Source organism: Ursus arctos, chromosome X, assembly GCF_023065955.2.
Source record: "Ursus arctos isolate Adak ecotype North America chromosome X, UrsArc2.0, whole genome shotgun sequence".
NCBI lineage: Eukaryota > Metazoa > Chordata > Mammalia > Carnivora > Ursidae > Ursus > Ursus arctos.
The window spans coordinates 89929437-90001525 of NC_079873.1; the positions used below are offsets into that span (position 1 = coordinate 89929437).

Genomic DNA, 72089 nt, shown 5'->3' on the forward strand with positions numbered 1-72089 from the left:
CCATTTCAAGCAAGACTCTGGACTGGGGGGGCAGGAAGGGAAGGGACATCTCTGGTCTTCTTCATTTGTCCCTTTCAGCATAGGACCTCAGCCCTACATGGAAGCTGGGGTGAAGATTACTGGAACCCAGTATTCTCAGCTTGCTGTGCTTGGGAATGGGAGCTAGGTGGAGGGAGGGAGCCTCAAACATTCCTTGCCAAGAGGAGAACTTTTGCAACACAGAACTGGAAAGGATAAGTAATGCTGGTGGCCAACCCCTCCTGAGGAAAAATCATAGTCAAAAACTGGAATATGATGTTTTTATGGTACAACCTGAGCAGTCTAATCAGAACTGATGCTGGCTATCAGGAGTGGATATATAATTAACAGGGTACAGTGAAGAATAAAATATGGGGCTCCTTCTTCAAAACTCATTAGGAATTTCAAGATGGTGACAGCAGATCACTAAATCATGTTTGAGGTCCTTCCAAGCCCCCAAGCATAGGGACTTTGTAATTGCACAGGACATATAATCATGAAGTCATCCTCACTCATTTTTGCCCTAGAGTAGGATCCTGGGGAACTCCTGCTATGAAAGGTGTTATTTAAAGGTTATTAAAGGTGTTTCTGGGAGATCCTAGGGAGAGGCTTCTAAGTGAGGGCGTAGGGCAGCCCTAGGTGACAGAAGTCAGATGGGAGAGAGGGGGGAATGTGACTTAGAGTACTGTCTGTATACCAAGCATTTGGGAAATATTTGATATCTTAAAATTCTATCATAATGCAAAAAAAAGGACTTTAAAAAATTCAATTTCAGAAAATTTGGAGTCATATTATCAAAAGGTTAATAAACCTATACAACTAGCAGGCCAGGAGTTCCAGGGGTCCTTTTGCAAGGACCTTTTGTCCAGATTTGTTGTCATTTTGTTGTCATATCCAGTTTATTAGGGCAATTCTGGTAGGGACTTCTAGGTTTATGGCAGAAACTCCAGAAATCTTTTGATTAGCAGAGATTTTTATGCAGCTCTGAAGAGGGGAATTGAAATACTAGTTCCCTTAGACCCACTCATGTGGTTGACTGCCATTTCCCTGTCTAGCCTTGACCTTTTCTCTCCACATTCCTCCTTCCTCCCCAACACCTCTCAACGCATCAAAAACATCTTTAGCAAGACCTGGCTTGAGAGTACATATTATACATTACCACGGGGGTTTTAATGTTTAATAGGGATAGGTCTACTTAGGGAAGTGGTGCGCATCCTGTCATAGATTACAAGTGACAGTAGAGGATGGTATTCTGGTTTACACCTCAGTTTTAGCTCTTTTCCCCCTTTTAGAGAAAAATGGTCACTACCAATAATAGTCAAAGCTGTGGTTATCCAGTTCACGGGCTTATCTCTTCATTATACTATTTTAAGCCTTTTCATTCTAAAATGCGCCTATATATCAGTGCTTTTCAAATTGAATGTGCAAATGAATCACCTGGGGAAGTGCTTAAAATGCAGATTGCTAATTGAGTAGATTTGGGTTAAGGTCTGAGATTCTGCATTTCTAATAAGCTCCCAGGAAATCCCTACTCTATAGGTCTATGGACCACAGAGAAGAAACACTCTGAATAATATTAAACAGAAATTGGTCCAAACTAAAACTCAGCTCTTGATTGTAATCTATAGATCATTATTCCCTAAGTTTTTTTTTTTTTAAAGATTTTATTTATTTATTTGACAGAGATAGAGACAGCCAGCGAGAGAGGGAACACAAGCAGGGGGAGTGGGAGAGGAAGAAGCAGGCTCTAGAGAAGGATCCTGGCAGAAGAGCCTGATGTGGGGCTCGATCCCATAACGCCGGGATCACGCCCTGAGCCAAAGGCAGACGCTTAACCGCTGTGCCACCCAGGCGCCCCTATTTCCTAAGTTTTAAAGCAACTCTCCACACTTAGGTTGTCACATTCTCTCCCAGAAGTCAATCGTCAATTAGTCTGAAAGTTGGATGCACTTTTAAAAGGCTTCTGCCTTTTGGTTCCTGAACTTAAAAAAAAAAAAAAAAAAAATCACACCATCAGAAAGTAGGAGATGCTGCCTGCCAACTAGTATAGGAAACTCGAAGCTTTTACTGCATATTTGTGACATCTGCATTTTTCAAATATGATCTCTCTATACTCATTTTATTATTTTCAGCCTTCTGTGCATTGCATTTCTTCCACCTTTTTCATGAAATGTAAAGCATACATTTAGACTATGAATGTATTGAAAACTTCTCGCTTCTTATTAACCCTCTCCACAGGTTACTTTTAAAGCCAAATAACTTATGGTGAATACATTCATCCCAAGTACAATTTAAAAAAGAAATTAGAATCTCATCTTTCAGGATTCAACATTTCTGGCTTAGTGCAAGTTACAAAATCACATTGTTTTACTAACACATCAGTGAATAGACTCTGACCCAACCCTTGACTTCTTTATGTGTAGCACTCTGACCCTGTATTAATGAGGAAAAACCCTGTTAATAGAATCCAGAAAATGTACTACTAGTTGAGGGTTTGAGTATACTAAAGCCTATTTAAATACAACAATGCTTTTAAAATAAGATTTATTCAATATTTGGAGAAAAGCTTCAGCTTAAGACTCATATTTAACATTTGGCCATAAGACTGAAAGTTAATGAGTCAAAAGAATGTCTCTTGATGAGAAAAGACTTCTTTTTTTGTTTGAAAGATCTGAAATTAAAAAAAGAGCTCCATTATTAACAAATAGTCAATAATAACACAAACTATTTCAACTCAGATTAGTAACTCAGAGAAATAGATTTTTAAAAAGCATTCAGCAGAGAAAAAAAGTAAAACATTTCATACACATTCAAATTTCCCTTTATCTTTAAAAGACTTGGTATTAAGATATTTTTCTCCAGTCACAATTTCTCCTTAAAGCCCACCGATCAGTAGTGACCTTCAACGTCTGAAATTCTATAACATCTGTACAGCTCAAATACGAATCATCTAAAAACAGCTCACAGTACAGGTTATATTTTTTATGGATTCTATCTCCCCCAACTAGAGTATAAGCTCTTGGAGTGCAGATACTATCTTTTTCAATTTTTGTGATTTTTGTCTGTGACATACTAATCTACATCCAGTTTAAGTCACTCTCCTCCCAATTCTGCTTTTCTCCTGTAACTCTTTCCTGATATTGTTCCCTAATCTAGAGATAAATAGTGTTTCATATTCTAAAGCGTTATTCCTATATTTCAACAAAAGTAAATCCACCTCCAAATTTAGTTTTATAGGGTTAATTTTTTAAATCATTGTATTTTCTGAAGACATCATCATAACCCATACAACATTAATTGTACACCCACAGTTTATAGGAAAAATTATAAAACATAGGTCCATCAGTTCTAAATGCAGAACATTTATTTGTTAACTATCTCAGACTAACAGTATGTTACACAACTTACCGTTTTCAGTAAAGCCCTTTGCTTATACAAAAGCAGACAAGTTATTACCAAAACAAATAATGAGACAAAAGCAAATGGTATCAGGAAAAATATTAAGGTTTCCTTCCATATGTCACCTAGGATTAAAAATCACGAAAAAAGGGGAAAGGTTAGATGTTTACAATTATTTTTGAAACTGAATTAGTTTATAAATAAACTGGTAACTGGTGAAGAACTGAGTTAAACTTGGTAACATCTGCCATATTTGCTAGTGCATAGATACCAGGTGTGTTTGAGTATAGCATTGCTTTCATCTGTGCACTTTGTATATAGAACAATTACTTTACTAAACTGTAACATCTCTTCATTTCACATAGAGAAACAACTCCCCAAAGCTCAATTCTTATTTTCTGATATGATTTTATTTAAAATTTGACCTTGTGAAATTTCATAACAAAATGATAAAATATTAGCTAAGTGATTAGAGAAACAGGTCTTGTGTACCTCTTAACTCTTACTGAGTCAAAGCTTTATATTGTATCACCTAATACTATAGTGAGCAAGAGCTGGTGACAGGGAGCAGAATATATGACCAGAAAATATGCCACATTGGCATGGGGATTATTTTGAGTTGAAGGCAATCAAGAACCAGCAGACTCAAGAAAAACATTTATCTTTCCCTTAACTACATAAAAGAACTTAGATTAGATGGCCTGGTCTGAGAGACAGCTATTACCAGAAACAACTTTTATTTGAATGACGTATCTGTATGGCAGGGCAAACATCTAATTACAGTAGTCCCCCCCCCACCTCCATGTCCTTATCCATGGTTTTGCTTTCTATGGTTTCAGTTAGGCGTGGTCAACTGAAGTCCAGGAGCAGATGATCCTCCCTGTGAAGTATCATCAGAAGATCAATAGTAGCCTAATGCTATGTCATAATGCCTACATTATTCACCTCACTTCATCTCACTGCTTAGGTATTTTATCATCTCACATCATCACAAGAAGAAGACTGAGTATAATAAGGTATTTCGAAAGACCACATTCACATAGCTTTTATCACTATATATGTTATAATGTTCTATTTTATTAGTTATTGCTGTTAATCTCTTACTGTGCCTGCTTATAAATTAAACTTTACCATAGATTATATAGGAAAAAACAGTTTATATAGGATTCAGTACTCTCCATGGTTTTAGGCATCCATTGGGGGTCTTGGAACATATCCCCTGTTGATAAGAGGGGGGTCTACTGTACCAAACATCTCTTCTTATTGGCCTGTGAATTACCCTTCTCCCCCTTTGAAGTTCCAGGCTCCAATCCCATTCTTTAGCTCATGATAGCATACAAGGCTCAACTGCCCTACATGCCCTTAGGTCTCATATTTCCATGGGGTCCCTGTATGAAATTAAATTTTTTTGTTGTTAATCTGTCTTGTGTCATTTTATTTATTTATTTTTTAAGATTTTATTTATTTATTTGACAGAGAGAGAGAGACATCACAAGTAGGCAGAGCGACAGGCAGAGGGAGAGGGAGAAGCAGGCTCCCCGCTGAGCAGAGAGCCTGATGCGGGGCTCTAACCCAGGACCCTGGGATCATGACCTGAGCCAAAGACAGACGCTTAACTGACTGAGCCACCCAGGTGCCCCTTTCTTATGTCATTTTAATTATTAGAGCAGCCAAAGAACCTAGAAGACTAGAAGGAACATTTTTCCTCCACAACAGTGAGCATATTCAGCAGGATAAACTTTAACTGGCTGGCAAGAATTCTTACTATGTCAGTCTCCTGGATCTCTGCCTACAGAGTCTCATGAAAGCAAGAGTGGTAAGAGTCCTTTTCTTTTTCTAAATTTAGATTAGCAAGAGGAAATACTTACGAAACAAGTTCCTTGGGTATAATACGTCTGGTAAAGATTTGGTATTAGTACTTTTGTTTTCTATTGATCCTTTTCCTCTGTTTCCCCTTGTCACTTTCTACAATTTGAGAGCTTGGCTTTATGAGCACTGAAAATATTCTGCCAACCAAAGGGTACATGTACCAGTGTGTATTTGGCAGATAGCTGAACAGGCTGTGGATCTGAGCTGACTGGAGTTAGGCCTGGGTCCAACTTAAAAACCAGAACTTGGGCTAAACTAGGTCTGGAGTGAGGTTTCTTTGTTTGACTCTGCCAGCTGTCAGGGGAAGGGGTCCATTCCATAAGGGGCCTTTGCCATCTCAACCTTCACTGTCTCATTGTGATAATAAAGGTCTTCATTTTCTTAGGCTGGATCTTGTGAGGGCTACATCTTTTGCACTCTCCTTATCAATGGTCAGACAATGGACTTTTGAATTGGACTTCTAGATTAAAATTTTTAGAGAGCATTCATCCTATTGACACCTGCAGAAAAACTAAATTAATAATGGGACACAAAGGAAAATAATGGCTTGACTTAGGGACTCCCCTAACAAAATGAAGGAACAAAAATTAGAAAAAAAATTAAAGTCTACATCCAACGTAAATTCTCCTTTTCAAAATCTGGCTCCATTTGCCTAGTTCAGCTTCCCTTTTCCTCTAACATTTACAGAGAACACTCTTGCCTGATCTCCAGGTCCAGGGTATACGGGTTACTTGTGTAAATGCTGCAAGCTAGGAAGTGATTTTAGCAGAAGCACCCAAGAAGGGCGGTAGGGCTCACTTTGCTATCCCTTATAAATTCTACTTTCCAGGACACTTTAATCAGGCTCCACCAGCTTCAGGTCTTCCCACACGATGTCCTTTTCAGGTATATCCTGGACCCCGAATGCAAAGAATTCATGTCTCATGGACAGCAGCCAATCTTTTAAATGATAAAGCCCCTTTACCTTCACTTTCAGAAGATCACATCAATTTAGAGAGGAGTTGGAAAGATTAGTGTCCGTTCAACTCCCAAGGTGAGTGTTCTTCCCACCCATAGGGATATAGCAGTTAAGAGACAAATCATACGGTTCCCTGAGAAAACTGCACCCCCCCCCCCCGAGGAAACAGATGACCAGAATTTCTCCTAGGTCCTCCTACAAATGATCAGCTGATGGCCAATGTTCAGGGGCTGATAGAAGCAACAGGAGATGCTTCCCTCCAACCCCACGACAAAGGTGAATTGGTCCAAGTTTAAATTGTACACTCAGAAAGAAGGCCTTTGCTTAAACGTTTTATACAGATTTTATAAAGGCCCTGTGCAAATTCTTCAACATCAACTCAAATGCCCTCATATCTATCCTTGAAGGGAAGGTTCCTGTATGGGCCCCACCCAGAGTTTGATGAGACCCTGAGGGATTTTCTGGTAAACTGCTCCGTTATTCCCTTAAACAGCCAGGGGAAACTAGAACTAAAATTAATTAAAAACCTTTATTTATTTTTTTTCCCAGAGATAGCTATACGCCTGGGACATGCAGGTGGTTGCTTCTTTCCTTTGGCTATCTTTGGGACTGACTCTGGATCTTGGGAAGGTAATACCTTTTGCATCCTATTTGGGGCCCCTCTTCCACCCAAGTGGGGGTTGTTAAGTACCACTAGAAATACTATTTGTCCTAGCTGAAAACTGACAAGATAGTCTGAAGGATTTTTTAGTAGCTCTATGGTCAGAAGTTGGTCAGAAATTGAAAGCTGATATACGAAGCCTGAAAGAAATTTTTTTAGGCTTCCTTCCCTAAACTAAAATGAAATTATGCACCCAGAAAGAAAAACCTTCTGAAGCATTTGTAAAAGGATTTACTAAAACAGTCCAAATATCCCTGGTATTAAAAAGCAAATTGAAGATAAAGTACTTGAATGGGTGGATCAACCTATGATGTCATTTAGGCTGCAATCCAATTCTTGGAGAAATTGAGAGTAACTGTCTTTATCTTATAAATCTTTACAGAACTAGAAACGCAGCTGTAGAGGTAGTTTAAAGTTCACTTATTCCTTTTTATCACTCCCCAAATCTCCCCTCTTTATTTCTAAAGGCTTCTAAGTATTGTGAGCGCATCTAGGTCATCTCTTTAAAGTACAAACTTCAGAGAAGTAATTCTTATCAGAAGAACACAGAAAGGAAAAGGTCATTTGAAACTTAAGATGAATGCTTCTCACAAATATTAATTTGTATTATTGTACCTGATTCAATGGCAGTGATTTTTAAATGGAAGCTATAAGTTCTGTTTGTCTATCTGTATATTTATAGATTTTTTAAAAGTTTTTATTTATTTTTTGAAACAGAGAGAGAGAGCACACGTGCACACGCAGGGGGAAGGGCAGAGGGAAAAGGACAAGCAGACTCCCTGCTGAGCTTGGAGCCCTACTGGGGCTGGATCCCAGGGCCCTGAGATCATGACCTGAGCTGAAGTCAGATGCTTAACCAACTGAGCCACCCAGATGCCCCTGCTTGTGTGTGTTTATATATATGTATTGTAAGGTATTTTTCTGCCTATGGATAGTGCTGCCAAAATTAATTTGTGAAAGAATTCTATTTAACTGATCTGGGAAGATATTGGGTATTAAAGCTACTTCAAGTTTGTTGGTTTAATTAAAACAGGCATGTCTTTAGAGTTACCAGGATTAAGCATAATTCTTTTATTCTACCAAGGCTTATTAAAGGTCAAAAGAGTTATCTGTCAGCATGAAAAAATGGCTTGAGATGATGGCTGACTTTGTTTAATGTCTCATAAGTTTTTGTGAGTAATCTAAACGTAATTGTTGAGAACAAGTGAATTAGATAGATGTTTATGAAATAAGAGTTTTTAGGTGAAATTTTCAGTTTCCCCAGATCTTTTTGGTAACCTAAAGCCTTAAAGTTTTGCTAAGTTAAGTTAAATGAGGGATAGCTCTAAATACCCATAATATAGTCATAAATAAAGATCATTTTGGGGGCACCTGGGTGGCTCAGTCATTAAGTGTCTGCCTTCAGCTGAGGTCATAATCCGGAGTCCCAGTATCGAGCCCTACATCTAGCCCTGCATCCAGCCCCATATCTGGCTTCCCGCTCAGTGGGGAGTCTGCTTCTCCCTCTGCCCCTCTGCCCTTCCCCCTGCTCATGCTCTCTCTCTCTTACTCAAATAAATAAATACATTCTTAAAAAAAAAAGAAAAAATCACTTTTAAATAAGATAAAATACTAAAACATTAATTACTGAACATAGATTAATCTTTTTACTTCTTGTTGTTAAAAGAAAAAGACAATAGGTTCAAAATGGAATCACTAAGCCCCACACCAGCAAACTAAGACTTAATATCTAACTTAATTACAGTTTCAGCATTCTGCCAGGGACATGACCTTTATTGAGTGTCTGGCATTACCTGATCAGTACTAGTGAGGTAATCTGCCTGGTAGACCCCTGACCCCTTTCATCCCATAAAGTAAGGTGACCATTCCAGAAATAATCCATGATTTTCCCCCTTCTGCCTATAAAAGCCTTCCATTTCATACAGCTCTTCAGAGCTCCTTCCTATTTGCTAAATTGGTTGCTGCTCAATTTATAAATCTTACAAAAGCCAATTAGATCTTCAAATTTACAGAGTTTAATTTTGTTTCTATTACAAAGAAACTAAGATATTTGGGTCAGTTGGTGAGCATGTCTTGTGTTATACTGAAAGACTATATTGTGAAGAAACATATGTTTCTAGAAATTATGAAATGTATTCATAAATTTTCCATCTAAAGAATGCTGGCATAACATACAGTTCACAATAACTTCTTAGTTTCACTACAAATTAAGATTTCTAAGGGTTAAGAATTCTAATTAATATATGTAATTAAAGCTGCTAGAAATAATAAGGAAAACACCTCTGCATGCAAGGAAAGTAGGATATGTATTTTTGGTAAGAGAAGTTATGAGGAATGGAGATGCATTTTTTGTTGAGGGAAAAGAAAGTAATTTTTCCTGAAGTGAAACTGGCTGTTGCAGAAACAGAAAGAAGAAAATAAAGGACAAATTATATAGAAAATTGGGAAGAAAGAAAAAAGAGAATCATGCCTTGTGTGCTCAAGTTAGCTAAAATAGAATTAGTTTATTACAGGGGTTATAAAATAAAGCTTTAAAATCAGTAATGCACTTACATAAAACTGGAACTTAATTTTCTTTTATCTGTTAAAAGGACAAAATTTGCTTGGACTCTTGACCTGCTCTTGATAAGAGATTATAAAAGGTTTTTTTCTTAACTTTTAAGTAGTTTGCCTAGAAAGTGATTTTGTGTTTTATCTAAGTAATTTCCTGTGCTTCATGTCTGGTCTTCGACGGTTAAGAAAACTGGATCTCCTCAATACTGAAAGAGCAAAGTTTTGTTAATAACTATGTAACCTTCTGTACTTGCCTTTGAAATACTTTATTGTCACTTTGGTCAAATAAATAATTAAATATTGTTTCATAATGATATGTGATCCTATTTAGTCAAGTGTCCAAACCTTTTGATATTTTTGACAAACTTCCTAAAATCAAATTCTAAATGAAGTCCTGACTCAGAAATTGGGGATTTTCTAGAGAGTCTCTGGAACATCCCAAAGATATGTTCTCTCTCCTTATAAAAAGTGAGATGTTAAACTAATTAAGCTTATTTGTTATGTTATTACATGGGAAGCATTTTGTCAAATAAGTGATGCTGAAACTTCCTAGATTATATTTGTGTGGATATATGTTAGTATTATAAGTATTCCAAAATTATGTGAAATTCCTAGAAATGTGGCATGTTTGGTATAATGACTATCAGTCATAATTCCAGTTATTATCTTAAAATGTTGTATGTTACATAAATTATCAAATTTCCTTGTCAATTCCATTGTAAAGAACTTTCATCAGATCTTTAACCCAATAAGCATTTTTAAAAACTTTTTTCATTTACAGAGTACTGTTTTACTCATATGCTTTTGCAAAAGTATTCCTTTAAAAGTACTTCATCTTCCAGGCACCTGGGTGGCTGCCTCTGGCTTGGGTCATGGTCCTGAGGTCCTGGGATCAAGCCCCACATGAGGCTCCTTGCTCAGTGGGGATTCTGCTTCTCCCTCTCCCTCTGCTGATACCCCTGCTTGTGCTCTCTTGCTCATGCTCTTTTTCTCAAATAAATAAATAAAATCTTTTTTTAAAAAAAGGACTTCAAGGAGATTCAAGGAAAGCACTTTTGACAAGAATAGGTTTCTGATAACTTTAAGATCGTAAAACTGAACTAGACAAGAATTTCCAGAACTAATGAAAAAAACTAGATTAAAACTGAAAAATAATTAAATACATGGGACTCAATGAACTGATGAGGACAATTACAATTTTAAAAACTTTTTGTTTGAAACTTCGCTGGCTTTTTAATGGCTTCTTTTTCCAGATTTAAAGAAACTTTTTTCTCTTGAACTACCTACATCTTAGAGCAACTTGGTAAAGTGTATCGTTGTGAACAAAGATGGAACAACTTTTCTCCCTACCTGATCCCTCCAGAACTCGGAGTGAGTATTCTTATTTCATGGCAATATTTGTGTAAGTTCAATGAGAAGCTGTTCTCCTTGTTAACAGGACACAATTGAAAATGTTGGTTATATTACTAAAGCTTTGACTACAATGTCATATTTGAGAGAGATCTACATAGACTCAGATATCACCAGACAGTTTTAAGGAACTAAGGTGGACTTTATGGGGACAATAAAGCCCCTTGGAAAAAAATCAGCCTGGTGTCTTATTTACAGGGTTCCTGGCAGCATTACCAGGTAAGTAAGGAAGGTCACTTCCTGGCAGGTTCAGGAACCTCAGAAAATTTGAGGAACCTCAAGAAGAGAGGAATTCATCCAAATCTATAGGTAGTGCAAGTAAAGTCTAATGATGAGAATTCAGCTTGACTTCTTAGCCTCCAGAGGCTTTTAAAAATCCAATCTGAGATTCCTAATGAAAAGTTCCAGCAGTGCAGATTTAGAGGAGCCTATATGATCAATCACTATTCTTGCTGCACTTATGTAAATAATGAGGCCAAGTTTATTGAAACTAGACTTTGCAAACACATTTATCTTACTGTGGTTCTCTTTGATAAAAAAAGGAGTTGACTATAGAGAGGAAACTTATGTTTTAGCAATACACTTTTGTGGATATCAAATTCTAGTACTGTTAATTATCTTTGAGGCTTTGCGTTCTACCTATAAAATGGACTATATCCTGAACTCTTCTAGTTTCCTTCCATATATGGCTACAACCCTCCAAACTAACATTTCCAACGTTCTCTCACCCTTCTGCCTTGGAATCAATGAGAAGAAAAAAATCCCTTTTCCTGAAGCCATGTAAGCTAAAGCTAAACAACTCGATATAAACTTCGAAGAAATCACCACAACAGCTCATGTATAGACAATCTTTATGCCTATTGCAGTGTGGGCTACTGAGAAAGATCACTAGAGACATTCAAACTGCAAACCAGGAAAATCTATCAGGTTGCCACTTCCTGCCTTTGGTCTATCTAAAGATGCTCTAAGCAGTTACATCTAGAAATCTTCTTGACTGGTTGCCTTCAGAAGTCAGAAACTGAAATCACAATCTTCCCCAAACACTAACCATTTTTTGTTTGTTTCCGCAGAGTCCCTCTTCTTAAATACCTGATTGCTTGCATTATAGACCTAACTTTTGGAGCCTGCCTGCATCACCAACTCTTGAAATGAGACACAACTATTTGACTAAACTGTTTCTTGGCTATGAAACTTCTTAGGGAAGTTTCAAAGGCAAGACTGAAGAGGAGCAGAATACATGAATCAAAATGTGCCACATTGGCATGTGGATTATTTTGAGCTGAAGACAATCAAGCTCCAGCAGTCTTTAGAAAAACACTTACCTCTCTCTTAACTACCTAAAGAATTTAGATAGTGAGCCTGCCTCAGAGAGGGAACTATTACCAAAGATAACTTTTATCTGAATGACCCATCTGCATGGTAGGGCAAACATCTAATTACCAAACATCTGCTCTTCTTATTGTCCCATGAGTCCTATTCCCCTTAGAAGCTCCAGGCCCCTATCCCATTTTTTAACTCATGATGGTATATAATAAGCCCTGACTGTCCTTGAGTCTCATATTTTTATGGGATCCTATACAAACAAAATTAAATTTGTTTTTCTCCTGTTAGTCTGCCATATGCCAAGTTAACTATTAGACCAGCCAAAGAACATAGAAGGGTAGAAGTAACATTTTCTCTCTCCTACACTGGTCTTTATAAAAGTCCCTGTGTGAATAACGGAGCTAGTCTTTAAAGGTCATGTTTTTAAAGTGGTCTTACATTTTAGAGACTAAATGAGATGAGGTTGTTTTTCTTTTCTTTTCTTTTTAGGATAAAGTTTTAATGGTTCCTCTGCATAGCAAGAAGTGAGCAATCACTACACAAACTTAAAAAGTAGACAAAACTTGTCCTTCCAAAATGAATATCTTCCACTTATTTTGAAGTCCTACAGAGCATCTTAAATCCTAGGCCCATACCTACACTCAAACCTACCCTCAACCCCATCGTTTTCTTTGTCCTGTTCCCTTAGGATCTTATTTTCCACTAAAAAATTACCAAATTTGTATGTTTAGCTCAATTAAGATTTGCAAGGATATAATCCAGAGAAATGACCAATAATGTAAGCTTTTTGGCATACAAAATTAACAGTGGGAAAGCAGGCTTCTTTGAGGTTCCGGTTGCTTTCCCTACACACAGAGTCAATCCTAAAGAAGATATATTTTCATTTCCAAAAGAAAGTATTGTCCTATATTTCTATTACTTGAAACATTCAAGTAATCTCCTAAGGAGCTAAGATCACATGTATCTCAGGAAATTCTTTGTTCCTAATCTCAGAGTTATTAAGATTCTACCAGAAGATACCCATTAGGGCAAAATAAATCTCGGACATCAATATTGCACTAAAGATTGTATGTAATACACATAAAGGATGTATTATTTTGAGAATGTGGCTAAAGGGGGCACCTGGGTAGCTCAGTTCGTTAAGTGTCTGTCTTCGGCTCGGGTCATGATCCCAGGGTCTGGGATCGAGCCCCATGTGGGGCTCCCTGCTCGGTGGGGAGTCTGCTTCTCCCTCTCCCTCTGCCTCTCCCCCTGCTTGTGTGCTTTCTCTGTGTCAAATAAATAAAATCTTAAAAAAAGAAAAAAAGAACGTGGCTAAAAACTCACCATACCCATTTTAAACTATGCATTGACTAATGATAAGATATAATTCAGGATATGATTTTCTCAATGTCAATTCCATTGAGTCTCCAGATATCTTATAGCAGTGACAAAAATAAATAACAGAACCAGTGTGTGTTCTTTCTGATTCCATACATCTCTTGGTTAATTGAGTTCTCCCTTTCTACCTGTTTTTTCTTCATAGCCCTTAGTGATTATATGATACAGTTAGCTTCTTTGTTTATTGCTTATCTCTATTCAATATGAGAATAAAATATCAATTCTGTGAGGACAGGAATTTTTTTTTTTACTGTTATATCTCTGATGCCTGAAAAAGTCCTGACACATATTAGGTGCTTTATAAATATTTGATGAATGAAAGATAACAATATCAATATAATAGTGAGATAATAGTCAAACAGAAATTCTATTATAATGGAACAAGAGGAAAAGAGATGAATGATTGATAGATGCCAGTATCTGTATCTGTATTTACATATCTATATACCTGACAAAGTAATGCTGAGTTAATTTCCTTCACTTTTGAACAATTAGTAGCAATTTCTGTTGATAAAGCTAGTATACTGTAAAACACAATAATATTTTGCCTCACTTTCAAGGCTTTTTAGCTTATATTGTTATTTAATTTAAAATGTCTTTTTTATCATAAGTCACTTTAAATCAGAATTGGAAGTGAATGGAATTGCTTTTACTAATGATGATATATTAATTAGAAAAATACTCATTAGGCACAGTACTAGACACTCAAAAACAAGTGTATGCTTACCCATCCTTGCTTTAAGATTTCTGTTCTCTTCAAAATTGAGAGTCTAGAAAAATATTGATTAAAATAGGCTTCCTAAAAAAAGAACTAGCATATTCTCTATACCAACAGCCAGAGAAACAAGAATGTTGATGAGAGAACTATAACAAGATTCTTACTTAAACTAGTTTACTCCTAGTTAAAACTGGATATATTTTCCATAAATCTATGTTTGAGGTGCTTGCTAATTTATCTTCTGTTTATAGACTATATGCAAGAGCATTTTGATTTCCACAATTACAAAATACACTGAAAGAAAATAAATTTGCTAGCAAATAGCTATTTAGTTACTGCTCTTATCTCATACCTTTCCAGCATTGTTCATCACTCCACTCACTCCAGATTCCATCATCTGAGCAATACATATTCACTTTACTTCTTACCAAAAAGCATAATTTTTGGCTTTCATTTGATGTTCTTGTGATTTGTATCTCATTTTCAATTGTGGTAGTCTGAAAGCCAAGTAAAAAATAAGATGCTATTATTTGATCTAATTGCAGCTAGATAGATCCCATTTGATTTGTCACTTTTGTAGTGGATTTTGTTACATAAAATACACATATCAAATGACTAGAAAGCTATATACCAAATCTTAACAGTGATTCTCTCTCTGTATGGTGGGGTGTTTTTGTTTTGTTTTTTTCATTTTTTTTCCTTCCCTTCCTTACTTATAATATTTTTCTATAGTGATAATGGATCACCTGTAGTAAAGGTACATGTGACAGAGCAAAACGCCTAGATAGCTTTAGTGTTTATGATACCCAGTATTTGGATTAGTGTCAGATTTCTCAGATTACATAAACTGGAAAATGCTACATATACTGAGTTAGCAAAAGGAGCCATCATGTGAATGTTATTTCTATGGAAACTATAGAGTTCATACACATAGTCTTTTTTTTTTTTTTTCCTCTCCTTATTTTGGTTAACTGCCATAAAAGCTGTGTAACAGTGCTCAGGGCTTAGCATGAAACTTCTTCAGATATGAGAATACACAAGGCTGGATGATCTTAAAGGGGAAAAAAAAAATCACTGAAGAAATTGCTTCAGTTTTGCATTTCAAAGAACTGAACAGTATTTCTCATCCAAAATAACAGCTTCTCTTTTGTTGTGACTTTTCTTGGGAACCAGCATAATGTAGTAGACTGGGAATAGCGGAGTAATTTGTAAGTCAATTCACTTCCCTGGGACATGTAAATCAATTCAACTCCCAGTTTTCTCACCCGTATATGAAATTAATTGATTAGAACTAATGGCTCACCTACATGTCTCCAACACTTTCTAAATTGGAAACCAATGAATAAAATTAACATATAACAATGTAGGGCCAAAGGCATCATCACATTGTTGTTGCTGGGGGGTAAAGAGTCTTGCAATCATTGCCTACTTCCTCCATCAGTCTCCCTTCTGCACTACAAGCAATTCAAGCAGCCCCATCAGAGTCTAATTCTGACCTGATGCTTGTTTCTCAAGAAGTGGTTCCTACGTTTGTATTTTTTCCTTTTCTTTTCACCTAAGGCCTCATCATAATCCATCTCATACTTACACTTGGCAACTTTAATTTGTTGGCACAATATTAGAAACAAATGACTACATTATCTCTAAAGTCCTAATGTAGCTTTAAAATTGGTATGACTGATTATGCTTTCAGACTACAAGCAAGCATCTTTCTTTTGTCCCCTACATTATATTGTTTTCTGGAAATTATACTAAGATACATGTCATATTCTATTCCTCATATGGATAGCAACTGATTTTGGTTCTCATGTTTGCTTATTTTATTCAAAAGGCTATGTTTAAAAAAAATAAAAGGCTATGTTTATGATTTCCCAAATAAATGCAATGTTCATACCACCCAGGTAGTATCATCTTCTGTGAATTCAATTTCATAAATGAAACATTTTGCTGGAATGGGTCCTTTAGGAATGCTCCATTTCAGGTTAATTTCCTCTGAATTCTTCACAGTAAGACTAAGATACTCTGGTGGCAAAGGTTTAACTGAAAAGCAAAAGGAAGGCATTTCACAACATGGAGGTCATTAAGTTTAGCAGTAGCTCTTATCAAAAGCTAGGGACACCTAATAAGAGAAGCTTCTAAGATAAATTGGGTGGGTCAAGACTAATCTCTATAATGTGAATTAAAATCAAAATTGCTTGCCAACCAAGATTAATTTATTGAGAAACTTGGTTATTTTGGAAACTAAATTTTGGTAAGTCACATTTTGACAAATATTTAAGCCCAAAAGAAAAGTTAGAAGATCCAAATCATTACAGTCTTTTTCCATTCAGTAGCATTAGGAACAACCACCACAACCATTACTACTACTATTTTTATCAATAGCTAATTCTCATTTAGACCTTATGATGTGTCAGGCACTGAACCAGGGATGTCACATCATAAACTCACTCATGGCGGTGCCTAGGTGGCTCAGTTGGTTAAGCATCTGCCTTCAGCTCAGGTCCTGGGATCAAGCCCCTCATTGGGCTCCTGCTCAGCAGCAGAGTCTGTTTCTCCTTCCTCCCTCTCCCCCACCACCCTGCTCATGCTCTCTCTTGCTCACTCTCTCTCTCAAATAAATAAAATCTTAAAAACAAAAAAAAAACAAAAAAACACCTCACTCATGTCTCACAATAAATCTATGAAGTGTCCTCTATTATCCTCATTTTACTGATAAGGAAATTGAAACAGACATCAAAAGTAACTTGCCCAAAGTCATACAGCTAGAAAGTAGTAAATCCAAGATTCAGATGCAGGTATGGCTGACTCTAAAACCTGTCATTATTGTAACTGTTAGAACTAAGAACTCAGAATATCCAACCATTTGCCTATTGAAATGTGGGAATAAGGGATTCTATAATTACTCCATCATTAACACTAGACAAAAATACTTTACAGCAATCTTTGAAGCTGAGGAATAAACTGTAAATTCTAAACAAAAATTCTAAAAAAAAATTATTCTTCATTCAATTCCTTATTCCTGTACTTTTATATTTAATTAGAGCTTCTTCATACCCTCTCTTGGCCCTCGTTTTTCTGGCTTTGCATTTCCATAAGTTTCTCTATATCTTTGTCTCCATCTCTTCTCTTCCATGTGGTTGTAAATGGCCTAAACTAGAAATATTTTGAAGTTGTTTAACTCACCTATATTTTGAAGCTGAAAAATAAAATAGCTGGGTCTTATAGGATGGGATTCTGATGACCCATTAACACAGATGTAGAAATCTTTATAGTCTGATGACTCCAAATAGGGAAACCTGCATCCCATATTTTTTCCATTAATCTTGATGTAATCAGCACACTGTGTTGTACGACCCAAGCCCTCATACCTGTAAAAAGAGGTACTGTAAGAATTGTGCTTACCAATATCTTAAAGTATCGTGGTATTCAGTTTTCAATTATCTTAAGGCACCAAGTGAATAAAAAAAATCATTTAATAACATGCAATATTTATTGAGCACCAACTCTGTGCCAAATCCTATGCTATGTGCTAGGGATACAATAGTAAAGCAAGCAGACATAGTCCATAATTTCATGGAGATTACAATCTGGTGGGAGTCTTAATAAAATATCAAAGATAAGGCAAGGATTCTTACTCATGTACTTAGGTTATGTTGACTTACCCACAAGAATCAAAGGGTAAGATTTCTATTAAGAAAACCTGGGGTTTATATAGATAATGCTGGGTGATACTGCCTTTTTTATATTGTACAGGAGAATTTATATTAGAAGAAAGCACATTTAAAAAGCAGACTTACAAAATATTGTTATGTGTAATAAAGTGAATGAAAGTCCTCTGAAGATATAATACACACCAAGAGATAAGCCAACAGAGGGGTCAAAAAGAAAAAGAGCTGTCTGGCAAGTAAATATCTAATTTCCCATTCTCCTAGCCAAGAAATGTTGCCATATCATTGAAAGTTAACCTCATTCCAGTAATAAAGCTAATGGGAATTAGGGTGGATTTCCCTACTGATTTCCAAAGCACAAATGCCTGGTTTATTTTCCTAAATTATACTTTGCAATGCAAAATGTGACATCTGTAAAAGCAGCCAAAATCCCTTTTGAAATTAGGCCAATCTAGCAGTTGATCAGGTGCTGATACAAACAGCCAGACTTTACTGAATTCACTATGCCAATATTTAGTTTGTTTCTGTTGTTTGTTTGTTTTTTACCCCAAGTTGTTATTTATTTGCATGAGGGGAGTGAAAAAAGAACTTTATGATAGTGAAAATATACCTTATTTTTTAATGCAATAGCTGCCAGCAGTATACTTGTTCTGGAGGGAAAAAAATACAAGCATTCTATAATAAGCTTTAATTTCCCTTTTCAAGTAGCCACTGGATCAGAGTTGCAAAGTTACAGTCTCTTGGTTAGTTCACCTGATTATGTTTGGGAGACTTGAGTTCTAGGCTAGACTTTACCCAGATTTACTATGTGCCAGTGCAAAGCCTCATGGCACCCTTATTTTCCAGTTCCTGAAATGTCAATATTTATCCCTCACTACTAAGATGAGGATAAAGCTATATTAAATAAGAACTACAATATATAAAAGGGCAGAGACTTTGTCTTATTCATACTTTTGGCCTTTTTATCTAGAACAGTGCCTGTCATTTAATAATTGCTTAATATTTGTTGAATTAATGAACAAATGAATTAGACTGTAGAAATTGACCCACCAATTCCAGATGAAGAAACTGAGACCCTAGAAAGGAAAACTGCTTGTCAAGACCACCAAACTCAAAGATGCCAGAGCAGGCATTAGAACCCAGTTCTCAGTATCCTCAATAGCTTATGCCTTATCACTTATATCTTATGATTTGTCTAAAGAAAAAATCCATGATAATTTGGGCCTGAAACACAAAGAGTGACACTTTGTCCTCTCTTGCTTTTTTATGTTACTTAATAAATGCATAAATTCTGATACATATTTATCAATGTACCAATACTCTCATTTGTTTCATTCATTTAATGAATATTTTGTGATGATCTACTATAGACATAGTACAGCATAGATAGTGAAGAGAAATGTAAGAAACAGTCCATGCCTGCCAATCTCTTAAAAACTTAAGGGAGCAGACAAAGCACACATATATGACAAAAATTTAAATGCCATCCAGACACGGAATTAAGAGCTAAAATAAGTAATAGTTCAGAGAAAAACTGAACAGAAGTTGATGTGATCACTAAAGAGTTAATGAAATTGAATACCAAATGGCCCCTGAAAGATGGGTAAGAGTTGGTGAGAAGGCCAGAGAGCATTTCAGATAGTAATGCACACAAAGGCATAAAAGGTCATAACATGGATGAGAAAAAAATGTAGAGATGGGTCTAAAGGGAGTAGAACACTCACACTGGTGATAGTAGAAGGTAATGTTGCAAAAGCAGTGATACAGTGAGGCAGAAATTTGAATGCCAGACTAGATTTTTATCCTGGAGGCAATGAATAGCCTCTGGAAGTTTTTGATATATGAAAATAGCAATATAGGAAGATAAGTCTGGCTACAGGGTGCAGAGCGAATAGGAAGGGAAGAGACTGGAAGCAGACACCATTGTTTGGGAAACTACGGCAGTCATCCAGGTGTGGAATGAGGTGAGCCTACAGTAGAGCTCTTATAGTAGAGATGGGAAGTAAAGAACAGATGTGCAACCTTGGTGTCAGAATGCAGTATTCAATGTTATCATGAAACAATGAAGGAATGAAGGAGATAGAAGATTCAGATGGCTCTAAGCTTAAAAGCCTCAGTGATAGTTAAAAAAGGGAAGTCAGAAAAAGGATCCAGTGTTATTAGGTACCCATTTTTAAAATATGCCAAAACTTCTTAGGTTACAATCCTATATATCTAAAGGATACAAAATTTAATCCAGTACAGGAACAGTGTCACATTCCTTATATCACCCATAGAGTGACTTCCAGTAGCTACAGCTTAAATCTACTTACTCCCATTGAAAACCCCAAATAATTATAAGCAACCTTCATCATAAATTCAACTCTGAAAAATAATAAATTTAATTTTGTAAAAATAGTTACTTATACTATAAATTAGTTTTTATAGATACTTTCTTAATATGCAATTCTTATTATAAAAATACTTACCAGTAAAACAATTGGTAATTGGTATCAAAATGGACACCCATGCCAGATTTCCAAGAGCACAGTAAATATTGCCAGTTGTAATATACACAGTCCATATCCTGAATTTTAGTTTCCAGATTTCCTACGGAATGAATGAACTGTGAATGCTTGAAAGGCATGGTGATGAATCATTTGGGAAATCACTATGCAATTTTAATTCATTTCTTTTGATCTCTCCATTTCATTTAGTAATTAATATATAATCAGGAACATTCCAAAAGGAAATTGTTAGAAATCACTTCACTGTAACGGGGCATATAAAAATCAAAAAACTTTGAGGGCTCATTTAAAGGTAGTAAACAGATGCAAAGGTACAAAATAATTCTAGAATGCTCTGAGCAGTTGAGCAAATACTCACATACATATTTACTAATATGACCTCAAAACTGGGGGCTATATTAACCTAATAAGATGCAGGTTTTGCCAAATTTGTTTGCTGATTTAAAGGATTCAAAAAGGCCAGTCACACACTCCTAAGAAGAATCTATTTGTTGCCACACTTTCATTTATACATACAATCTGGTAAATAAGGGTTAAGGGCCTTATGCCCAGTATGGATTGTTCTGACAGTATTAAATATGAAAAGAGAGCTTAATTTTAACCTTCTGGTGATGTCCAATAAGCAGTTTCTGACCATGAACTTCGAACTTCTGATCCATTTGTGCATTGGGCTGGCAGAAGTGTGTGTATCTTTGCTTCAACACCCTTGTTAAGATCAAACCCGTCTTTGTAATGTAGATTCTTGGTAATGATGGTCTGTTTGATAAGAAGATGAGACAAAGTCAAACTTATAAACAGTGACAGCATCATGAGCCATATTATTAGGGCTAAGAAGTCACCCTGGAATGTTCCCAATATCTAAGAAATTTCTAATGATTATCTGATACAGTGTCCTAGCTATATTCCTGGCAGAGCTCATTTCTGCATATTATATCATTTGATGAGATCATCTGAATCTTAACATCTTATTCAAAATAACCCCACGGGTGCCTGGCTGGCCAAGTCGGTAGAGCATGCAACTCTTGATCTTGGGATCCTGAGTTCGAGCCCCATGTTCGGTGTAGAGCCTACTTAAAAACACACAAATAGGGGCGCCTGGGTGGCTCAGTCGTTAAGCGTCTGCCTTCGGCTCAGGGAGTGATCCCAGCGTTCTGGGATCGAGCCCCACATCAGGCTCCTCCACTGGGAGCCTGCTTCTTCCCCTCCCACTCCCCCTGTTTGTGTTCCCTCTCTCTCTGGCTGTCTCTCTCTCTGTCAAATAAATAAATAAAATCTTTAAAAAAAAACAAACACACAGTGATGACAACAACAACAAACAAAACAAAAGAAAACGAAAAATAATCCCAAAAAACTCTGAAAAAGAAAAGAGTCTCTATGGCAAGAACTTGAGCTATAACGAACTTGAAATCAAGAGATAATTTTCAGATACCATATGCATATTACATGACAAATGATCTAATCACATTTCAAATATCACTTGAACTCCTCAGGAATTATATACAGTAAAATCTTGGAGGTAACTGGAGAAAGCCAGACAAACTGTGAGCTCCCAGAGGACTACAAATGTGTTATATATCCTTGTACTCCTGATACCTAGCCAAGTGCCTGGCACAAAATGTTGCTCAATAAATGTTGTATTTGAATTGCCTCTTGAGGGGCGCCTGGGTGGCTGAGTCGTTAAGCATCTGCCTTTTGCTCAGGGTGTGATCCTGGCGTTTTGGGATCGAGCCCCGCACCAGGCTCCTCCACTTGGAGCCTGCTTCTTCCTCACCCACTCCCCCTGCTTGTGTTCCCTCTCTCACTGGCTGTCTCTCTCTCTGTCAAATAAATAAAATCTTAAAAAAAAAAAAAAAAAAGAATTGTCTCTTGAAACTACCTAAACTGAATGAGGAAGGTAACAGCATGCCTCATACAACAGAAATCTTTGAATGAACATGCTTGACTATGTTGTTAATAAGTCAATAAACTTTCATTGAACACTTACTATAATATATGCAAAGAACTATGCTGTGTTCTGTGGGGCAAGTACAAAGATAGATAAGGCTTCATTCCTACAAAGAAAAAGCTTACGGTCCAATAGCATATATAAGACCCTTATACGGGTATGTAAGTAACTGTAAAATACAGTAAAATCTGTATGTATTCTTCAAGTCCATATTTCATGGCACCAAATTTTTTTTCCTATACTTTGAATGGTAGTCTTAATACTGGATGGGGTAAAAATAGATGTGGCAGGATGCATAGGAGATAGCAGCAGGCATGGCAGCTTGTTATTTCTTAATAATAGCTACTGAGGAGGAGCCTGGGTGGCTCGGTTGGTTAAGCGTCTGCCTTTGGCTCAGGTCATGATCTCAGGGTCCTGGGATCGAGCCCTGTATCGGGCTCTCCATTCAGTGGGGAGCCTTCTTCTCCCTCTCCCTCTGCCTGCCGCTCTGCCTACTTGTGTTCTCTGTCAAATAAATAAATCTTAAAAAAAAAAAAAACAGCTATTGAGATACAGGAATCAGAGTGGATAGTGACATCAAAAATTATAAGAAAGGTCCTAGTTATCACACAGAATTGCAAGTACATGCTTTACTTACCTTCCAGTGTTCACTATCAATGTTTCGGTATTTTAATTCATATTCTATTGTACATCCCTTAAAATTATCCAGAAACAGTGGAGGTTGCCATTGCAAAGACAGATAACCTAAATATCCAGGATCCACTATCTCAAAATCCTCAGGAGGATTAACTGAAATAAAATCAATAAGATATTTTTACTTTTTTCCTGTATCTTATAACAAAACTTGCTATATCTAGATTTCATCCATATGTCCATCAGATGGTAAATGGATAAATAAACTGTAGTATATCTATACAATGGAATATTATTCAGCCATAAGAAAGAATGAAGTACTGATCCATTCTACAACATGCAAGAGCGCTGAAAACATTAAGCTAATTTGAAAGAAACCGGTCACAAAAGATCACATAAGACCAATTTATATGAAATATCCAGAATAGGCAAATCCATAGAGACAAAAGTCAATTAGTAGTTGCCAGGGGCTGGAGGAAAGGAAGAGTAACACATGACTGCTTATAAATATTCTATTTCTTTGGGGGAGGGGATATAAATATTCTGGAATTGAATAGTTGGGGCTGTTACACAAGTATATTGTGAAGTTACTACAGACCACTGAACAGCACACTTTAAAAGGCTGTGTTTTATGCTATGGAAATCATATCAATAAAGCTGTTATAAAGTCTAGATTACTGCTTTATGCAAATATGACTTTGCCTATCTAGGTACTAAGTTTTCAAAGAAACAGGCAATTCAACATGGAGCTATCTCCGTGGTTATATATAGACCGGAATTTGGCCTAGAATGGGAACACTTTATTACGTAAATCTCGTTAATAGCAAGAACCAACCAGTATTAATTCAGTGTTTACTATATGCACATAACACAAAAGGGATAGAAAATGTAAAATATGACTACTATGGCTAAACACCTTAAGGATTAGAACAAGCAGATCTTGTCATTCCATTCTGGTTAACTGAATCCTCTAAAGTTCAGAGCTATCCCAGGGCAAACCAGGGCCACTCATTGGAAGGACTTAAGAAAAAGTGTCAGGCAGCTCAGCAGAGTGGCATCAGGAAAAAGCCATTTTATTTGTGGGGAGGGAGCAGTGGACAGCAATGGCTCTCCCAACTGGTGGTTTAAAAAGCAAACAAATAATTCTATAAATTTTCCTCCTAGCAAATCTAATAGTACTATAGTACTGCCCTCATGTTGCCATTCTGCTAATAATTTCCTTTCATTTCTGCCCATTTGTTCATTTTAATGCCTAACTTCATAATACTTACTGAGGTGAAGAAAAGAATCTACAAAAAGAAATTGTGGCACAAATTATGATTTGACATGGGACCCCCACCAGGTACCAATAAAGAAGGTCTCTACTGAGGATGAAATGGCAATCCTGTTGTTTCAACTCTTGTGGTTACAAATCTTTGTGAAATGCATTGTTCTGATTACCTTGTGCAATAAGAAAAACTCATTAGGCATGATTTAATAATTCTGTAATTATTTTTAAATTTTACTTTAAATCTCTGTATATATTTCCATATTTATCTAATTGTCTCAAAAGTTAAGGATAGCAAATAAGGAAAGTTTCCAGTTAGGTCAGTACCAGGCAATGAGGCTTCATATAATTAACCTATTTCTTAGAAGACTATACAAAAAGGTATGGAAAGTGTCTTTTAGATTGGTTTTTATCCCGCAAAATGTTTGTTATCATTAGTTACTTTAGATGTGAGGCTGACATATCTTTTGTGTATGAACTTCCTGAAATATTTCCAGTAACAATCTATTTGTTATTCACTTCCATGGGGTAGGTTGAAAAGACAGTTAGTATCCCAAATTTTAAAACTACTCCGTTGTTGGTTTACCTTTTATCTCAGCATTTGAAGGCACAGAGCCGAATGCTGTGCAAATAAGTAGGGTATAGAGACATCTGACATCCAAATGAATGAAAGCCATTTCTCCAAGATTCACTGCTTTGAAATTTCCACTCTAAGAAGGAAAAATACAACATTTTAACTGTATTTTACTTCAAATAAAAAAATAACCAAAAGACTAAATTTGATTAAAAACTCATTTGGAAACTCTGTGTACTTTCTACCAGGAATTGGGAAAACTGTGCCCCTTTGAGCCATGGAAACAGAAAAAATCAGGTTTGGAACGAATAAACTGGAAAGGGAGGATTCTAGGCTCATTTTTCTATAAGAGTAAAAAAAAAAAGCAAAACAAACATACAAACATACAACTGCCTGTACCCATTCATACCCCCCACCCCCACACACATACAGAGTCTTTTCCATACAACACATGTGCTGGCCGGGATAGGATAACTTCAAATAGTCTTCAGCCTGAAGACTGAGTCAGACCCACTAGAGTGTCCTTATTGGTTCACAGTGGGGGTTATGATATCATTAATCTCCATAGCAACCCTCTGCCCTAGCAACAAAGTAAATACACTGATACAGATACTCTTTTCTGAAATTAAAAAGTATTTGAAAGTTATCTGATTACTAAGAAAGCACAGAACCTACACCAAAGCCTCAGATACCTCAGAACTGTTTTTGTTCCATAAATATTAAACCACTGTCCTCTACTCTTTATCTGTTCCACTCTTTGCTGTTTGCCGTATCAGTAAATAGCATTTTCATCTGCCCAGTTGCCCAAACCAGAAACCTGGCAGTTTTCTTCAACTTCTCCCTCTCCCATACAACGTCTTCATTATCACTACCCTTTCCAAGATGAGGAACTTATCATCAGGATTTCATTATCCAGTCTTTCCTGCCTCCAAACCATCCTCCATACCACATACAGCAAGAATAACCTCTCTAAAGGGCAAATCTTACTTTTCACCTGTTTCTTAAAACAATACTTCACTGTCATAGAATACAACTTAATAGTCTTTACATTCTTGAAGAATGTTGGTTGTATGACCGAATTTAAAGGATTCATGTCTCCACATACCTAATCAACAACCACTCTTCTTTCAAAGAAAAATCACTACTCCCAGTTCTATACTTCTCTTTAAGTCTATATTCCTGGAACCAACAATTTTACAGGAAGTTAAGGAGTAAAGGTTACTATTTCAATATTCAGTGATTACCTTTCTTTTCTCCTACATAAATTCACTAAGCAGAGGAGACCCTCTCCCCCTGTACCACCCTCTTCAACCTACCTGGTCCATCTGTAATGTTCTAACGTTGGTAGGTTTCAATTATTACATCATAGAGTTCTGAGATCAAACTACTAAAGCCAGCATGTATTTTGGAGACCATGTTAGCCCAGCCTCATTTATATATTGGGAGGTAAAACTCAGACTTGCCCAAGATTACACAGCAAGTTAGTAACAGAGCTGGAAGTAGTACAGAAACATGATTCTTAACCCAGTGTACTTCCGCCCTATTATGCCGGATCCCACACATTTGAGGATTATGAAAGCTCTTCCTCTGGGACTCCACCATTTCTTCAATTAGCTAGCCAGGCTGAATCCACACCATGCTATTTTTTTCTATGTCTCATAAAATCATTAGAGAATAGTATTTCTCTTACTGAGGTCCAATAAATCTCTCTCCTCAATTCCTCCCTGCCCACATGCAAACCCGCTGCTGTCCTCTAAAGCATCTATAAGTAGTAGGTAGGTCTGTCAACAGATCTTCCACAGAGCTGTTCTCATGGATTGAGATTAACACACTGGTTACTTTGGGATCTAAGGCAGCAAATAGGTCTGACAAAGAGAAATCCTTTCCTGTTACTAATAAGGACGAGGCCTATCAGAACTCCCTTAAAATGCTCCCAGAGAGATCTTAAAGTTCTCTCCCCATATCAATCTGTCCTTATATACTTTCATAGCCCTGTGTCATGTGCAGCTCAAATGGTGAGAGTTAAAAATCCCTTGCTTCTACTCTTTTATAGGCTACTGAAATTTGATTCGGGCTATCAAATGGCATATTTCCTAGATCAGCCCAACACATTTAAGCAAAGGTAGGAAATGGAATAGTCATTTCCTGAGTCACTTTTCTATAAACCTATGAAAGGAGTTCCCTGAATTACAATACACTTAGGGCCCCACCTAGACTTTCTCACACAAATGGGTGTGAAGACAGCTCTTTCCTTGGCTTCTGGGTTACAAGACTGCCACTTGAGCAATGAGGTGCCTCACATGCTATATGGTTACCAGGAAAGACAGGATTTTTCACAAGAGGGGAAGGGACCTGAAGACAAAGGGAAGACGGCAGATGAAAACACAGACATGCAAAATTTCAGTTTCTGATATACTCTCCACCCCCAGCCCACAATTAACAAACACTCATACTCTCCAACCCCAGCCCACAGTTAACAACCACAGTTAACAACGACCTCATCTGGCCTTAACTCCTTATTTTTAAAAATGAGGAAATACCAAGAGAGGTAGATGAATTGTCCAAACTGACACAACTTATTGGTGGCAGAACTAGGACTGAAAACCAGTTCTAATGAGCCCTTTTCACTGACTAAACAATAAATTTTCTTGTTATAAAGAGTCTGTGCTGAGCCTCTTTTACCAGAAGCCTCCCCTGAACCTTGGTCAACCTACTTTCACCACTGAAACCATCAACCCACCACACAGTTTTACCATCATGACATTTTTGGCAGAGTAATAATTCAGTAAGCTTTCACAGAGCACTTTTTTTTTTGGTTTTGTTTTGTTTTTTGCTTTTTGGCCAGATACTATTTCAGGTAAATCTTGTCCAAGATACAAGGTGCAAGTGACAAGTTATAATATCCGCAATAGTAGCAATCCTCCTACTATTTATTCAGCATTCAACAGCATTCCAGGCACTGCCCTGTGCTAAGCACTCTACATACATTATATCGCATAATACTCATAGTCAGCCTTGGATGTATGTACTATTTTCATTCCCATTTTAAAGACCAGAAGCTGAGACACAGAGAAATTAAACAACTTCCTGTAAGTCACGCAGACCATAAATGGTGAAGCTTGGATTTGAATCCAGACAGTCTAGTACCAGAGTCCTTGATGACCATCACTAGGCCAGGCATTTTCCACTGCTAAAATCAATGTGGAGGGCAGCTTCCTGTTTCTACCCACTCAGTTTCATACAACACTATTGCTTAAACAGTTTCCCACTGAGAATCTCCTTTGGAACGGCAAGCCTAAACTATTTCCTTTTTTCAGCCTCACTTCCCCACCTCTTCAAAGCCATGCTACCTAATTCCCTTGTTCTAGGAGTTGGACAAGGATAACCCTTGCATGACTGGAGAAACTCCAGGTACTTACCAATAATATGGTTTCCCAAGAAATGAATTATCATAGGCAATTATCACAGGAATTATCACAGGTCCTCTTTTTTTTCTCTTCTTCACTTTGGAGACATTAATTAGAATCTCTAATACTTCCCTTCTTGTCTGATGATCAAGCACACTGGGGAAAAAAAATAAAGATAGGTGTTCCTGAAATAACCAGCAGGCCAGGATACAGATTCTGTAAGTCACAAGACAGGGGAGGTTATGGGTAGGGCTAAAAGGATCTAAAGCAAATTTAGAATTACAGCAAGGTATGTAAAAGCTGACAGGACTAACTAATCTTTGGATAAAAAAATAGATATATAGCTGAAGAACTTGTCATAACAAAAGGCACAATGGTGTAAGTATCAACTTAGATTTCAGCCCTGCTTCAACCACTAATGTTCCTGGAAGCAAATTGTAATTCAATTTCCATCTATAAAATGGAGGTAATGACACCAGCCTGGCAGATTTGTGCTGAAGATTAAATGAGACAATGTATGTGAAAGTACTATAAGAAGAGTTAAGTTGCTCTGAATGCATAGGAGTTTGCTTCTGAGCAACTTGCTACTAATAAAAAATTTGAAAATAACTTGCTGCAACCCTACACATTTGCTCCTACTAATTCAGCAAAATTGACCTTTCCACAGTTGGTAAGTAGACGATTACTATCAACCTCCAACTTTCACCACCCTTTTTGATCCATCAGTTACCTTTACTGATATTTGCCTTAATAACAGTAATTTCATGCGTTTTGCTTATCTTTTACAGTTTACAAAGAACTTATTAATTATTATAACAAATCTGCAGGTGTATAAGGTTGGTATTACATATTAACAATCAGTAACATTGCAGCTTGGAGAAGTGATGTGACTTGCACAAGATCTCACAGCTGATACAATCTGCATGGAAAGGCAAGGTAAAAGTAGTAAGGGACAGAAAAATGTTGCAAGCCTAAGAATGCAGTTGCTTACATAATATGGCTTTGCGGAAAAGTTCCTTTTCTGCCTTGACAAAGAAATACAAAAAGACTATTCCAAAGTATCTGAAATGACCACAAGTTCTTGTTTCATTTATAAAGGCAGTGAGCAAGTTGCAGAGACAAATAATTATTTTTTAAAAATTAATGAATGGAGTTTTGCAATGCCACTGAAGTGACTTCTGAGAAAACACAAAGTATGGCCATGTCATTTATGTTGCCATTAGACTGAGAAAAAAAACAGTGTTACAAAATTTGATACTTTCCATTCACATTATTTAAGGTATCTAAAAAACCAGCCAAAGCAATAAGAATAGGGCTTGGAGAAAAAGAAAATGGGCAAATAGAGAAGTAGAGCTTGAGGAGAGAAAAATGGAAAAGTGGGGTGATTGCAAAAGCTTAAATGTCATCTGTGGGTGAAACAATTTATGTGGTCTTAAGTGAGAAGGCACACTGACTAGGAGATCTGGGCTCTAGCACCAACTTTGCCAGGGGATTTAGAAAATAATAATAACAGGGACTATAGTTTTTTAAGCTCTTACCAGGTGTCAAGCTCTGTGCCAGATGCTTGATATGTGATGAGGGAGCAGAAGGCTAGCTGAAGAGAAAAGAGTAAGCTGACATCCTGCAGCCTCCCCTCACTCCCCACTCCTGGGTGGGAAATGTGTAACATTCTTCCAGGAATCTCCCAATTATCTTAATGTTAATGCCTTGCCAGAAGGAAAAACAATCTTAGCTTGCTAATAGCCAGTCCTCCAGTATCCTGAGGGTCTTCTTTAACTTATGAAAATCCTTTTGAACCTCCCTTTTCCTTACTTCTCCCAATTCCCAGAGTATATAATCAGCCACTCCTCAAGACCCCGGGGCAGCAGCTCTTTCTGCCTAAGGGTCCTGTCCCCGTGCTTTACTAAACCACCTTTTTGCACCAAAGACATCTCAAGCATTCTTTCTTGGTCGTCGGCTCCGGACTTCACCCCACTGAACCTCACCTATATTCTAAAACCACATCAATATGGATTAGCTCACTTAAGTCTCACAAACATTGATAGTTACTATATTATTATCCCAATATTACAAATGAGTCATTTGAGGCTCAGAAAAGTTAAGTCAATTACTCAAGGTCATGTAACTTAAGCAAGAGAACATGTGTATATCTGATTCTTAACAGACTATGTTCCTTTTAACATATAATACTGTCTTTCAACTAATCTCACTTTAGTGAAGCTAAATTTCCTCTCATACAAGTTATCCCTGGGATACCACTCCGTTTCATCAGTTAATCTGCTGTGTATCCATGAATGGTTTCAGGATGTGACTCAAAAGCCTAGCTTCCTGAATAACTAATCTCATTTCAAGGAGACTATCCAACATGCACAAATGTCTATTCATAGCTTCTGGCCTATGGCCATGACTCAGCATCATAATCAGCACCTCTGGAACCTGCCAGATCCTGAGGCCTGACAACATGCTGAGATCAATGGCTCAATCAGCATATGAACTAGTGGTGAGTCAAATTTAATTTAGATAATAACTAGCAAATAATTTGTTCTGCAGTGGAGTAATTCATAAAGAATGCTGAAAATGACTGTGTACTTTCAAACACACACAAAAAACTTTGAATCAGACAGATTCATTATACTTGCCACTAGTCAAGTGTTAAGTCACCTCCCACAAAAATACACAAATACGTTAGGTACGTGCCGAATGATAAAAATCACTGTAGACCAATGAAATACAGGTAGGATCTCTTTTTAACAAATACCACTGTAACAACTGGTTACCTATGATTATATTTGTGTCCTTGACAACATTACATTCTAACATTGTATACAAAAAACATTCTTTCTGTAGATGCTTTCCTGTATGACACCCTGAGTTCATCCAGCTAACAAGTTTCCTAAAGCACACACAAAGCCAGTGAATTCAATTTTGAGCTACAATAGCAACTCCCAGGTTTACAGTGTTAATTCATAAAGCAGTTTACACATTTCAGAATCAGTCCCTAATCTGAGCTGATCAGAGCTTTATTAGTTTATAATCCCACAAAACAAAAACAAAAACAAAAACACCAACAGGCTTTTACAACCCTTTAAAAAAAAAAAGAACCCACTTCATCCACTTTTTAGAACAGGTCAAATTGTTATTATGAAATATACCTTACATTCTATTCAAGTGAAGTCACAGCTGAAGAGCAATGCAGTATCTTGAAAGGCACCACTTCTCTGGAACTAGCAAAACAATCTCTTTTGTTCAACACCCTTCTCCCCACTACCAGATGCTCCCAAATACTTGTCAGCAAGCAAACACTGTGTACTCAAAACATTAACTTCGCGTAACAACTTCAAAAGTAAATAATAGAGTGTGCCCCACCCCCTCCAATTAAGCAAAAACAAAATACAAAATGTACCATAGCAGGTTTTATTTATTTTTTTAAAGATTTTATTTATTTATTTATTTGACAGAGAGAGAGAACACAAGCATGAACAGCAGGCAGAGGGAGAGGAAGAAGCAGGCTCCCCACTGAGCAAGGAGCCAGATGCGGCCTGATCCCAGGACTCTGGGATCATGACCTGAGCCAAAGGCAGATGCTTAACCAACTGAGCCACCCAGGTGCCCCACCATAGCACGGTTTATATGACTTCAAGGTTATTCTACCAGTATATTCCTTCATGTCCTTGAGGTATAAACTGTAAATACCTGAAAATATGGTATTATATATAGTACCATCAATTCTAGAAAAGAATGCTAACAAAAACATATACATATTTCTATAATGTATTCATTATTTAACAATTAGTTTTGAAAGCCAGGCCCTCTTCCAAGCATGAGGGATACAACAGTGAACAAGACAAAAAACCTGCCCTCCTGGAACTTTCTGGTGTGGGAGACAGACAATAAACATATCAGATAATTAAAATTTCTATTGATTTTTATAAAGAAAAATAAAACAAGATAATATGAAAGAGTAATGAGGGCTCCTTTTAGATAGGGTGGTCAGGGAACGCCTCTCTGAAAGTGGCATTAAGGACCTCAATGAAGTGAGGAAACGAATCAGGTAAAAGACACAGGAGAAGAATCTTCCAGGTAGAAGGAACAGCACATTCAAAAACCCTGAAGTGGTAATCAGCTTAGTAGTTCTAGAAATAGCAAGACCAGTAGGATAGGAAAGAGAAAGGTTTTATGATCTCATAAAGATAGGCAGGCTGTAGACCATGGTAATGAAGTTCTCATTTATTTTAGTAAAATGGTAGGCAACTGGACAGTTGTGAGTATAGCAAAATGATGTATGGAAGGAAAGGGTAGAGGCAATAATGCAGGCTAGAGCTGATGGTGACAGGGATCAAATCGATAGTAGTGGAGATGCTGATAGGATCTACTGATGGACTGATTGCAGAGTATCAGAGAATGATGCTTCTATTTTTGTCATGGGCAACTGGATAATTATTTATGCAGCCTGGGGATGACGGACAAAAGATCAGCTTTGTATGGTTCAGTTTAAGCTGCCTATCTAAACACCCAAGGGAGGAAGATGAATAGGCAGTTGGATATTTGACTCTGGAGATCAGGGGAAAGACCATAGCTATAGATATATACTTGACAGTCACCAGTAGATAGATAGTATTTAAAGCCACAGGAACAACTGAAGTCCCCTAGGGTATAAAATAGATGAAATAAAGAAAACAGGACCAAGAACTGAGATCTGGAACCCTCCAATATATAGACGTCAAAGAAATGAGGATGTACCCACAAGGGAGACTAAGGAGAGGCCAGAGAAGTAAGAGGAAAATCTAGAGTTTGTGGTGACCCAGAAACCAAGTAAAGAAAATGTTTTGGGGTGCCTGGGTGGCTCAGTCGATTGGGCAGCTGCCTTCGGCTCAGGCCATGATCCCAGGATCCTGGGATCAAGCCCTGCATTGGGCTCCCTGCTCAGCGGTCAGCCTGCTTCTCCCTTCCCTCTGCCTGTCCCTCTGCCTACTTGTGCTCTCTCTCTCTGTCAAATAAATAAATAAAATCTTGAAAAAAAAGTATTTCAAGGAGACAGTGAAAGATAATGTCAAAAGCTGCTGATTGATAGGACAAGTAAGATGAGACCTGAAAAAGATCTAATGGATTTGGCAAAGGGGAAATAACTGGTGACACTGATAAGGGAACAGGCGGAATATGGAGCAAAACTCGGATTAAAGTGGGCTCAGGAAAGAATGGATGGGCCAATGGAGACAATGAGTACATTTAACTCTGCTGAGAGGTTTGCTACACAGGGGCATAGGTACCTGTATGAGATCATAGGTGCTCCTGCTGGGAGGCAATCACTCATTTCTTCCCTCTTGAAATGGAGAATATCTCACATGAAGGTTTGATCCTACTCTTCCTTGGATTTTTAAGATTTACTTATTTATATGAGAGAGAGAAAGAGAGAGAGCATGCGCAGAGGGTGGGGCAGAGGGAGAGAGAATAATTTTAAAAAAAAAGATTGATTTATTTATTTCAGAGAGAGAGTGTGTGTGCACAAGCCAGGGGAATGGGCAGAGGGAGAAGGGAAGCAGACTTCCCACTGAGTGGGGAACTTGAGGTGGGGCTCAATCTCTGGACCCTGAGATCACAACCTGAGCCGAAACCCCGAGTAGGACACTCAACCAACTGAGCCACCCAGGCACCCTGAGGGAGAGAAAATCCTTAAGCAGGCTCTACACTTACCAGCTTGGGGTTCAATCCCCACAACCACAAGATCACAAGTCGAGTCAAAACCAAGAATCACACACACAACCTGCTGCACCACCCAGGCGTGCCTCCTTGGAATTTTGCCGTAGCTGTTCAGTAACGGCAGGTGTTCTTATTTGAGGGACACAGGCCAGAGTATTTTAGAATTATACTATGAAAGTGTACCATACCAAGACAGAACATTTTTTCTAGGGCAACTAGAAACTATTAAAAGTTTAGTTTCACTAATGATTACTTTAACAAATACTTTCCATCTGTTGAAATTGTTTTGCAAAGCTATCTCCAACTTCTCGCATTTCTAATGAAATAATATTTTTAAAAACTTACCATTTCTCCAGACTATAGAACATCTTTACTTTCTATGTGCAATCTGAGATTTCATTTTTTTCCTTCTAAATTTGTCTTCTGCAGCAAAAGTCATCAGAAACTATATTTTATTTTTATAAGGCATATAAAAAAATTCAGCTGTTAGTCTAGAAACATAATTGAGGATCTGAATTGAGGAATACCAGAGATTCTGGTTCTGGTCCTGATTTCAAAATGCAAAATAGGAACACATAGCCTTTATTATATGTTGAAACTTTGAAACCGAGGGATCAAACAATACAACTGGACAAACTCCCAGAGTTCCAATAAAGTGCATCTCTCTAGGCAAGAGGATCTGTATTCTGGCTTACAGAATATCTGAGACTCAGACCACGGAGGGTAGCTCATCCATCATTTCAGGCTCTTGCTGTTTGCTTCTTCTCCCTCCTGCCCCTCTCTTTCCTGCCCCCACTTCCTTTTCTTTTCTGTTCCTGTTTTCTCCCTCTTTCCCACTTTCTTACTGATGTTTCTCTTTTCCATTAAGTATAAATTAATATATTTTTGGATCACTGGCTGTCCTCATTTTTAAAACACTGGAGCATTCTCTCTTCTCAGTACATTTTCATTTGTTCTTTGGCTTCAGAATAATCACTTGATCACTTGAAGATTAAACCAGTTTTGGAACCTTGTAAGCTTACTTTTTAAAAGTGCTTACGACAGGGGCACCTGGGTGGCTCAGTCAGTTGAGCGTCAGACTCTTGGTTTTGGCTCAGGTCATGATCTCAGGGTCGTGGGATGGAGCCCAGTGGCAAGTTCTGCTTGAGATTCTCTTTCCCTCTCCCTTTGCACCCCCCAAAATAAATAAATAAATATTTTTTAGAAAAGTGCTTTTCTAAAGTGACCAAAAAAAGAGTTATTTCTTTACTTGTATGCGGGCAGAGATTTATTGTTCTTCAGTGGACTTACTGCCCTTCATAAAAATGAATTTCTGGCTTTAAGACAACTGGTTTTTATAATCATATCTGCTTAAAAATTCAAAACCCACTTCATAATCCTAAGTGATCTGCCTACCTACCGAGTTTCTCACTGTTTTTTTTTTTTTAAGATTTTATTTATTTATTTGACAGAGGGAGAGACATTAAGAGAGGGAACACAAGCAGGGGGAGTGGGAGAGAGAGAAGCAGGCTTCCCGCTGAGCAGGGAGCCCGATGTGGGGTTCAATCCCAGCACCCTGGGAACATGACCTGAGCCAAAGGCAGATGTTTAACAACTGAGCCACCCAGGCACCCCTCTCACTATTTTTAATAGCTGCTTTTGAGCCTGGGTGAGACAATATTTCCTAAGTGACTTTAGAGCCCTCTCATCAAAGTGCAACCTCAACGTCTCTATTTTTCCAGCCTGTCCTTTGATTGCTGTGTTGGTGCTGACACAGTCATAGGCATCCATCCAGATCATTTCACAGACATTTCCTGAGCATCTATTTTGCACTCAAGGCTACAGATATAAAAACAAGCAAGACATAGTGTTCCCTACTCTAAAGTCTCCTGAAGGAGCAGTCAAAAAAAACACTCATTACACACCTATTAGAATGGCCAAAATCTGGAACACTGACAACAGCAAATAATAAAAACGATGTGGAGCAAAGGAACAATCATTCATTGCTGTTGGGAATACAAAGTAGTACAGTCACTTTGGAAGACAGTTGGGTGATTTCTTAAAAGCTAAACATATTCTTACTCTACCACCCAGCAATCATACTCCTTGGTATTTACCCAAAGAAGCTGAAAACTTAGGTCTACACAAAAATCTGAGCATGGAGGTTTCTAGTAGCTTTATTCATAACTGCTAAAACTTAGAAGAAACCCAAGATGTCTTTCAAGTAGGTGAACAGATAAATAAACTATGGTATATCCAGACAATGGAATATTTTTAGTGCTAAGAAGAAATGAGTTATCAAGCCATGAAAGGACATGGAGGAACCTTAAATGCCTATTATTTAGTGAAAGAAGCCAATCTGAAAAGGCTACATACTATAAGATTCCAATTATATGACATTCTGGAAAAGCCAAAAGTATGAAGACAATAAAAACAATGGTTGCCAGGGGTTGGAGTGAGGGACAGGGATGAATAGGCAGAGCACAGAGGATATTTAGGGCAGTGAAAACACTCTGTATGATATTATAATAGTGTATACATGCCATTATACATTTGTTCAAACATATAGAATGTACAACCATCAAGAGTAAACCCTAATGTAAACTATGGACTTTGAGTGGTAAGGATGAGTCAACGTAGGTTCATCAATAGTAACAAATGAAACACTCCAGTGTGGGAAATTGAAAATGGGAAGGCTATGCACGTCTGGGAGCAGGGCGCATATGGGAAATTTCCATACCTTCCTCTTTATTTTCCTATGAACCTAAAATTAGTCTTTTAAAAAATAAAGTATATAAACTTAGAGTTAAGTAAAATATAATACAAGCAAAATTAATAAAGCGTGAGCCTTTTCTCAGCCTACTGGTAGAAATATAAATTGGTAAAATCTTTTTTTGGAGGTGGTGCTGGTAAGATTACTAGCTGTCTCATAATATTCATCTCCTTCAGTAGTAATGGAGTCCCCAAGGTTTAGCAGGACACATGGCCACACAAAATGAAGACTACATTTCTGAACATCTTCTCAGCTACATGTGACATGTGCTTAAGTCCTGGCCCAAGAGATGTAAATGGAAGTGTCATCTCCAATCTCTGGGTCATACCTTTTTTTTTTTTTTTTTAGTTTAAATTCAATTTAGTGGGGCACCTTTGTGGCTCAGTGGCTTAAGCATCTGCCTTTGGCTCAGGTCATGATCCCAGGGTCCTGGGATCAAGCCCTGCATCAGACTGCCTGCTCAGTGGGGAGCCCGCTTCTCCCTCTCCCTCCCGTTCATGCTCTATCTGTTGCTATCTCTGTCTGTCTCTCTCAAATAAATAAATAAAATCATAAGTAAATAAATAAATAAATAAATTCAATTTCGTTAACATATACTGTATTATTAGTTTCAGGGGTAGAATTTAGTGATTCATTGGTTGCGTATAACACCCAGTGCTCATTCCATCAAGTGCCCTCGTTAATGCCCATCACCCAGTTACCCCATCTCCCCACTCACCTCTCTGGGTCTTACCTTTAAAAAGAATGGAGGTTTTTCTCCCCTTTCCCTTTCCTCCTTTCTCTATCCTGCTGCTTAGAATAGGGTTTTGGTAGGGGCACCTGGGTGGCTCAGTCGGTTAAGTGTTTGACTTTGGCTCAGGTCCTGATCTCAGGGCCCTGTGCTCAGCAGGGGGTCTGCTTCTCCCTCAGCCCCACCCCCTGTTCATGCTCTCTCACTCTCTCTCTCTCTTTCTCAAATAAATACATAAAATCTTTTTAAAAATATTTTTAAAAAAGAGTATGGTCTTGTAGCGAGCCACCTTTGATCAAGTAGATGAGGGAAACACCCTAGGTGTGGTACAGAGTTTGGAGTAGCCCAGGGCTCTTGATGTCACGCAATAAAGCTGAATATTCTTCCTGCAGCCTTCGATTAACTGTCTCAAGACAGTCATGTGAGAGCAAAATAAACCACTTTCTTATTTAAGCAGAACCAATAACCTAATTAAAGGAGTATTTAGCATTGTGTATTAAAATACTTCAAAGGCTCATAACCTTTCAAGCACAAATTTCCAAGAAATAAAAGAAGTTTGCACTTCTACAGTCCAACCTCTCATTATCTACATAGCCTGAGTCAGAAGCTCATTCCTGTAAAGGGCCACATTTAAACTATGTAGCACTTCCTTTGGCTAAAATCTGCAACCAGATACCTGGGGCTGGGGAGGGGGGAACATACTTGAACCACCCCACTTGCAAATATTATAATCACAAAATGCTGAAGCAGAAACCGTTTATAGTGACCAAAAAAACATTTCGATTTCCCCCTCTGAGGCCTTCGAAGTCCTTACAGTGGTAAACAAGAGGATATAAGTGCTGGAGGACTCTCTATGGCCCTCTGGAGGCTCCGCTCATAATAATTGCTCTTGTGAAGCACCGCACTTCTTCCCAGCACGACGAGCTGCTGCCACCGTGTTCTGAATGATGTTGTGATGATGCACTCACATATCTTTAATCATACGTAACTTCTCCTTTTCCAGATATTGACAATTCACCCCACGTGCTTTGGCTATTATCAGGATACCCTGGAGTTCAAGTTTCCTCTCAATAAATCAGTACTCATTTTGTCAACAATGTACACTGTTCTTCCTGAAAGAGTACTAGATAAAGCAAATGGCTGATTTAATAATTAGTGATGAATCACTCCTGGATGAGCAAAGTCAAACATGCCTAGGGAAAAGAACACTACCTGTAATAGAATCACACCTTTAGAACATGGCTTTGTCTTTCTTTGCCTTAGCATCCATGGGAAAGTTAGAATGACTAATACCTCCTATTCCCAACTCCACTTCATTCCTTTGAAAGGGGTGGGATGCTCTTCAGGAGCTCCTAGGCCCATCTGATTCTATTGATACTTACTACCAAAAGACAATGAGATATGTATACAAATTTACACACACAAACACATACTTAGGTTACACCATCTATCACCATGGCTTAAAAATAAATGAGAAAACAGAGGTCAGAGAAATTAAATGATTTTCCCATAATTTCATTTCATTCTAGCTTAGGTCTTTAAGTACTGCCACTTTGATCAGTTTTCAGCTTTGCAAAGACTTGACTGTTTTTTCCCAAATTCATCCATCAGATTTGGCCTTATTTCCTTCCTTTATGCCATCTAGATTGGCTTCCATACCCCAAACTAAACCTGCCTGTCTGCTTTTTTATTATAACTTCCTAACAAAATCCCAACCCTAAATGAATTCAACTCTCAGGCCTCCCCTGTGCCTGTTACTGAGCAGGTGACTGCTGATGGAACAAGTCCCACAATATATTAGTTCCATGATAAATTCCTAACATTCCATTTTATATAAATCCACTGTACTACTCAAAAACACTATCACACTTCTCTGTTCAACTTTATTCCATCATCAACAATTAAAGCCTTTTTCTAATATCTTCAATTTCGTCCCTTCCCTCCAACCTCAGCACATGACCTTGCCTCTTTAAAAACAAAATTAAGCCATCAGATGGAAATTCCCTCATCTTCCTGATTCCATATTTTCCCCATATCCTCTCTTCCTTCCCTCCTGCTATAATGAAGGACGTGTATTTCCTACTATCTAAGATAAAACACCTCTTGTGTGTTTTGAATTCCCACTCTGCTCAGATTATCAGAAATCTTACAATTTAATTTTTTCCTTCTCTTTAATATCTTCAACATACAAAAGATGTATGTATGTATGTCTCATCCAGATACATCCCATTAGCATTCAAGCATGCTCATCTCTCTCTAAGCTTAAAAAACATAAACTACCTTGCCCACATATGTGCCTCCAGCTATTGCTCCAATACTTCTTTACAGCCAAACTTCTAGAAAGAGTTGTCTATATTTGCTATTTTCTCCACATGCCCCCACTCACTCTTTATCACTCCATTTTCTTCTAGTTTTTTCCTTCATCCCACCACCAATCCATGACTCTCTTAAAACAGGTCCCACTAGAATAACTACTGACCTTCATGTTACTGAATCAATATTTTTCATTCCAATCTTGTTTCTCTTTTAGCGGCATTCACCTGTTTACCACCATCCTTGAAACACTATCCCTTTGGCTTTTCTGACAACAGCTTCCCAGTTTCCTCCTATCTCTCTGGCTACTCTTCATTTCATTTTTAGGCTTATACTTTACTTATCCTCATATTACACATCTCAGTTCTTTGGCCTTCATTTCTTCTGACTCTATGTTCTCCCTAGGTAATTTTATCCACTCCTACACCTTCCATTACCATCAATATGACAATGAGTTTCAAACATATATCTCTCATCCAAACTAGTGCTCTAAGCTCCAGACTTGTATATCTAATTGCTTTATTAAGATCTTCACTTGGAAGTCTCAAACACACCTCAAATGTAAAATGCCAAACACCAAAATAATGCTCTTCCATCTGAAAATGGGTCCTCTTGTCAGAGATGTAGTTTCAAGGTGTAGTAGTTCCATCTTACTAGTTAGCAGCAGTGTCCATTCAACAGTACAAGCCAGAAACCAGACACCCTAGACACCTGACATTACATCTCCCATGTCCAATTCATAATCAAATTCTATTCCATTTTCAAACATCCCTTGAAACTACTTATATCCATCTATACTCCTCCCATGCTAGTCCAAACCAAATCACCATCATAATTTGCCAGGACTGTTACAATAGCTTTAAAAAAAAAAATTTGTATCCAACCTTTAACCATCACCAACGGGCACTAACAATCATGTTTTTAAGTAATCTATATGCTGAACGTGGGGCTTGAACTCATGACCCCAAGATCAAGAGTCACATGCCGTACAGACGGAGTCAGCCAGGGGCCCCTACAACAGCTTCTTCATACATCTCCTTGAATTTACTCTGGCCTTACTCTATTTCTACATTATAGGCAGGGTGCCTTTCTTCTGTTTTCAAAGTAGGAACTTTTACATTAGCATATGCCTATTACACAATAGGCAATAAGTTTTTGGTTAATGAATGAATGAACTGATATGGTTTTAAGACTTTAAACTAGTTATTTCCAAAGGTCCTCTTATTTTGGAAACCTGACAGACTACTAATCCAAAATAAATTTACCAATGCTCTATCATGGTACCTTGATACTTCCACAACATTAGTCACCAAAGGATTCTTCTCAATAACATTTTTGAGCATGTAAATAACATACCAGTACTTGTCAAAGAACAGCTTGAAGAATGTATATCTATCCTAGAATGGTGATAAATTCCACTTATGCAGATGATCTTAAAATATCCAGATAATCCTTCTATACTTGATTTCAAAACTCTGATAGACAATATTAACAGTTTTGAAATAGTTTTCTCTGTTTCAAAGAACATGAATACACATGGGGACTATGAATACTCAAAACATCAACGTAACTTATCATCACTTTCCTTTCCTCTATTTCCAGTACCAAACAGTAGCATGACTTCTCAAGCAGTGTCCTAAAATAGAAACATAAGAGTCATCCTAGATTCCTTTTTCTCATTTATCTTCAATCACCATTTAATACACACACACACAATATCATAAAGATTCCATTCTCTAAATACCTTAGGCGGCCATCCATAATCACTCCATCTTCAGTACCACGACCCTAATCCCAGCCCTTAACATCTCTTGACTGATTAACAGCAATAAACTCCTGATGCATTTTCATCTTCTAAAAAGACAGATTCATGTCACTTTCCATGCTGTAGTCAGTGTGACCTTTTCAAAACACAAATATGTCCCTTCAAACTCCTTCATTGCCCTACAGAATAATTTATAATAATAGCTCATAATTCAATGTGCTCATAGTGTGCCAGTGCTTCTGAAAGCATTTTACTGGGGCGCCTGGGTGGCACAGCTGTTAAGCGTCTGCCTTCGGCTCAGGGCGTGATCCCGGCGTTATGGGATCGAGTCCCACATCAGGCTTCTCCGCTGGGAGCCTGCTTCTTCCTCTCCCACTCCCCCTGCTTGTGTTCCCTCTCTTGCTGGCTGTCTCTATCTCTGTCGAATAAATAAATAAAATATTTTTTAAAAAATGAAAGCATTTTACTGTATTAATTCACTTAATCCTCATCACAGCATTATGAGATAGGTACTGATGTCACCCCATTTTACCAGTAAGGAAACTGAGGCACAGAGAAGCTAAATGATTATTGCAGGGTCTCATAGCTGGTAAGTGATGGAGCCAGATTCAATGCCAGGCAAGTGTCATTCCAGAATTTGTGCCCTAACCTCTATGCTGTATTGCCTTTCATAAAATAAAGCACGAGCTCTTTAGCATGGCAACCTACACTTTTCATTATCTGGACTTTACCAACACTTTCAGTCTCATTTCCTATATGTAGATCTTAAAAAGTAAGGTCATGTTTTATCTCTAAATTTTTGTCTATGCAGGTCCCCTGATACTAATATTGTTTTACCTAGCCTAGCCACGGATTACTCCTAGTCACTGAGATTTAGCTCAGGTAGCAGCACTTCCCTCTATATGCTTTCTGAATACACCTTCTCCCAGACTAAACTGTGAGTTATGTCTGCACTCTCTACTGAAATATTAGGAAATGAAATTCCAGAATACATTAAAAGGCACTCACAATTTAATGAAAGAAAGAGACTCATAAACAGACAAGTATATGGCAACATATTTTGAGATAATTATTTGTGTTTTGCTCAAAGCTTTTTTTCTTCTCCCTCCCATTTCAAGAAGATATCCAGGCTTTTTTATTTTCCTTACATCACCCAAGGGATTTCTTCCTCCCCTGTTGCCAAGACTAAAAGCAGAAGTTGTGCACACTGACTCACCTTCCTAGTTTTTATATTGCCAAAAGTCAAGCTCATAGGAGAGATTACGCTTAGGAGTGCCAATGCAGGTCTCAGGAAGACATATGAAATTCCTTTTAGGGTATTCAGGAGGGAAAGGAACAAATACTTTAGACAAAAGGAAGTCGGGGGTCTGGCAGGGGTTAGAGGTAGCCAGGAGAACAGCTCGACATTTGATGGTAGTAGCCTACGAAGGGGCAAACCTGAAAGGGCCATCCCTGGTTGAGACAAAATGGTATCTCAGAGACTATATCAGAGAGTTGACAGAAAAGTAAAGATCAGTGACCAAAAGAGCCTCTCTAGTATTTTGGTGTTGCTTAAGGCCTCAGTATGTTTGCATAACCTGGTAGGAGTCTCAAGTATTAACTGAAATTGCATATCTTACTTTCCTGGCAGAATGCTGAATACAGGGTAGCTTAAAGAACACATTAAAACGTGAAATTTCTTGGATACCAAAGTTGCAGACTAACTTCATACTAACTTCAGTTGTGGTAAATTCTAAGAGAGAGGCAAACACTTAGAAGCACAGAGGACAGGTACCTAATCTGGTCTGGGGAGATGAAAGGGGTCAAGTAAGAGTCCTTAGAGGAAGTAGTACCTAAACTATCTCATATACAAGGAGTAGGTATTTCCAGGGGCAGGGAATATGAGGGAAGGATTCCTCCTCAATGGAAACTGACTAGGCAAAAGCAGGGAAGTGAGAAAGCTTAATGAATTCAGGCATCTACAAGTGGTTTGATTTGGTTGCAGTGTAAGATGTATGCAGGCATGCTTTCTGAGCCATGTTAAAAGACTCTGGGGTTACACTGATGATAATAAGTGGTATTGACAGGAAACGGTATTGAGGAAAACTACTGAAGTAGAAGATTTCAAGGAAAAGGTATTAAAAAGCCAAGTGCCTCAGATGCCAACAGGGATGGCATGGGGGAAAGTAAACCAAGAACTGAAATGTGTCTGTTGTACTTGGAAATAAGAAGTAATTAGTTACTTTGGTAAAGGCAGTTATATGTATGGGCCATTTTTTATTGAAGTTTAGTTGTATGGGTTGTGCTGGTGTTGACTGTTCTCTTAACAGAGAAGGGTTAAGAAAAGATATCTTTTATTTCTTTGCTGAGAAAAGAACCCATACAGAGGAAGAGACTAAAAGACAGAAGAGAAAGGGAATAATTATGTAAAGAGATCCCTGAAAAAGCAAGAGACCAGCATGTAATCTAAAACAAAAAGTGGAAAGATTGAATTTGGACTCACAGAGGACTCTAAGATAAGACAAAAGCATGGATGAAGACAAAAATTGATGGGTTTATAAAAGACAGTGAGGTTGGTGGATAGGAGGTTCAGGCACACCTGATGGCACCTATTTTCTGTGTGAAATAGGAGACAAGCCTACCTCCCGAGAATAAATATGTAGTAGCTGAGTAGAAGGCTCAAAAGCAGAGGAGAAAGTTTGCAATAGCCACCAAAGAGGGTGTAAAAGAACTGAGGAAAATCCAGAAGACTCTGAGTGAAGACATGTAGAAGGACAACCTGGTTAGTACCTATTCATTCTTCAGATTTCAGCTCAGATGTCACTTGCTGAGAGAAGTTGAAATGCGGCCCCTGTTATGTGCTTTATGAGCACTGTATTTCCTTTAAAGGCTTATAATGGTTTTAATCTTATACTAATTTAAATTTAATTTAAACTCAGTGAGGTCAGGGATCATATTCATTTTGTTCATCACTATATGTATTTTGCTCACAATTTAACCCTTAATTTCCCATCCCTAAGATGTGAAGAATATTAATACTGCTCTGCATGACCAGAATATGGATATAGTTAGGTTAGCAACAAACTAGAATTTAAGATAAAAGGAAGCAGGGACTTCAAATGGGTTATGTTGTATCCTCAGTGCCTAGCACAGTGCAAGACACATAGTAGATACTCAATAAATACTTACCTGAATAAATGAAACAGATAATGGCAGAACACCAAGTCTCCTGAATTCCATTCCAGTGCTCTTACCATTCTACCACAGTAACCCATATGAGATGTTCAATATATTGATTACTGTAATAAGGGTCTATGCATATGCATTATTACCTCTGTGTTTTTTTTTAAGATGTATTTATTTATGTTAGAGAGAGCAGGGGGGGGTGTGTGGAGCGGAGGGAGAGAGAGAGAGTCTTAAGCAGGCTCCACACCCAGCATGGAGCCCAACATGAGGCTCAATCTCACAACCCATGAGATCACAACCTGAGCCCTGAGCCGAAACCAAGAGTTGGATGCTTAACCAACTGCACCACCCAGGCACCCCAACTCTGTTTCACTCAAGAAGAAAATGAAGCTCTGAAAGATGCAGTATCATATGCAAATTAAACAGCTAGGATGTGGTGGAATCAGAATTCAATTGCAAGTCTTCCTGGCTCCAACTGAGTTCTTTCTTCTATTCCATGCTGCCTGCTAAGGTATTAAGTGATCAAAGATTTAATCTATGAACCTTCCTAGGGATATGTGCATTTGAAAGTCCCCCCAATATCCCCATTGGCAAAACAAAACAAAACAAACAAACAAAACACTTCCACATCCAAAGTAATGACTTTAGTGGTAAAATCTCAGGCAAAGTGACTGAGACAGGTCAACAAAGAGAATATTTGTGGGCAGGCACCTGTCAGCAGTCTCCTAAATCATACCATGTAGGCACCTGTGGTATGATTGGTCATACTCTATGACCCTGTACATTATCCATCTCCTCAACATAAGTCTTGATTATACAGACAGAATGGAAGAAATAAATTCGAAAGTGCTTATCTTCTCAGCATTGCCTCAGTGTGACCCTAGACTAGAAGCAGCATGGAATGATGGAAACAGCATGGATATTGCAGCCACACAGATCTGGGCAAGACACTTCAGCTCTCTATGCCTCAATTTTCTTATCTATAAAATGAAGGCAACAATACTTGCCACCATAGGGTTTAGGAAATGATTAAATGAGATAGTGGATATAAATGTCTGCAGCATAGTGGGCATAACTCAATTGTTATTAGTTGCCTTCCACTTCTTCCACATCCAAGAGCCACCCAGAAAAATACAGCAAAACGAACAAGCAACCCACTCCACCCCCATTCCTTTTGTTTAATCCTACCATTTAAATAATGGTTTTTAACACTTCTTTAAAAAAAAGATTATTTATTTGAGAGACAGAGAGCATATGACTTGGAAGAGGGGCAGAGGAAGAGGGAGAGAGAAGCTCAAGCAGACTCTCTGCTGAGCACGGAGACCTATGCAGGTCTCAATCTCACCCCAAGATCATGACCTCAGCCAAAATCAAGAGTCGGCCACTTAACCAACTGAGCCACCCAGGTGCCCCCGTTTTTAACATTTCTGTTGCCTTCACAACATTAGTCATCAGGACATTTGGCTCATTCTACAGATGAAGAAACTAAGATGAAGATAGCTTAGCCCTTACTTTATTATTCTTTGCTCAAAATAATAATTTTATGCAATTTACTTAAGTCTTAAACTCTCTAAAACATTTCATACATCAATAAAATTTGTAACAAAAACAGCTGGTAAATCTCCTGTATTCGTGTCATGGCTTCATATACCCTCTTACATATTAAAGAAAATGAATCTGGAAGTATCCAAAGTGAGCGCAGTGTGTAAAAGTGATGGTCAGATTTAAGTGTTAAATATGTACTTTTTTCAGAAGAAAACAAGCATCAAATGTATAAGATGCTAACTCATTTCAGAGCAAAAGCAGTGAAAATTGGAATTTTTATTTTAATAACTCTACCATATGTGTTTAACCATACTACACAAATAAATGTGTTTAACCATACTACACAAATAAATGTGTTTAACCATACTACACAAATAAATGAAATCATCACATTAGAAGATATGCATTTTCCATAAATTAAATCAAAACATCATATAAAATATATTAAGTCATTCATTTTAGAGGAGCTCTATGGTTATTTCTGAGCTTAAGAGAGAAAAGTTGCTGCAAAGTAGAGAATTCTCATTTATAGGGGGAAAATCACATAGAAAATAATTTCAGAAAACTTCTTAACTCTAAAATGCAATTATCCTTACCATTTCCAAAGGACCAGGTTTGCTTATTAGAGGTATGATTTTTATAGGAAATAAAGACCAATAAGAAAACAACTAGAAATTAAAAGCAATAATATTATTCATACTGATTATCTAGTACCTATTAATTAGCTGCATGCAAAAAAATGCAGTATTTCCTCAAATTAATATCTATCAATTCAAACAATTTTTGCCATAAAAAGATTTATAAACCTATTTTTTATTTAAAAAGTTTTAATTATTTCTTTTAAAAGAAATAATACATTACCTCTCATCCCCACACTCCCTCTCCCAGACTTCAGTTTCAGACTTACTGTGAGTGAATTATGTGTCCAGTTATAATCAAATTCTTCTGAAATACCACTGAAATCTGTCTCAATGAACAGCTTCTTAGCTTAATGGATTTTAAATGACCTAAGAAATGAAGCCTTTATGTAGGAGGAGCTCTGGTTTATCCACTGAATGAACTGTCATGAGAAAATCTGCATTCAAAGCAGGTCAGCATTCAAGGTTACATTTGTCAAAAGATTCAGAGGAAATCACGAAGTTCATCTGAGTGATTTTCTTTCCCTTTTAATTAGTTCCTGATATGGCATTTCAGTATGCCAATGTTATTTTACTATGTGACTCACCACACTGGGAATTAAGAGATAATCCAAAGGTAGATATGTGATTGGCAGGTCTATGCTGTTTCCTCTGAGTGTATTATCCAAAGTACTTCACTGTTTTGAGTTTCAAATACCTTAAGTATGAAAAAGAGTCATAAATGGACAAGGAATCCGGAAACCTAGGTTCTACTCTAGGCTCTCCCTCCCACAATCAGCTAGGTGTTAGGTGACCTTGGTCAATTTCCTTAAATTCTTTAGGACTCAGTTTCAAAAAAATGTATTAAATGGAACCTCAGAAGTCATCTAGTTTAACCTTCAATTCCAAGCAAAAATTGCCTCCGCATTTCACCAAAGAGGTGGTCAGTTTCTTGTATGTAAAATTAGCTGCTGGAACTGAATGATGTCTTAAGTTTCTGGTTTCTAAAATCCTTGGTGCTGTAATTAAAATTCAGTAATTGTCATGTATATTTTTTTCCCACTGAAAGTTTATCAAATATATCTTTACATAACCAAACAAGATTTTATTTCAGCCTAGGTAAAAGTAAGTAAAGAAACTGAGATTGCCACCAAATAGCCCCTCAACCTTCAAGTCTCCACAAAGTAATCTCCATGTCCAGGAACCATGCAAAGCCATAAGAAGGTGGAACACTTTGGATGCTTTTCTAAAGTACATGACATGATGTTAGGTACTTATTCCAAAATACAAGTAAATTGGGATTGAATCCAGTCAATATATCACCGAATATTCCACTGGTTAAAAAGTGTCTTCCTTGGTTCAGAACACAGGTTCAGACTTGATAAATTCTCTCAGATACCAAAGATACATTTTACAATAAATATGTGAAAAAACAAATAAAAGGCAATGAGTCTGAAAGAAGAGAAAACCATGGATACAGCCTTCTCTCCATTACTAACTTTATCTTTTACTCTAGGATATTTTTTTCTTTTTTATTTCACTGTATAGTTGATGGTTCACCTTAAATTGAAATTGGAAGGTGGGAAAAAACTTGAGCACTGTTTAGGGAGTTTGGTATCTGTTTTTCAGATGTCAGCTAGTTTGTCTATTTCACAATCATTTTTTCAAAAATCATTTATCAGACTTACACGAGGAATATCATAATCAGAATTTGCTGACATGATGGTAAGAAAAAGACCAAAACTCAAAATCTGCTTTCCTTTTCCTGGTTTGCAATTTCAATTAACTTATTTATCTTCTTCCATTAAAAAAAACTCTCCATGAAGTTTTCTTCGAGCTTCCTGTTTTCCCCAAATCTCCTGGCCCTTGCAAACATTTCATTACACTATACTTTATAGTTTTAATGGAGAGGCACAATTCAAAGAAATACAAGTATAATCATATCTTGGAATGGTATAGTGCATTTACTCATAGGCTTGCAAATCATAACCTAAATATAGCTAATAAAATACAGTTGAGAAAAATTTTTAAAAATAAAATAAAATACAGTTGGAAGCAATAATGTACCATGCCTCAGATTAAATTTCATTAAATATGAACTTCTACCCTGATTTTATAGCTTAATCAGTGAAAACATTGGCTAAGCTTTGTTTCATGTTGTGAAGAGAAAGACGTTAAAAAGACAATCCGGGGCACCTGGGTGGCTCAGTCAGTTAAGCGTCTGACTCTTGATGTTGGCTCAGGTCATAATTTCAGGGTCATGAGATTGAGCCCCGAGTCAGGCTCCGACCTCAGTGAGGAATCTACTTGTCCCTCTCCCTCCCCCTCTGCCCCTTCCCCTGCTTGCCATACTCTCTCACAAAGAATCTTTAGAAAAAAAAAAAAATTTTATTTTAACATACTAGAAGTCCTATTTGATGGCTTTCTACTGATATGAGTAGAAGTTGCCAATGATAATTGCGTGCTTGTACCTTAACATTCATTACTTTGCCCCAGATACAAGGCATGTTGCAACTCCTAATAAAGAGAATTTGGGAGTAAACCTGATTGCTGCAGAGAAAGGAGGCTAGATAAGACTGATTAGAGCAGTCCCTCCCTAGTTGGAAGTTAGTCCAAAATCAAGAGAATATAAACCAACATTTGATGCAGGCCAGGTCAGTGTCACCCAGGGGGCATGAAATGAAGAGGTATATCAAAGCCTCAGGGTGGGGAAGTTCTTCAGGATAGTGGGGATCAAGTCAGTCCTCTGGGAGAATCGGGCAAGATAACACAAACGATTCTGCAAGCAACCAACATTCAGTTCTGGAAGGAGGCCAGCAGAAACTAGGCAAAAAGATTTAGGCCTGGGCCCTAATGTCAACAGAGACACAGAGAATTGAGCTTCCATATGGGAGCCAAAGTCCAATTAAACAGCCAACAGCAGATGGTGGGGTAAGAAACAAAGGCTAAAACCTGATACAAAGTTTCCTAGGGGCCCAAATCAATTCCAGAGGCATAGCACACACTAGGTTATCTCCAGATTTCTACCTGCTAAAAGAGAATGGCTCTCACTGGGCCAGAAATGTGTAAGAACTGAGACTTCCTAGCCTGACACCATGACGTGAAACTAGGACAGACCTAGGGTACAAGTACTATCCCTGGCCTTTCCAGAAGGAACATAGTTAGTACTTTATTTTATCCATTATCGCCCTGAGATAGCTAGGTTAATACTATTTAGTTTCACAAATGGATATCACTCAAGTTTCAATAGGCTGTTACTTTCCAGAAGTCAAAAATTCAAGAGAAAAAAAAATCTAAGTGGGCCTGACAACTAGCCCAGTGCTTTTCCTGCAGTCACACTACTGCTAGAATTCTCTCTGATACCTCAGTAGCTGAACTAGTTGACTAGCAGGGATCATAATCTCTCTTCCACTGTGTAAAGCTATATACCTCCTATTCTCTTGACCATCAAAACAGGAAATGGGTATTCCTGAACGCCTGCTCAAATGAAGCAATCAGCAAAGTCAGTATTTAGTGCCCCAAAGTGTTATTTCCTTTGTAAGTTTAAAGGACACTAAATAAGCAAAAACAAGAAAAATAAATATTAAAAAAATAAAAATAAAATAACCGCTATTTAGTTTATATGTACACACACAAACACACACACACACAACTCTTAACAAAATTACTAGATTTGAGAACAGTTTTTAAACCTTCAGGCAAATGTCAAACTTATAATGTTCTGAGAACTTTTCTTTTCACGACACCTGCAGAAAACTGACCTGAAAAGTTATTTGGTAGGCTTGGCATATTGTACAGAAAAGCAGTGTCTTATAAAGAACACACTCTGTGAGACAAAAGTCATCTAGACTGTCTGCTTTCCCTAAATTCCAGTCTTTTTATTTTGAAACCAACTAATTTATGAATCCTGAATTCCCCTCCAGACTACCATAGATTTAACAGTAGAATTCCAGAGCTGAGACTCTCAGGAAACCCACATGAGCTAAAAAATACAATTAGCAACATCATGATCCAGCCCCCAGATTAACACCAAACAGGCTTAAACACAGACCCACAGACCACAGAGGTCAGCAGTGCCAGACTCTGCTTTCTATTCACTCACATTCATTCAACCACTTACAGAGCAATGATGTGCCAAGCACTGTGCTCGATGCTGGGGATATAAAGGTGAGTTTAATACTATCTCATGTAGCTCAATTCTAGTTAGAGCTATAGAAACTAGAAGCTACTGAATAATTATAGTACGGTATGATAAGAACAGCATACTATGACAGAAGCTACACAATCATTGGCAGCTAAGGAGCTCAGAGAAGAGAACAACTCGTTCTATCTGCTTTGTCATGAGAAGGGTATCTTCAGGCAGATGTCAAATTGTGGTATAAAAAAATACATATTTGGTCTTTGTCTCCAGTTCCCGGCACAGAGCTCCTAAAACCCTTAGAAATTCTTGAGTGACAGGAGTGTCTTTTGTTATTCATAATGAGCCCCTTTCAACCATACCTGAGCTTATGCTAATGAGGTGACTATTGTTAAGCTCCTAGATAGCTTCAAGGATGGGGGGGTCATTTGCCAGAGGAATCTACCCTATGATTAGAGGGTAGGAACTATCAGCCCTATCCCTCATCCCCCCCCCAACTCATGGGAGGGGAGAGGAACTGGAAGTTGAGTTCAATCACCAATGGCCAATGATTAAATGAGCTAGGATGGACCTAAGGGAGACAAGTGCTATCCCTGGCCTCTCTAGCAGGAACATAGGTATTACTTTATTTTATCCATTTGTCTCCCTGAGATAGCTCAGTAGATACTATTTCAGTTTTACAAATGGATATCATTCAAGTTTCAATAGGTTAAGTTACTTTCCAGAAGTCAAAAATTCATGAGAAATAAAATCTAGGTGGACCCGACATCCAGGTCCATGCCTTAGTAATAAAGCTTCCATAAAAATGCCTGAACAGCCAGGTGCCCAGAGCGTTCACATGGGTGAACACATGGAGGTACAGTTAGGAAGGGGACCTGCCTGGAGAGAGAATGGAAGCTCCTCAAGATGTATCAACCCTACACACACACACCTTGCCCTAAGCATCTTTTCCATTTGGCTATGCCTGAGTTGCATCCTTTATAACAAACATGCAAGAGTAAGTAAAGTATTTTCCTGAGTTGTTCTAGTGAATTATCAAACCTGAGAGGGGTCATGGGAACTCCTGATTTTATCACTGCTTAGTCATAAGTACCAGGACTCTTAGTTGGCATCTAAAGTGGGGATAGTCTTCTGGGCCTGGGCCCTTATCCTGTGGGGTATTTGTTAACTACATGTATAATGTAGTATAGCATGTGTAATATAACTACATGGATAACGTCAGAATTGAACTGAATGGTAGGATACCCAGTTGGTGTCACAGAATTTGAGACTGGATAATTGCTTGATGCCGGAAAACACCCCTGACAAGTCAACCTTCTTTATAACTGTTTCTTTATGCATCAAATAGCCTACCTATTTGGAAAGGCCTAGGTCTTTCAGGAAGTTTATCAAAATAACGTTGTCTGATACCCTGTGGCAGAGTTTGCTAATTTTTTCTAAGTATCCATTCTCCTATTCTTCCTTTTAGTAATTGAAACTCATGAACTTTAGTTGTGTACACAGTCTCCCAATCAAAGACTGTATTTTCCAGACTCCTTTGCAGTTTGATATGAAGATATGACAGAAATTTAGAAGATGGTATGCAAGCACAGTGATATGTGCAACATTTGGATCATGTTTTGACAAGAAAATCTCTTTTCCTCCCTTCTCTGCCCTCACTCAACCAGTAGGCTATCTCACAGACCTGACAGTAGGGACTGTATCTGACCAAAGACACAAAGTTAGCATACTAGGAGATGGCAAAGCCACAAGGTAGAAGGATTCTGGGCCATGGCTGACCTGCAGCAGTGCTGCCTGCCCACCTTTGGTCTGTTGCTTGAGCCATGATATTTTGAGGTCTTTTGATTATAGCAACTTATCTTGTTCCCTAAATAATACAGAAATGAATTCTCATTAAAGTGCAAGTGATATTACATAATGTGTTATTCTTCCCAAAGTCATTTGTACCTAGAACCCCCAAATCAAAGAATGTGTAAAGTCCAAAGGAAAAATATCCTAATGATATTTCAGACCTAGAGACAGGCCAGAGGTTTTTGGTTTGGGTTTTGGTTTGTTTTTACCTCCCTTCGAATCTCAGCATGAGAGTAATTGCCTACTCTGTTACTCCTTTACATTTGGCCCGGGACTCTAAGCTCTCACATATCTGGTTCTCTCCCTAGTATGTGATTTCCCTAAGAGCAGGAAGTGTGCCTTACTTGCCTCTATAAAACTAGTTCCTAGAATATAGCATATGTTCAATAAATATGTATTGAATGCTCCTAGTGAAGGTAACCAAAACAGCCATATTTCCTGTCTTTTTTAAAAAATTCCTCCACATATAACTTTTATTCTAATAATGCAAATAACTAAATGACCAAAATAATAATGACAGAATAAGCTGATATTGTTGGTTGAAACTTGTCAGGCTGTATGTTTAATTATTACCCATGGTCTTTAGTTGTCACAATGACCCCATGATGTATATACTACCATAGACATTCCCATTGTACAGCAAAGATAACTGAGGCTCAAAGAAGTAAAAGCAAACAAACAAACAAAAAAAACCTTTCTCAAGATCTCACATTTAGGAAACAGCTGAAATAGGGATTTTTTTTATTAAAGGTTTTTATTTATTTGAGAGAGAGAATGAGCAGTGGCAAGGGGCAGAGGGAGAGAGAGAGATAGAGAAGCAGACTCCCTGCTGAGCAGGAAGCCCAACACAGGGCTGATCCCAGCACCTGGAAATCATGACCTGAGCTAAAGGCAGACGTTTAACTAACTGAGCCACCCAGGTGCCCCTGAAATAGGGATTTGAACCCAGGATTGCTTAACATTAAAAGATACTTTCTTAACTACAATGTGGTCTACCATATTATCCTCCAGAAATGGCCTGGTAATGTGTAGGGTGGCAAGGGAAAAAATCAGCCTGGTTTAAGAATGAGTTACGGATAATTAAGCTAATCTAAATTACATATTATAAGAGAGCCAAATCAATATAAATTATATCATACTTGTAAAAAAAACTTTTGTTAGTTTCCTGATCAATGAATAACTTTACCTACAAAATCTGTTCATGGGGAAATTTTTTAATCTGGTCTAACCCTTAGCACAGTTATCTAAAAACTGAAGAAAACAGCCCTGGAATGTTCATAAGGACTGCTATTTATTTATTTATTTATGTATTTATTTATTTATTTGACAGAGAGCGAGAGCACAAGCAGGGGGAGCAGAGGCAGAGGGCGAAGCAGGCTGAGTAGAGAGCCTGAAGCAGGCTTCAATCCCAGGACCCGGGGACCATGACCTGAGCTGAAGGCAGACTTTTAACTGACTGAGCTATCCAGGTGCCCCAGGGCTGCTATTTTGTGTAAATATTTCAGAGAACAATGGGAGAAAACAGCATAGACAGAAAATAGACTTCACAAGACCATTTTGAATGTAGTATCTGCTATCAAGCATTTTGTTAAACAATTATATTTCTAAATTTGCTATTGTATAAAAATATTCAAACCTACATAAAAGTAGAAATAGCTGGGGCGCCTGAGTGGCTCAGTCTGTTAAGCGGCTGCCTTGGGCTCAGGTCATGATCCCAGGGTCCTATTGAACCCCGCATCAGGCTCCCTGCTCAATGAGGAGCCTGCTTCTCCCTCTCCCTCTGTCTCCTGGCTTGTGCTCTCACTCTCTTTCTGTCAAATAAATAAATAAAATCTTTAAAAAAAGAAGAAAAGTAGAAATAGCTAAATGAAATCAAATGTACCCATTATTCAGATTCAACAACTATCAAGATAACATATTTATTAATCATATAATGAGAACTGATATTCCTATTCTCAGACATCAGTATGTTCACAGAAACTGAAACTGGTAATGCTGAAACAAATCTAAAAACTGTAGTCTAACACTCCCTTTTTATAGCCAAGAAAATCAAGGACCTGAATGAAAAGATGATCTGATCAAGGTCATTTATTAGCCTAAATAACAATCAGTTTTCTGGGATGCCTGGGGGGCTCAGTAGGTTAAGTATCTGCCTTCAGCTCAGGTCATGATCCCAGAGTCCTGGGATCGAGTCCCATATCAGGCTTCTTGCTCAGTAGGGAGCCTGCTTAACCCTCTGCCTGCTGCTCCCCCTGCTTATGTTCTCTCTCTCTGTCTCTTACAAATACATAAAATCTTAAAAAAAAATCCATTTTCTGATTCATATTGCTATTTAGTGTTAAGCACTCTTTAATTTACTTGAATTCTTTGAAAACAATTAATGAAATGCAATAAAAGCCTTTCTCTATAAATGCATTAAAACAGATTAGGCTATTCTCCAAATATAAGTCTCTTCTAACTAAATTTTTTCCAAGAATATGAGTTACAAAACAACTCTCCCATTTATCCCCTTTCATATATAAATGAATTATAAAATAAACAGTTCTTCAATCAAAAGAATCCAGAGAAACAATCACATAGAATATTACCGTAACATCATGATCTTTCCTGATTTGTCTCTTGATAATGCTGAGAAAGGAACAACCACATAATGAACTTCTTAATGAACTAGTAACAGGAAACCAGAGTGTACACATGTGTGTCCTTAGATTGAGGCTTAATAAAATTAGGAAGTTAAGTTCCAGCTGGAGACCAGACAACCAGCAGAAAATTCGTAACAGCCAGGCACATCATACTTTCAGGAAAAAGAAAGATCAACAACACATATTAATTTTCTCAAGTTGTCACTCTATTAGTGGCAAGCATATGGGTTTTCAAATGCTTAAGCAGGCTACTAAACAGGGTTTCAAAATCATCTCATCTATTATTCTTTACATTTAATCTAGAAGAAAACCACAGATTTTATGGGTCATATTCACTGCATATAAACATGTGACTTTAAAGTGGCTATATTCCCTGAAAAGAGAACAGCTAGATCTTTTACACTAATATTGAGATGATCTTCTGAGTGGTGTTTCAGATTGGCAGCACATCTTTGAAGAAATGTTTCCTTTCCTTCCTCCAACCATGACCTACTTTCTCCCTAGGTTACTCCCATTTAGTGATTCATTGATTCAGTCAGTCATTTATTCAACAAATAGTTATTGAGTTTGTGCTAGGTAATTGGGATACAACAATGAGTGAACAAATTCCCACCCTCATTGAATTAACTTTCCAGTAATGGAGATAGATCATAGACAAATAATCAAAAATATATTAGGTAATGATAAATGCCATTAAAAAAAGAGCAGGGTAAGATGTTAGATAGTGATGTGTGAAGTGAGGGAAAGAGGCTATTTTAGAAAGGAAGATAAGGAAGGCCTCTATAGGAAGAACCTGAATAAAGGATGGAGGGAGTCATGAAGATGACTGAGTAGAGGGTGTTTCAGACAGATGGTATAGCAAGTGCAATGGCCCTGAAGAGGGACCATGTCTGGTGGGCGGCTGCTCGGGGGCCTGTGTTACTGGAGCAGGGAAGAAAGGAGGAGGAAAAGTCAGAGAGGCAGAGAGGACAGTTTGTGTGGTGCCTTGTAGGCTAGTTTACTTTGACTTTTGTTCCGAGTGAGATAGGGAGCCACTGGAAGGTTTTGATCAGGAAAGTATGTACAATTAGTGTTTTAAAAATAACTCTGGGGGCACCTGGGTGGCTCAGTGTGTTAAGCGTATGCCTTTGGCTCCAGTCATGATGCCAGTGTCCTGGTATGGAGCCCTGAGTTAGGCTTCCTGCTCAGCAGGAAGCCTGCTTCTCCCTCTGCCCCTCCCCCTAACTTGTGTGTGCGCTCTCTCTCTCAAATAAATAAAAAATCATAAAAAAAAAAATAAAGATAACTCTGGCTGCTGAGTAAATAACCAAATATGTGGGCACAAAATGATAGCAGGGAGACAACTTGGGAAGCTCTTGCAACTGTCTAGCCAGGAGACAATGGCAGCATATGCGATTATGGTGAGAAGTGCCATATTCTAAATATATTGTGAAAGAAGGGCTGATATAATTTTCTAAGGATTGGACATGGGGTATGCACAAGAGAGAATAATCAAAAACGATGCCAAGTATTCTAATTTAAGCAACTAGGTAAACAGTGATGACATTTATTGAAAGGAGGCACATTCGGGGAAGAGCAGGCTTGGTATGGGAATAAAGTATTCCGTTTGGGCCATGACAAGTTGAGCTGCTTATTCAACTTCCAAATTGAGATACAGAGTAGACAGCTGGATTACATGAGTCTGGAACTTCGGGGAGAGTTTAGTACTAAAGATAAAATTTTGAGAGTTAATGATATATATTTGGTACTGAAATCCCTGACACTGAATGAGATTCCCTGGTGACCATTTGTCTGGGCTGGGTAACAGACTTAGGCATGGGTAGTTCTAAAACTCAAAAATTAGGAATTCTAGAGAATTACAACACCATTAAAGAAAGATGAACATTTACTGATTGGGACAATTATCAAACATCCCAAAACCAAATGAGGTTAGTTGGTTTTAACCTTTTTGTTCTTTATTCTCAATTACAAAAGTGTATTATCTCACATGGTAACCTGTTAGAACTAATTCAGTCTCTTTCCTTAACTTATTCTGAGTTGTTTTAAATAGTCAAAGTTTCAGCAATGCTAACACTACATTGCTAATCACTGAGCTTCTAAAAGCCACAGTCTTTTATTCACTTTATAAAACTCATTCTTACAAAAGCTCTTATACTTTTCTAGAAATTTTCACTGCCTGGCTGATAGCATTACCACATTAAAATATGAAACTCGCTTACTTTTAGACAACACATTTCATTCTTTTTCAAAGGAATTTGAAGACCAATTTAAAAAATGTTGTGCTTGGGGCACCTGGGTGGCTCAGTCAGTTGGGCATCTGCCTTCAGCTTGGGTCATGATCCTAGGGTCCTGGGATTGAGTTCTGCATCAGGCTCCTTGCTCAGCAGGGAGTCTGCTTCTCCCCCTGCCCCTCCCCCACTCGTGCTCTCTCACTCTTTCAAATAAATAAAATTTTAAAAACAAATCATTTTAAAAAATGTTACACTCATGTGACAACTAGGGGACAATAACTGACTATTTCTCTGAAGACAAAGCTCTTCAAAGTCTCATAATTTCAGTACTCAAATGACACACTTAAAAAATCCTCCAAACTCAGCAAATTGTACACATTAAATATATTCACTTCTATGTATATCACTGATAACTTCATTAAGCTGTTAAAAATAATTTTTTATTCAGTAGGTTGCCTCTTTCTTTTGTGGATGGTTTCCTTTACTGTGCAAAACCTTTTTATTTTGATATAGTCTCAACAGTTTATATCTGACAAGGGGTTAATATCCAAAATATATAAAGAACTTATACAACTCGGGGCTCCTGGGTGGCTCAGTCAGTTAAATGTCCAACTCTTAATTTCGGCTCAGATCATGAGGTCATGAGATTGAGCCCTGCGCCATGCTCCGAGCTGAGTGTGGACCCTGCTTCTCTCACCCTCTGCCCCCCAACTACTTGTGCACTCTCTCTCTCTCTCTCCAAAAAAAAAAAAAAAAAAAAAAAAAAACTTATACAACTGAACACCCCAAAACCCCAAAACAAGCAATTCAATTTAAAAATGAGCAGATTGGTGTGGAAAACAGTATGGAGGTTCCTCAAAAAATTAAAAATGAAATACCATATGATCCAATAATTCTGCTACTGGGTATCTACCCAAAAAAAAAACCCCAAAATATTAACTCAAAAAGATAATTGCACTCCTATGTTTATTGCAACATTATTTATAATAGCCAAGATATGGAAGAAACCTAAGTGTCTTTTGATAGATGAATGGATAAAGATGTGAGACCTTGCCATTTGTGGTAACACGGATGGACCTTAAGGGTATGATGCTAACTAAAATAAGTCAGACTGAGAAAGACAAATACCATACAATTTCACTCATATATGGAAACTAAAAAATCAAAACAAATGAATAAACAAACAAAAAAGACCTAGAATTACAGGGAACAAACTGATGGTTGCCAAAGGGAAAGGGAGTGGGGGTATGGACAAAGTGGGTGAAGGGGAGTGGGAGATACAGTCTTCCAGTTATGGAATGAATAAGTCACGGGAATAAAAGGTACAGTAAAGGGAATATAGTTAATGATATTGTAATAGCGTTGTATGGTGACAGATGGTAGCTACACTTGCGGTGAGCAAAGTGTAACGTACGGAGATGTTGAATCACTATGTTGTACACCTAAAACTTTTTAAAAAATATTTTATTTATTTATTTGACAGAGAGAGAGAGAGCACAAGCAGGGGGAGCAGCAAGCAGAGGGGAGGGATAAGCAGGCTCCCTACTGAGTTAAGGAGCCTGATGCAGGGCTCAGTCCTAGGACTCTGGGATCATGACCTGAGCCGAAGGCAGACACTTAACTGACTGAGCCATCCAGGGGCCCCTGGACACTTGAAACGTATATAACATTGTGTATCAACAATACTCAAATAAAAAAGAAATGTGGAGGACCTGGCTGGTTCAGTTCAGTTGGTAGAGCATGCAATGCTTACTCTCAGAGTTGTGACTTCGAGCCCCATGTTGGACAGAGAGATGAAAGAAAGAAAGAAAGAAAGAAAGAAAGAAAGAAAGAAAGAAAGAAAGGAAGGAAGGAAGGAAGGAAGGAAGGAAGGAAGGAAGAAACTTAAATAAATAAATAACATGGAGTTTTTTTTGTTAATCCTTCTTTCTTGTGTCACCAAATTGTTGCACTGATTTCCACTTACTGCTAGTTTTAGGTGATCTTTTTGGTACATCCCCCCCAATTTGTTGTGTGCTGTGTTTAAATGTTGAGAGCAAAGTTACATATCATTTTCTTTGGTTCTGAGCTACTCTCTAGCATACACATATGACACATAGTTAGAAGAAGACAGAGAATAGCTAAGAAAAATGAACATATACATACTAAATTGATCCTACTAGTTCCATATCTGAATATAGTATCTAAGAGCATTAAATCTGGAGTCAGATTGCCTGGGTTTGAATCTCATAACCATCATTTACTAGCTTGTGACCCTGGAAAATGTACTAAACATCACTATCCCTCTGTTTCCTCATCTTTAAAATGGGAGATAGTAATAGGGCTTACATCATAGGATCATAGTAAGAATTAAATGAATTTATATGTATAAGGCACCTACTATATGCCTGACACACACACAGTAAGCCTATGTGTGAATTAGGTGATGGAAGATTTTGATCAGAAGGGTAAACCTCCGAGATGCCAGGGTGGCTCAGTTGGTTAAGTGTCTGCCTTCAGCTCAGGTCAGGATCTCAGTAACCTGGGATCGAGTCCTGCATTGGGCTCCTTGCTTGTCGGGGAACCTGCTTCTCCCTCTACCTGCCACTCCCTCTGTTAGTACTCTCTCTGTCAAATAAATAAATAAAATCTTAAAAAAAAAAAAAAAAGGGTAAAGCTCCATCCATCATTTACTTGCCAATATTTCCCCTTGCTACCTACTTGTTTTTTTAAGTCCCAATATTAGCATCACTCCTTCAAGACAAGATCCCAAAGCAGGAATTACTTTCTCTAAAAAAAACCATTGATATTTACATAAAGTACTCAACAGGTCTGTGTGGAAAGAAGCAGTATTAGTCTTTCACATTTGTACCGCATGACTAATTCTTATCTTGAGTATTTTGCAAAGTACAAAGACTAGGACTGGTAAACTTTAGTGATGTATAAGGAATGAATATGTGGATGCATGCATAAATGAAACAAAAAAGTCTAGAGGAGGAGGAGTTAAGATGGCGGAGGAGTAGGAGACACCGTTTTCAGCCGGTCCCCCGAGTCGAGCTGGATAGGTACCAGACCAGCCTAAACAACCACGGGACCAGCCTGAGACGCAGGAAGATGCATCTGCATCTCTACAAATGAACATCTCCAGCGCTGAGTATTGAGGTACGAAGCAGGGAGCCGTGAAACTGCGCACAGATATCGGAAGATAAACGGAAGGGGGAGGGAGCCGCCGTGTTCGGGCGCCGGGAAGCGGTAGCCACCTGCACGGGGGAGCAGGCGGGCTCGCAGACGGCACCCGCGAAACAGCAGACTGAGACCGTGAGCCGGGTGCACGCGCCACCAGGCATCTCGCGGAACTCCGGAATCCCGGTGCGCTCACTGGAAATAGAGTGAGACCGGGAGATCCGGGAGCGCGCGGGGGTGGCTGGCGGCTGGCGGCTGGCAGCATTAGAAACACAAAGGACAGAGACGCGCCGGCCCTGGAAGTGAGGGCTGGGACGCCGGGTGTGGGGTGCACATCCCGGGACGCTGCAGGGTTGAGCAGCACCAACAGTAACAGAGTTAAAGTGGCCTGAACATTAGTAGAGAACGGGCCGCAATCCCTCTGTTCTGTGACAGAGGCTGAAATTCGGCCGCTGCTGCTCTGACTCTCAGAAGAGGCACAGCAAACCGCCAGAGAAAGCCGCCAGAGAACAAAAGCCGGGAAATACCGGTTCAGAGAGTGCCCATCCCCATCCCCCCTCGCAGGGGACACGGAGACTCTACCCAAACAGGGTTGCCTGAGTATCGGCGCGGCAGGCCCCTCCCCCAGAACACAGAAGGCTGGCTGAAAAATCAAGAAGCCCACAACCCGGGGTGCCTGGGTGGCGGAGTCATTGAGTGCCTGTCTTCGGCTTAGGGCTGATCCCAGCGTTCCGGAAAGGAGTCCCTCATCGGGCTCCTCCGCTGGGAGCCTGCTTCTTCCTCTCCCACTCCCCTGCTTCTATTCCCTCTCTTGCTGGTTGGCTCTCTGCCACATAAATAAATAAATAAAATCTTTAAAGAAGAAGCCCACATCCCTATGATCCCTATAAAACAAGGGGCACGGCCTGGGACCCAGTCAATAATTTGGGCTCTGGACAACCCCGCAACCTCTCCTCATCAGAATGACAAGAAGGAGAAGCCCTGCCCAGCAAAGAAAAGACAGTGAGTCTGTGGCCTCTGCCACAGAAATAATGGATACGGATGTAACCAAAGTATCAGAAATGGAATTCAGAGTAACGATGGTCAAAATGATGAGTAGAATTGAAAAAACTATTAATGAAAAGGTTACTGAGAATATAGAATCCCTAAGGACAGAAATGAGAGCGAATCTGACAGAAATTAAAAATTCTATGAGCCAAATGCAGGCAAAACTAGAGGCTCTGACGGCCAGGGTCGCAGAAGCAGAGGAACGTATTAGTGAATTGGAGGATGGGTTAATAGAGGAAAAAACGAAAATAGAAGCTGGTCTTAAAAAAATCCACGCCCACGAATGCAGGTTACAGGAGATTACTGACTCAATGAAACGATCCATTGTCAGAATCATCGGCATCCCTGAGGGGGTGGAGAAAAACGGAGGTCTAGAAGAGATATTTGAACAATTTGTAGCTGAAAACTTCCCTAATCTAGCGAGGGAAACAAACATTCGTGTCCAAGAGGCAGAGAGGACCCCTCCCAAGCTCAACCATGACAAACCTACGCCACGTCACGTCATAGTGCATTTCGCAAATATTAGATGCAAGGATACAGTATTGAAAGTGGCCAGGGCAAAGACATTTCTCACGTACCAAGGCAAAGGCATCAGAATTACGTCAGACCTGTCTACACAGACCTGGAATGAGAGAAAGGGTTGGGGGGGCATTTTTAAAGCTCTTTCAGAGAAAAACATGCAGCCAAGGATCCTTTATCCAGCAAGGCTGTCATTCAGAATTGATGGAGAAATAAAGACATTCCAGAATCGCCAGTCATTAACCAATTTCGTAACCACGAAACCAGCCCTACAGGAGATATTAAGGGGGGTTCTATAAAGGTAAAAAGGCCCCAAGAGTGATACAGAACAGAAAGTCACAACCGATACAAACAAAGACTTTACTGGCAACATGGCATCATAAAAATTCTATCTCTCAGTTCTTAGTGTCAATGTAAATGGTTTAAATGCTCCTATAAAATGACACAGGGTTGCAGATTGGATAAAAAGAAATGACCCATCCATTTACTGTCTACAAGAGACTCATTTCAAACCCAAAGATGCATTCAGACTGAGAATAAGGGGATGGAGTACCATCTTTCACGCAAATGGACCTCAAAAGAAAGCTGGGGTAGCAATTCTCATATCAGATAGATTGGATTTTAAATTAGAGACTATAGTTAGAGATGCAAGGGCACCATATTATTCTTAAGGGAAGTATTCAACAAGTGGATATGACAATTATAAATATATATGCCCCGAACAGGGGAGCAGCAAGATACACAAGCCAACTCTTAACCACAAGAAAGAGACATATAGATAAAAATACATTAATAGTAGGGGACCTCAACACTCCACTATCAGAAATAGACAGAACACCTTGGCAAAGACTAAGCAAAGAATCAAAGGCTTTGAATGCCATACTTGACGAGATGGACCTCATAGATATATATAAAACACTACACCCCAGAACCAAAGAATACTCATTCTATTCTAATGCCCATGGAACATTCTCAAGAATAGACCATGTTCTGGGACACAAAACAGGTCTCAACCGATACCAAAAGATTGAAATTATCCCCTGCATATTCTCAGACCACAACGCTCTGAAATTGGAACTTAACCACAAGGAAAAATTTGGAAGAAACTCAAACACTTGGAGACTAAGAACCATCCTGCTCAGGAAAGACTCGATAAACCAGGAAATCAAAAATCAACTTAAACAATTTATGGAGACCAACGAGAATGAAAACACAACGGTCCAAAACCTATGGGATACTGCAAAGGCAGTCCTAAGGGGGAAATACATAGCCATCCAAGCCTCACACAAAAGAATAGAAAAATCTAAAATGCAGTTTTTATATTCTCACCTCAAGAAGCTGGAACAGCAACAGAGAGACAGGCCTAATCCACTCACGAGGAAGCAGTTGACCAAGATGAGAGCAGAAATCAATGAATTAGAAACCAGAAGCACAGTAGAGCAAATCAACAGGACTAGAAGCTGGTTCTTTGAGAGAATCAATAAAATTGACAGACCACTGGCAAGACTTATCCAAGAGAAAAGAGAAAGGACCCAAATTAATAAAATTATGAATGAAAAGGGAGAGGTCACGACCAACACCAATGAAATTGGAAGGATTATTAGAAACTATTATCAACAGCTATGTGCCAAAAAACGAAGCAATCTGGAAGAGATGGAGGCCTTCCTGGAAACCTATAAACTACCAAGACGGAAACAGGAAGAAATTGATTTCTTAAACAGGCCAATTAATTATGAAGAGATTGAGTCAGTGATAAACAACCTTCCAAATAACAAAACTCCAGGCCTGAACGGTTTTCCTGGGAATTCTACCAAACATTCAAAGAAGAAATAATACCTATTCTCCTAAAGCTATTTCAAAAAATAGAAACAGAAGGAAAGCTACCAAACTCATTCTATGAGGCCAATATTACCTTGATCCCCAAACCAGGCAAAGACCCCCTCAAAAAGGAGAATTACAGACCAATTTCCCTAATGAATATGGATGCCAAAATCCTCAACAAGATCCTTGCTAATAGAATCCAACAGTACATTAAAAGGATTATCCATCATGACCAAGTGGGATTCATACCTGCGATGCAAGCGTGGTTCAACATTCGCAAATTGATCAGCGTGATACATCATATCAACAAGAAAAGACTCAGGAAACATATGATCCTCTCAATTGATGCAGAAAAAGCATTTGACAAAATACAGCATCCTTTCCTGATTAAAACCCTTCAGAGTGTAGGAATCGAGGGTACATTTCTCAATCTCATAAAAGCCATCTATAAAAAGCCTACAGCAAATATTATTCTCAATGGGGAAAAGCTGGAAGCCTTTCCCTTAAGATCAGGAACACGACAAGGATGCCCACTCTCGCCACTATTATTCAACATAGTACTAGAAGTCCTTGCAACAGCAATCAGACAACAAAAAGGGATCAAAGGTATCCAAATCGGCAGAGAAGTCAAAATGTCTCTCTTTGCAGATGACATGATACTCTATATGGAAAACCCAAAAGAATCCACTCCCAAACTATTAGAAGTTATAGAGCAATTCAGTAATGTGGCGGGATACAAAATCAATGCTCAGAAATCAGTTGCATTTCTATACACGAATAACGAGACTGAAGAAAGAGAAATTAGGGAATCCATCCCATTTACAATAACACCAAAAACCATACGTTACCTTGGAATTAACTTAACCAGAGACGTAAAGGACCTATATTCTAGAAACTATAAATCACTCTTGAAAGACATTGAGGAAGACATAAAAAGATGGAAAAATATTCCATGCTCATGGATCGGAAGAATTAACATAGTTAAAATGTCCATGCTACCCAGAGCAATCTACACTTTCAATGCTATCCCAATCAAAATACCAATGACATTTTTCAAAGAACTGGAACAAATAGTCCTTAAATTTGTATGGAAACAGAAAAGGCCCTGAATCTCCAAGGAACTGTTGAAAAGGAAAAACAAAGCTGGGGGCATCACAATGCCGGATTTCGAGCTGTACTACAAAGCTGTGATCACCAAGACAGCATGGTACTGGCACAAAAACAGACACATAGACCAATGGAACAGAATAGAGAACCCAGAAATGGACCCTCGACTCTTTGGGCAACTAATCTTTGATAAAGCAGGAAAAAACATCTGATGGGAAAAAGACAGTCTCTTCAATAAATGGTGCTGGGAAAATTGGACAGCTACATGCAAAAGAGTGAAACTTGACCACTATCTCACACCATACACAAAAATAAACTCCAAATGGATGAAAGACCTCGATGTGAGACAGGAATCCATCAAAATTCTAGAGGAGAACATAGGCAGCAACCTCTATGACATCGGCCAAAGCAACCTTTTTCATGACACATCCCCAAAGGCAAGAGAAACAAAAGATAAAATGAACTTGTGGGACTTCATCAAGATAAAAAGCTTCTGCACAGCCAAGGAAATAGTCAAAAAAACTAAGAGGAAGCCCACAGAATGGGAGAATATATTTGCAAATGACACCACAGATAAAAGACTGGTATCCAAGATCTACAAAGAACTTCTCAAACTCAACATGTGAGAAACAAATAAACCAATCAGAAAATGGGCAGAAGATATGAACAGACACTTTTCCAATGAAGACATACAAATGGCTAACAGACACATGAAAAAATGTTCAAAATCATTAGCCATCAGGGAAATTCAAATCAAAACCACACTGAGATACCACCTTACGCCAGTTAGAATGGCAAAAATAGACAAGGCAAGAAACAACAATTGTTGGAGAGGATGTGGAGAAAGGGGATCCCTCCTACATTGTTGGTGGGAATGCAAGTTGGTACAGCCACTCTGGAAAACATTGTGGAGGTCCCTTCAAAAGTTAAAAATTGAGCTACCCTATGATCCAGCCATTGCAATACTGGGTGTTTACCCCAAAGATACAGACGTAGTGAAGAGAAGGGCCATATGCACCCCAATGTTCATAGCAGCAATGTCCACAATAGCTAAATCGTGGAAGGAGCCGAGATGCCCTTCAACAGATGACTGGATTAAGAAGTTGTGGTCCATATATACAATGGAATATTACTCAGCTATCAGAAAGAACGAGTTCTCAACATTTGCTGCAACATGGACGGCACTGGAGGAGATAATGCTAAGTGAAATAAGTCAAGCAGAGAAAGGCAACTATCATATGATTTCTCTCATCTATGGAACATAAGAACTAGGAAGATCGGTAGGGGAAGAAAGGGATAAAGAAAGGGAGGGTAATCCGAAGGGGGAATGAAACATGAGAGACTATGGACTATGAGAAACAAACTGAGGGCCTCAGAGGGGAGAGGGGTGGGGGAATGGGATAGACCGGTGATGGGTAGTAAGGAGGGCACGTATTGCATGGTGCACTGGGTGTTATACGCAACTAATGAATCATCGAGCTTTACATCGGAAACCGGGGATGTACTGTATGGTGACTAACATAATATAATAATAAATCATTAATTAAAAAAAAAAGTCTAGAAAAAGGAGGATAAACATAATGAAAAAGTATCAAAAGGGAGGGAAATGAGAAAGCAAAAACTGCTAAGCCACCAAAGATCTCATTCCCCACTTGGCAACTGTTCCTAAGCCTCCTACATTTTTTTAAGAGGAACCATTTTCTGTAAATGCTTAACAGAAATCCCTTAAGTTCCACTGTTGATACAAAAGAGGCCCCTCCTTTGGAAAAAATGAAGTGCAGAGTGTCTCAGGATACAATATCCACAAATAATTGTAATTGCCCAAACATGAAATAACAATGACCAGATCGTTTCCCTGGTTTATCAACTCCATATGCCAAAGTGGGTTACAGAACCTCAGGGACAGATGATAGAATAAAGGATTGTGAGGAAGCCAATGTAGAAAAGCTGTTTTCATTTTCACTTCTTCCTAAAGGTTGGAAAACTTAAATTAGGGGAATGGGGAAATGGAAACTATCTTACAAATCTTTCAGGTAAAATTGGTCACACATGTAAACTTGATTTGTGATATTTGTAGCTATTTATAAAGACTTAAATATCCTTTACACTTTTAATAATTACTAAAGTGCTATTTTTTTTTCCCTGAATAACCTCAGCAGTGAGGTAGCCATGCAAATCTTCAGAAGCCTTTTCAAAGTCCTCAACTCATGCCCAAAAGTCAGGTAACCATTGCAAAAGATACAGATGGGTATACAATACCTGGGAAGTACTTTGAAAATGAGGGAAACTAAAGGACTAGCCTAGGACAGTATGAAATCAAGGGTTAAATTACTGAAGATGGATTCTAAGTGCATTCAGAAGAGGCAGAAAAGGGTGAATACAAACTACTCTCCTGAGCTCTAGACCATCGTATCAAATTGCTTAGTAGAAATTTTTACCTGGATATTTCACAGGTGAGTCAAGCTCAACTTGTCCAAATCTGAATTGATCACCTTCCTCCCCCACCCAGAACAGGTCTTCCTCCTCTGTTTCAGATTTCAGAGAATGGCACTGCTATCTAGTTGCTCAAGCCAGATAAGATAATCCTAGTTCTTTCCCCTCATTTCATCCACCGCAATCAATCTAACACCAAGTTCTGTCAACAGTCATTTCTAACACTTCTCAAATCTATCCATCTCCCTCTATTCCCACCACCATTGCCCTAGCTGAGGATGTCATCATCTTCTTCATGGTGCCTCTGAACTGGGCTTCCTGCCACCATGCTTACCCTCCCTCCAACCCATTCTTTACTTAGCTGTCACAAGATCAAAATGCAGATTGGACTGGGTTATTCTTCCACTTGCAACATATTCTACTGCTCTTCAATTTCAACAAGATAGGCTTCACGGTATACAAGGCACCTCATGGTTGAGCCTCTGCTTATCTTCTTGATTTGGATCTTTTCACCTCTCAGTAAAACCATACCAAACATATGTCATTTCCCCCAGACACACCATGAATTTCTTATGCCTCACTGCCTTTCAACAGGGAGCTCCATCAAAATGTAGTAGGGCAAGCATGTTGGCAAGACGTTCAGTTAGGAAATACTTTCAATAATCCAAAGAGGAGATGATGAGATCTTCCTATTTATCATTCAAAACTCCACTCAGACATCATCTCCTCACTGAAACACAGCTTGAGTTTCCATAAACACATATGGAAAATTTTTTCCTGCTATCATAGTATTAAGTAGAATGTGTCATAATTGTCTCTTTATTTCTCTTCCTCCCTGAACTGGACTGTGAGCTTCTTGAGGAAATGAAATACATTTTTATTTGTCTCTGAGTCCTTGGAATCTAACATACAGCGCATATCTCGCAGGGCCAGAGAGATGGGTCAGAGGGAGGAAAGCAATGAGGGAAGACTTGAGTTGTCTGGGAAAGCAAAACTTGATATGGGTCCAGCAAACATGGTTTTTATTTAGGACGAAGTAGCTTGAGTGTGTATAAATTTGGGCTGCTTTTTCCTTCATTTAATAGATTAGTGATATTGGCCTTCCACATTGCCATGAATCTTTTACACGGCCACATTGCTTGACAATTCTTATTTGCTATGTCACTCAAATACTTAATGATACAACAGAATCTAATTCCAAGCTACATAGATACTGCTTACTATGGACACCTTAGGGGGAAAAAAAATTGATAGCTATGAACATTCTATTACATAAAGTTTAGTGGGATTTTGTTGTGACTAAACATGCCACATTCAATTTCTTAACTATTGTCTATGATATTTAATATGAGGAAAATTCCCATAATACCAACCACTTGTCTGTATTTCCATAAATGGCAAGTTAGTACCTCTCCCTTCTCCTCACCCTTTATTCTGGAAAAGCCCAAAAAGAAAAATATCTAAATCTCTAAAATCACAAGACATACCTTCTTTATGAGTCTCCCTCAGAAATCAACCTGAAGACTGACAGAACAAACTCCACAACTAAAGGGAGAGAAAAGGCCACATCAAACAAGGTAGGAAAAGCAGAGAGGTGGTTTAGGGGACAAATGGATTCTGGCTGCTGTGGAGGGGAGGGAGCTATGGTTACAGAAATGAAGGGCGAGAGAGAGAGAGAGAGGAGCACACAGGGGACTGCACAAGGAGAATGTTTCCACGTAGCTATTGGCTTGGAAAATGAGAGGGGTTGAATTTCATGAGTTCTTCCAACCAGCAGGCCTTAAAGCCTGGAATTTTTAAGTTCAGTGGGGTTAACAGGGATTGAGCCCAGAAGGCACAGTGCTACTCTTGGAGAGAAGGCAGGGAAACAACCTGGGAGCACACAGTGTGGAAACAGCAATCTGAGGAGTGTCTGGGGCACACAGTGGGGAGAATATTTGCTCTTTTCTGAGCATACACCTGATAGGCAGCATTCACAGAGACAACTCTCCCAGAACAAAGGAGCTGGCTGGTGCCATTTCCCTCCCCTGACCCCTTAGCATAAACACAGAGCCACCTGTGGGAAGCAGCAAAGCAAAGACACTGACTCCTGGAAACTGCTTACACTAAGTTGCACCTTCTTGTGCTCCAGCGGAACAGCCTTTCTCAGTTACACTTGCCTCAGTCCCAACGGTGTAGGCCTCTCACCCAGAAGACCAGCACAAATTCCTGCCCACACCACATCTCCCAACCGGAGAGTTTTGCAGGGCCTCAGTTCCAGTGGAGGTGGTGACAGGTCTCATTTCAAAAGCAGACCAGAGCAGACCTAGTTAAAACTGACCACATGCAGACAAGGGAACAAACACTGCCCCACCAGGTAAGGAGAGCCTCTGTAGATGACTGGCCTAAAGGGTAGAGCAGCCAGAACACAACAGCAGAGCTGCTGTAGACACACTGAAGACAATCCCTGAAGCACCAGCCCCTGGGCACTACATGACCTCTTCTTCATAAGACCATTACTTTCAGGAACAAGAGACTGGCTTTTCTAACAAAGAGAAGAAGGCAGAGACTTTCACAAAAAGAGAAAACAAAGAAATTTATTCCAAATGAAAGAACAAGGTAAGGTCAAACCAGAGATCCAAGCAAAACAGATATAAGTAACATGCCTGATGGAGAATTTAAAGCAACTATTGTAAGGACACTAACTGGACTTCAGAAAAGAATAGAAGACATCAGGGAGACCCTTACCACAGAAATTTTAAAAAAGTTTAAAAAGAATCAATCAGAGATGAAAAGTGCAATAAATGAGATTAGAAACAGGCTTGATGTAATGGACAGCAGGCTGGAAGAAGGAGAGGAACGAATTAATGACTTAGACAACAAGGTGAGGGAAAACAATGAAGATGAACATAAAAGAGAAAAAAGAATTACGCAAAATGAAAATAGACTTGGGGAACTCAGTGACTCCATCAAAGATAATAACATTCATGTATAGGAGTCCCAGAAGAAGAAGAGAGAAAAGGAGGCAGAAAATTTATTTGAAGAAATAATAGCTGAAAACTTCCCTAATCTGGGGAAGGAAACAGACATCCAGATCCAGGAGACACAGAGAACTGCCATCAAAATCAACAAAAGTAGGCCCACAGCAAGACATATTGCAATTAAATTTGCCACATAGAGCGATAAAGAAAAAAAAATATCAAAAGTAGCAAGACAAAATAAGTCCTTAAATTACAAAGGAAAACTGTAAAGCTAGCAGGACATCTTTTTCTTAAGATTTTATTTATTTATTTATTTGAGAGAGAGCAGAGTGAGAGAGAGAAAGAGAGCATGAGCAGGGGTGAGTGGCAGAGGGAGAGGGACAAACTGAGCAGGGAGCCCAACGTGAGGCTCTATCCCAGGACCCTGAGATCATGACCTGAGCTGAAGGCAGACACTTAACCGACTGAGCCACCCAGGCACCCCAAGCAGGACATTTTTAAACAGAAACTTTCCAAAACCAAAGGGAGTGGCATGATATATTCAATGTGCTGAATGGAAAAAACATCTGCAGCCAAGAATAGTCTATCCAGCAAGACTATCACTCAGAATAGAAGGAGAGAGAAAGAGTTTCCCAGAAAAACAAGAACTGAAGGAGTTCATGACCACTAAGCCAGTCCTGCAAGAAATATTAAAAGGGACTTTGAGTGGAAAAGAGAGACCAAAAGTGACAGTATAAAAGCAGGAAACACAAAAGCAGTAAAAATGAATATTTCTGTAAAAAAAAAATCAGCCAAAGAACTCACAGAAAAGGATATAAAACATAAAAACATATATCTAAAACGTAGGGAGGAGATGAGTAAAGAATGGGTTCAAGCTGAAAGACCATCAACTTAATACAGACTGCTACATGCATAACAGGTTACATACAAATCTAGTGGTAACCATATGTTAAAAACCACTAATAAACATGCAAAGAATAAAGAGAAAGAAATCCAAACATATCACTAAAGAGGTTGAAAAACCTACACTCTGAAAACTATAAAACACTAATGAAAAAAACTGAAGATGACACAAAGAAATGGAAAGATATTCCATGCTCATGGATTAGAAGAACAAATATCGTTAAAATGTCTATACTACCCAAAGCAAACTACACATTTAATGCAATCTACATCAAAACACCAACAATATTCTTTACAGAGCTAGAACAAACAATCCTAACATTTGTATGGAACTGTAAAGACACCAAATAGCCAAAGCAATCTTGAAAAAGAAAGGCAAAGCTAGAGGCATCAGAATTCCA

The 72089-nt window shown here is 38.4% G+C and overlaps 1 protein-coding gene across 1 annotated transcript; it reads right to left on the reverse strand.

Moving 5' to 3' along the window:
• Positions 1-1722: 1722 nt before the first annotated feature.
• On the reverse strand, positions 1723-26294 carry IL13RA2 (interleukin 13 receptor subunit alpha 2). Its single transcript, XM_057315870.1, has 10 exons — positions 26200-26294; positions 24896-25019; positions 23047-23198; positions 21067-21220; positions 20426-20546; positions 17473-17657; positions 16184-16329; positions 14642-14786; positions 3427-3542; positions 1723-2689 (listed from the first exon to the last, which is right to left on the reverse strand). The coding sequence occupies exons 1-10, from the start codon at positions 26206-26208 to the stop codon at positions 2639-2641; spliced, it is 1203 nt and encodes a 400-aa protein (XP_057171853.1). The 5' UTR covers positions 26209-26294; the 3' UTR covers positions 1723-2638.
• Between the last annotated feature and the right edge of the window lie 45795 nt (positions 26295-72089).

What these genes read in the sequence shown, in the direction of transcription:
- IL13RA2 (XM_057315870.1), bottom strand. An exon ending in AATTACCAATTGTTTTACTG is followed by an intron (nt 17,658 to 20,425) that starts GTAAGTATTTTT and finishes CTCTTTTTACAG; the next exon opens with GTATGAGGGCTTGGGTCGTA. An exon ending in TTTTCAGCTTCAAAATATAG is followed by an intron (nt 16,330 to 17,472) that starts GTGAGTTAAACA and finishes TTTGCTTTTCAG; the next exon opens with TTAAACCTTTGCCACCAGAG.